We start from the raw sequence: 72,089 nt of genomic DNA on the forward strand, positions 1-72,089 counted from the left end.
ATCGTGTACCGTATGGGTCAATGCGGCCTCACCGGCGGTTCCTTTTTAAAGCCCAAACCTACCCTGGTATCTGTCATCTTGTCTATACTGTATGCTGTCTTTCGTGAACTTAGGGGCTCGAATATCGCTCGATGCTCAACACTTTATGCTCTATTCAACTGCTCAAGCCTCAAGTGAACAAGTGTTGTCTTGTGGCTAGCTCTTGGAGTTTTATAGTGCTTTTTGAATTCAAATTCGAACATTACCCCCAATTCTGGGCCATCAATTCTTTCTTGATGGCAGATTTTCCAAAATCTTGCACATAATTGTTGTCTTAAATGTCCACCGCCCGCTCCATTTGCCTCAAACTGGATATCCCGTCATGAACAGTGACAACAACAGTGACTTCCCAGCCTACCGACTCGGCAGTGCAACCCTCCGTGCACAAGAGTGAACCTTGTGACATGCTGACTCTACGTGCACTTCCCTTATCATGCAACTCCCAAGTAGATTCTTTTATAGTCCCACGCTCCCTTTCAACTACCTGGAATGCTGAGACTATTCTTCCTACAGCTAGTCAGGTGGTCGCACCACCCATGCGGGCCTCCATTTTGCCCCTCAAGGTAGTCCACTGAAAACCCTCCATTGCCCTCGTGACAGTCATCGCCACACGTTATATCATATGTAATGCGCTCCCCTAGTTATTGTGTTTGGTGAGATGTGGTTGTAGCCATGGAAGGAGAGTCATAAATTCTCAGCGATAGTATTCTAATTCATTGTTATGATCATCCGCACCTTGCCTTGCCATCCTTGGTTTATCAACGAGATATGCTTGTTTGATCTTTTTTTCCAGCCTCTTGACCTCTGCGTCCATCAAAATTCTTTTCTTCCTTAGTCGTACCCAGTATTTTTCGAGTTCGCGAAGTCTAAGATTCCCTCGCTGAATGGCTTCCTGAAACCTTACATGTTCAACCTCGTGTAGCTATGTGATTTCTTCATCTTGGGCTTCGCGCACTGTCACACCTGCAAGCGCTGTTACGTGTGGATTCCTCTTTGCATTCTCTTAATAAATTACGGTCCCTACTCTATTCTTCACCCTTGGAATTGTTTCCATGGTCATGGTTTTGCACATGGTCCTATAGGCCGATCGAACCGCTGGTACGTGCAGTTCCTACTCAGTGCGTCTCACCTGGTGAACCCTATTCAACACTTCACACACCCTATTGAATGATTCTCCGGGGATAGTCCTTAGCATGCTTTGCCTTTCCTATTGCTACGTTTTGTTCCAATTCTCTATTCGAGGAGTGGTGTGCGCTTGTGCGGGATGTATGGCATATGTCTGTACCCATCGGAAAATGTGGGCATGCAAGTTGTTCTGCCCCTGGTGACTAGCTCTCATCCTTAGCTGGGGTTTTCCAAATCATAGGCGCATCATCCTCTCGCATCCATGCCAGTTCTAAACAATTCTCTGATGTGTACCCCACCATCTTGCAGGCGTCGCGTACAGTGCCCACTTCAGAGTATCGAACCACAGATTTTCTGATACTGCGCTTTCAAATTTGTTCAGGAATTCATCCACCACTTCAACCCATCATATGTAGGCAGATCCCTTACCTCTGTTGTGATGAAGTGTAGTGATCTAACCATCATGTTGCAATTAAGCGTTGTTACTTCGTGCAACCAATTCTACCATCGCTGTATCTCTTCGTCTGAATCCGAAGTGCAGGAGCTTTCGCACTCCCATGAAATCCTTCCATTTGTAGTCGGATTCACCCAATCCTGTTCTTGCACAGTTATCTTGTAGATGCAATCGAGATCATCATCAGTATGATCGTTGCACACCGGTTTAGTGTATCGTGCTCCCTCGGCTGGATCTAGCGGTACTACTATGCATAGTGACTTTTTCTCAAAGATCACTTTGCACTTCTTCAGATTTATGACTCTGCTCATATCGGTGGCCTAGTCTATTCCTAGTAGCGTAGGATAGGGATTGTTGTCATCGACAATCTCTGTCACTTCAAAATCCACTTGCACGCTCTCACCTTCAATATCTACTGCTACCCCTTGCAATCTTCCCATAGGCAAGATCTTCTATTGGTTCACCATTGGAAACAGAATAGGAGACCATTGTAGCGCGGGTCTGCCCATGCATTCCCATCTTTGTTTCGGCAGTACATTCGCATTAGAGACGAGGTCTAGTATTACCTGATCCATTTCATTCTCGCTGATTTGCGCAGTCAACCTCATTTCCCTTCCTATGTGCAATGCATTCTTCCCAAGTTTCCCAATCACGTGCGGTTCTCTTGACCTCACGCACCTAGTGATAAGTTCCTATAGTCCTTTTACTGCCTTGCTATCGTGTAGTAGTTTCATGCATGTCTGCAGAAAGGTAGTGAGCATTGAAGGATCCATCCCTGTTTCTAGTTGATCCTTACTACTTGAAGTGGAGGACTCTATGAAGCTCTTCCTAGCTTCCATGAATGTCTCCTTCGTGCGTTCTAAATAAAATTCGAGTTCCTTTGTAGGAGCCTTGCAAACCCATGCACTTACTTCTGACTGCTTACCTTTATCATCGCCAGTGGTCATACCGCTCCTGAGCATCATGTTTACATTCGGGTCATCTTCACACAGCTTAGACCTCATCATCTACATATTCTGAGTCGGAGGGGGTTGAAGTACCCCTTTTTCACGCAGTCTTGCTATCAATGTAGGGAAGTCTTCTGCCTCATGATCAAATTGAGTATAGTACAAACATGGTGTCCTTGTCGGGTTCGTACAATCACAGGCATAGTGCCCTGGCCCTTTGCAATTGTAACAAATTAGTTGTACAAGACCCCTTCCTGGTCCCATTCCACCTTGACCTCATCCACGCCCCTGGAATCTAGCGTGCACTTTTGGGTTGAGGGCTCGTGTTTTGGTCTACACCCTGTAGGGAGGAGTCCGATCCATAATTAGTTCATAGCTTCTACAGGTGTGTTCATCATGGCCTACCGACCTGCAGAAATTACAAAAAAATTGTTGGGTTGTTTGCGTATACTTCTGCAATAGATGACAATTATACATAGTGTGTTTTCCTCCTATCTGATAGATCGCGCACCATAGAGCAGGCGTTGTGATTGGTCCTGCTTGTGCCTCAGGTCTTAACGGCATTGACCCTCCTCCCACCAAGTAATTCGCAAACACTGGACAATGGTCCTTGTCATGCCCCTGGCCTTTGCATTTTATGCACCATACCTCCTCACACTCCTCTATCTATGGTGTCCCATCCTATTTCAAACTCTGCATCTCCAGACATATATTTTACAGTTGCACGTGGATTTTTTGGATTCCCAGACCGGGGTCTTGTATAGGGGTCTCATGCAATCTCATTGCCATCAACAAAGCTTCGGCCTGGGTGGAAATTTTTTGTTGTGACAACGTCATCGTTAAGTGTGGTGTTAGTGATGCTACAAACCATGTGTGGTGTTCTCCATCCGTCAAAGTCATGTTGGCTTCATGAATCATACCCTTCAGTATTTGGTCCAGATCCTAGGGGGTCTTACCTGGGAGCATCGCGATCTCCTTAAACCCAATAATTGATTGTGTCTTTGACTTTGGCCTGCTAAATTCCCTGTTCAGCGCGGTCTGGATTTCTATGATTCCTGCATTCGGATGGTCATTAAAATGCTTGATGTATCATGTTAATGCGTGATCCTGCAATGTGCTTACCAGCGTAGCATTTTTGATATTGTTATCCATGACTCCTTGTGCTTCCATACCGCTCTTACCACGAACCAGAATTGGACCGGATCTTCATTCCCTACTCCTCTGAATACCGATAGTTTAATCACACTTGCCATATTGTACTATGGTGGTGGCGGAGGTGGTGTGGGGGGAGATGGCAGTGCAGAGGGTGAGACGAGTGGCAGTGTAGGTGGAGGTGATCAACGCGGAATCCGCTGCCTTATTAGACTGACCGTGCTTCTCGGAGAGATTTTTGCGAGCTCTTCCTTGCTTTCCTGCAAGGGTGAAATTAAGGGACTGGTTTCTAATTCTTCACTACTTCCACTTCTATATATCTTCCCACTTCGCGTAGTCTCAAACATTAATTTATTCACATAAACCGATTTTCACACAATAGCATCTTAATCCAAGTGTTCAGAGATTTAATATACTTACCTCGCAGTCCCTTGAGGAAGCGTCACTCTGCCTCACTGTAGCTGACGGTCGTACCTATCACGAACTCAGTGATAAATCCTCCTATAATTTGTTCAAGACAATGCTCCACATCTCGTGCGATCTTATCTCCTGACGCTTGTAGTTTGCGCACTAATTCTGGAGTCCACACGATTGTTTTGTCAAGCCTACACCTTCCTTGACTGTCTGCTAACTTCGCAATCCACTCAAACAACTCAGAAGGAAAGGATGCAAAGAAAATTTCATGGATTTCTGTATATAAGTAGTGCTCCAATCACTGTTCCTTAGATACTCGCGAATTTTTGTTTTCCTGCACTGCGAACTTGTGAATATTCTTGTCCAACCACCCTTCAATTTCTTTCTTTGTTGGATTCCAGTGGCATGACATCAGACATCCCTTATGCAGATCCCGATCCCGGCAACAGAACCATTTGTTGGCTTATAGGGGCCTGACCCAGGTTCAGAGATGATTTATCCAAACAAATCCTAGTACTACTGGCGCTTTCGGCAACAGTCCGCCGCGGACTAAGGTCTCACCCAAAGTAGTATGGGAGGGTGCTAGAACCAAGTTTCCGCACCCTAGAGATGTTTTATGGTTTTTTTTTGGTCCGTGGTTTGACCTTGCGCGCACGTCGCTACACGCACCTATCAGTAACTTGCAGCTTGCAATGCTGCCTTTGCGTAGCTCTGTTCGAGGCGCGATCTGTGTTATTACCCTAGTTCCTTACTATTAACATGATATTATCCGATTACTTAACTTATTTGTATGAGCCCAATTATCCTTAACAATGTTCTGTATTCATATAAGCGCACGCAATAATCAAAACATTATAAATGCATAGAAAATCCTACAGAAACAGATACTTCGTATTTAGAATCAAACATCTCTTTATTATTCTTCTTCTTGGGTTACAAACTCAACTTCGCCCTGTGCACTCAACTACAGGGGTCTACACACTCAGTTGCGGGCTCTACTAGGCCTCTGAGCACTCAGCTGTAGAGCCTCTTCCTACTACTACGACGCAATACACTTAGACTTCTTCTCTATCCGCTATCTTCTAGACTTCATACATGCTCATCTATCTCCCATCCCCTTTACAACTTAGAGTCTCACTCTATTTATACAATCCCATGGTCCGCAGACCATGAGTAGGCTAACATGACATTACATTACATTAAATTAATTAGGGTGGACAACCCAATGACTCAATGTACATTTCACGCTTTGCGCCCGCAATTCGCAGAGTCTTACCACATATTTGACCAAAACCTTGGCTTTGAGCCCCAAAACATGTTGTGGGGGGATTTCATGCCCAAAACTTATTTCTTTCTGTCTTCAATAAAATATGTATCCAATGCTTCATATTCATGAGAGATATGCTTTGTTATTCATATCTACCCTCCAAAGGGTTGTAAATAAGATGGAATATTCATGCGGTCTTGATCTTTGGTCTTCTATTGTAGCCCAATGTTTCTTCATCATCTTGTCTAATGATATTCTTATCTCTTTAGCTCCATATGTGTCTTCTAGCATGTCCTCTAGGCTATATCTCCTTCTTCATCATATTTCCATAACATGATAGAGTTCCTGCATCTGCAATCCACTCATGATAAGACGACATCAGTCCGATAAATTCCTAGTCTAAGATGTTGCATGATAATCCACTAACTGAGCCAGAACCAGGTGGAAGGCTGAGGGAGAGGCTCAGTGATTGTGCAATTGCATAGCTCAGGCAATCAAGGGTCGGGCTTGAGCCTTGAGACTACACAATGCATAGTTTAGGCTTGGACTGAGTGAAAATATTTCATAGTTAGGGAGCTCAGGGAGCTAGGTTGAGGGCTTGAACATTGATTTTTCCTATTACGCAATTCTGGAAGATAGAGGAGCCTAAGTGATTTCACAATTGAATAGTTCAAGAGCTCAGGGTTGAGGCTTGAGCCTTGATACTGCACAATGTGCAGTTCAGGCTGGGCTGTGCAGGTAGATTTCACAGTTTTGAGACTTAGTGAGTCAGACTACAGGATTTTATGATGTTTCAATCAACTACATAGTTTTGGGAGGAAGATAAGACCTGGTGATTACGTAATTGTGCATTTCAAGAGCTTAGTTGATCTTGGGATCAAAGACTGCACAATGCATAGTTGGGGCTAGGCTGGAGAGTTGGATTGCACAATTCTGGGGGCCAAGGTTCGGGCTTGAGCATTGGAACTACGCAGTGCACAGTCCTAGTAGGTAGGAGCTATGCATTGTATAGTGTGAAGGGATAGGGTTGTAGCTTCAGGGTTGGAATTGCCCAATGTGTAGTTGAGGAAGGCTAGATGAGGCTAGGTTGCAGGGAAGTTTCCGAAAAATGGCTAAGTGTGGGATCAATGAAATTGATGTGAATAGTGATATAACTTGACTTTGATCACATACTTAGAACACTTGATGAAATAACAACATAGATCACCCAAAACACGTTAAAAACATATTTCCTTCAATGTGACAACTTTGTGATGATTTTAGGACAAGTGCGACACTAAAGATACACTTTGTGACGACCGTGATGACACTTGTGCGATAATGCTTAAAAATTTGGAAATAGTGCGACAGGTGTTTACATGGTAAGATCAACTCAGTTTCATGAAGATAAACCCTTGAAGCCACCAAAATGAGCCTATACACATTGTGCGACAACTAACATGTGTAAAGACGACATTTACTATATGAAGAGAAAAGGGAGGCTGACACTTGTGATATGAGAATGATATTGAAAGTGACGCGTGTCATAGTGAAGATAACATGCAAAAAAAACTAATTAAAGTGAAAGTAAGCAAGAGAAACAATTGAAAGCATGAAAATGACACGCATGAAAATGAAAGTGCGCAAAAGAGACAATTTGAAAAACTCACCAAAATAGAAGTACAAATGCATCCAAAAGCGAGGGACTGTCAATGAAAATGCACACTGACTTTCAACGTGGGTTGAAGATTGCACAGACATTGTCTTGATGGACTATGCTTATGCCTATTCAAGCTTGTGTGGAAGAATGTGTTCATGAACGTGTTTCAAACTGAGCATGTGTGAGTAAGTGACTTCAATCGATCAAGAGGTGACCACGGAACGACCAATCACATGATCCACAATAGGCTCCAAAATCCAAGTATAGGCAAAATTTTGGAGGGTGTTTGTCATAGCGAAATCATAATGTCAAAGTTAACTTGTACCTTGAAGGGGTTGGCACCTTCAAGGTGGCTATCAGATGGAGATGCTTCGCTCGCTGATACCCACTGAAGGATTTGAGAAAATTTATCCATCATCTCATTCCTTTGTCGCTCAAGGGATTCTTTGAGAAAAATTTTCAAAGGATATCATGCTCCCTCATATTTCTCTTCTTCCACCATGGGAGGTCATCAGGGTTGTCAAGGCCGGTATTGCAAGGGATCAACCAGTTCAAGTCCTAAATCCTTATACCTTGACCTCATTGGGGACATGGAAAAAACAACAGAAAAAGAGAATAACACTATGATACCACTAATCTATATTTATGAAATAATGAAATTAAATATAGATTAAAAAAAACACATAGCTACAGTGAAGCTGAACTTCAATTCATTAATAATAAATACTGAAAATTGCTTACATGCAGAATGAAAATAAACTATCTCGGGAAATGGTAGCTTATCTATGAGAATAAATGTGATGACTACATGCCTTATGAAATTCGTTACAATGAAGTTAAAAATGTTTTTTTTTATTAAGAAACAATGGAAAACTCTAAACATCCAAAAACCTAACCCTAGGAGATGAAGCACCAAAAGTTTGTGGGCCTCATTGGAGTTAGTTGGTACATCAACTTCCTGGGGTTGTAACTTTGGCACAAGATCTCTATTTTATGTGTATGATACTTCGTTAGAAATATCCATCTAAGGACCATTTTTGTAGGCTATGAGCTTGCAAATTTTCCAAAAGAACGTCGTTTAGGGCCTCAAAATGGCTCCGAAAGTTTAGGACCTGAAAAAATTGCCAAAAGTTGTAAATTGTGCTACAATTAAGAAAATTGAAGAAATAGTGCTAGGGGTCTAAGTGGAATAGGAAGGTGGCCACCAATATCCACCTGGATCAGTCCTCCCCCCTTAAGAAGAAATGGTCCCCATTGCGTTGAGTGCCTCCATGAGATGGGGAAACTTTTGCTGAACTTGGATCTTGGTGAGCCACTTGCCTTAGTGTAGGAGTTTGGATAGATTTGATAACCCAATACACTTGGGTCCTCTGTTGGTGAGTGTTATTGATATGTGTGTCCATGATCTAATCAATTGAGGCATGTCCCATGTAGTCTAGGTTGATATCTATTGGTGCTATGTGTTCGACAATGTCTGATGTGTCCAACAATGGTGGAAAGTATGGATGAGGTGGTCCACATTTAACACTAGATGTAGGCCAAGGAATGGGGGAATACTAAGCTTGAAAGCATTATATCCCACAACCTTGGTGATGGTGTAAGGCTCATATTGGAGTGGTCAGGATTCTAATGGGATTTGACAAGGAATTCATTCTGCAAATGCAACAAAAATTTATTTCCCACTTGAAACTTATGTGGTGCCCAATGTTGTGCTGATTATATCGTTGTTTGTACTTGGAATTCGATTTATCCAAGATGTCATGAACATGTTGGAGGATGTGCTGGATGCATTCTATAAACTTGGTTGCTTTAGCAACCTCAAACTGTACATGTGCTGATTTTTCCTATGTACTCACATGAGGCATGGAAACATCAATTGGACACAATGGTTTAAATATAAGAACCAGTTGAAAAGAAATGTGGCCCATCGAGCTATGGATATATTTGTTATAGCTATGCTACACATAGGGAAGGATCTCATCCCATGTTTTTGGATTCTTGGAGTTGTATGTGTGCAGTATGTGCACAATCATACTGTTGATGACCTTTGTCTGGCCATCATTCTAGGGATGGAGTGTAGTCGACTTGGTGAGCTTGGTGTCAAAAAATGACAAGAGGCTCGACCCGAATGTGCTTATAATCCTACTATCCTGATCAGATATAATGGTCTATGGGATCTAAATATGTACCCGCACTCATTCAAAGAAGATTTTGATAGTGTCCTTTGCTATGAGACTCTTCTTGGAGGTCGCCAATATAGACGTCTTTCAAAATATGTTCAGGCCCACAAATACAGTCGTTACCATGCTTAGTAGAAGGGAGGCTAGATAGATAGTCCATGGAGATGGATTCCCAGGGATAGCTAGGAGTAGGCAGAGGAGTGTACATGACTTTCTTCTTGATGGTTAGCTTGGAGATGGCACAAACAATGCAAGATCTGATATATTTTTCGACATCTTGTTGGAGTTTTGGCCAATAAAAATGCTTCTGTAGTGTTATAGCTCCAAATACCACCTTATGTATTTGTGATTCTTGGTTTATGGCCTAGGGCAACCCCTCCTTCCAGACTTGGTCCAAATATTCAAAAAACAATGTTTTACTCCCTGTACGCGACTTTTCCCTGTATTAAACACGTGTACACACAGGTCAGTCTATACCCAACCCGCGTATATGTCTTAAAACACTTAAAAAAATTAAATTTCCTTAATTATGGGTGGAGATCACGGGTTTTACCTGTTGATTACCTATTAGTGCCCATGGCCCAACTGTTCCCAACTGTTTCCCAACTAAAAAACTACTTTGGGAGAAGTATAAAAAGACTTCAATGGGAAGGCCTTAGGGAGGAGAGAAAATAGAGAATTACTCTGCTGAGTTTATCCCCTAATCAAGTATGGAGATCCCTGTGCTTCAAGCACTTCCCCAAGTTCAGGAAACCCTTGTTTCCTTGAGAGTTTATATCCTTTCACTTGTTGGAGATATCCTTATGTTGGTTATGGAAGGAGCCTTTTGAAGACCGGGACTAGATGGACCTGGAGGACGGTTTCGCTTGGAGCCGGAAGAGGAAGACTCAAGTGAAATCTTTCGATGTTTTGATTATAGTTATCTACAATAAAATAAACATTGTCTTGTTCCTGATATCAATTTTGTTCATGCATCTGATGTTATTGTTATGGTTTATGTATGAATGACTATTTCAATGTATAACTAACCATCTACTTATATGTTATAAATTTGATTTCACTATAATGCTTTATTTATATGCTGCTGTGTGTCTTTGAATTGGTTGTTTTGCAGGTTCAAAGATCGTGAGGAGTTTCAGAGGGTTTGAACTTTGGCTGGAACTACCCGAATGAAGGTCCCCCGGGTATGTACATCCTCACATAGTTTGCTTGTTTAAGCATTTTTCTTGAGTTATTTGCTTGTTTCTTGTTGTAGATTACTCCTGCTCTGATAATTTTCTGACCCAAAGCCCTAGGGGACCTTATCCCTTAATAGAATTGGCGACTCCGCTGGGGACAACAATCTTGTTGTTCCTAGTTTGGGTTATTTAGTGCCAATCAGGGCTCAACTTTCAGTTTGCTTGCTGTGATTGTATTGTCTGCCCCTATAGGAACTCAGACTTCAAGTCTGATCCTTTTCATCAGGCCTCATTTTTTTTTTCTTGTAAACTTTTATATACGCACCTTTGTCAGGTTACAGAAGCGTATACACGCTAGTTTCTCTGAACTGAAGCCGCGTATACGTGGGTTTCTTTTGGCTGAAACGTATGTACACATAGCTGTGTAGAGACACAGTCATGTATACATTTGTTTTGCATGATTTTTTCAAGTCTTTTTATCTGGAAATATTTTTTTCTTGGCCTGTGTGCTTCCTGAGTGGTCAGTTTCTGTTTTCAGATTTTAGTTTTTCAGTGAGCTTACTGTTTCAAGTTCTCTCCTGCTTTGAAGAGTTTTTGGTCTTGGTTTGCTTTACAGTGAGTGTTATCATTTGTGTTTGAACACACAAGGCTTCTTGTAGAGGCTCTTGATTGTTCTGGTTGTCCGGAACAAAATATTGCTTGCGATCTTTGTGTCAAACTTCATTTTTATGGTTTACTTGCTTTGTTTCCTGTTAACTTTGTAGCCATTCACTTCTTCTTGATTTTCGAAAGTTGTTGTTGACAAATTTGAAAATGTGTTTTTCTTGATTTCTTGATCAATGTTTCAAACCTTTTTTTGCTACTTTTGGGTTGTTTAGTGCATCTTGAAATACTTATTTTGTTAAGTTTTTCATTCGTGTCGAATTGACAACTTGCGAAGTTTCCTTGTGATTTGCTTTCAATCTTTGAGTCTTTGGTAGCATTTGGAGTACTTTTCAAAAGTTGATTTTATTGCTTTTTTGAAAAAGAAAGTCCTTCAAAAACATTGTTTTTGCTTTCTTCGCCGAATTTTGTGTTTGGTTTCTTTTGATTTTTTGAGAGTAATTTGGGATTTTGTGTTTAGTCCTTCTTGTTTTGGGAAAGATTTTGTGTTCAAAATTCTTATTCCTTTCAAAACACTTAAGTTGGATTATAAAAAAAATTACTTTTATTTTCTTTTTAGAGTAATCTAGAATTTTTGCATCATCATGTACACTTTGCATTAGGGTAGTTTCGCATCATTAGAGCATCAATAGTTTTTTTTTAGTTTTTGTGAGTGTGAAGTCTTTTGCAAGAAAAGAAAAAAAAAAGTTTATTGCTTTAATAGAAGTTTCTTAGAACCCAAGTAGAAGTTGCTTTTCATCGAAGAACAAACAAGTGCATTGCATATAAGTTAGTTTTTCATTAATTTCTTTTGTGTCAACGAACACCATCAGTTTCACTTTCGTATTGTCCTTTTGACTTAAAAAGAATAGCCATTTAAAATCAAGCGCTAATAAAATAAACTAGAAATTTTTATACTATCAATAAGTACACCAACAAGTTTTAGGCTATTTAGGGCCTTGGATTAGGCGAGAGGAAAGTAAACTCTCCAAGGCCACTCTAAATTGTCAAACGTAGAAGTCTAAGTAAAGAGTGAAAATCCAATAGTGTTAGGGAGACCGGGAAAGCTCCATGACTGGGAGTTAAGCATGAGGGTTTTTGAAGATAAGGACGAGAGATACACCCTCTCTTACTTGTCGGATCTTACCTCATGACTGTTCTGCCTGGCTTTTGATACGAGTTGCTATCTTTAGTTGCCAATCCTATGGATCTACACAGGTGGCTGTGGAGGGGAATCTCATGGCACCTGAGGTCGACGTTGCATCACTTTCAGCGGTACTTCTGGAGGGCACCCTTGTGAAGCTTGGGGGCTTGCACTGGCAAAGGATGTTGTTTCGAGGTCAGCGTAACTTCTTCTGATACATTCGCTAGTAGACCTGGGGCGTAATTACCCCAATCTATTTTTGGAAGGCCCTTATTATTTACTTTCTTGTATTTTGGTGTCCAGTCCTAATCACCCGGAGTGGAAATACTTGGAAGTTGTTTGACTGCTAGATTCTTTAGGGACAATTTTGGTGGGTATTCTGTGCTCCTAGTCGGCCTAGCTTTCAAATTTCTTGAGTCTTTAAGTAGATCTTATTAAATATTTCAAAGTTGCTGACCGATCACTTAGACAGTCCCGTAGACTTCGTGGGCTTTCACCTGCGAGTCCAGAGCCTTATCCTAGAAGGTGTAGGAGCGATTTTTCTAGTGGTTTACAACCTGTGGCAGCTGGCGCATCGGAGATTCATCCTCCGCTTGGGGGCATCAGTGTATAAGGTAGACCTGGTACTACCACAGAGCTAGAGAGGAACATGCCAATTCTTTCTCGGGTACTCTTCCAGTCGAAAGATAATATTGAGGTAGAAGAGCTCTTAGAGTTGGTTGCAACTCCGAATTCTCCTCTCCCTTCTGATCATCCAAACGTATTGTTATACGTCGGAACTCTTACACACAGGCCTTCAAGCCCAGGTCCACACACAAACATCCCTTCGATGACCACTGCTGGAAGCATGGCATCCACCGCGAGTGCTACTAGTATGCAGACTCCTATATCAGTACAAGGGGGAGGAACTACTTCCATCCGTTCTACATATTTATTTGGGTCTACTACTAGCACATCCTTGTTTGGGTCTACTTCCATTCCGTCGACGAGTGGAAGTTCCCAAGCGCATGCATCCAATTTTGGATTCTTCCCTTTTGGAATGCCCTCTCAAGGTATTCCTTCAGTTCCATTAAGTGTACCATTAACTGCCTCCATGCCCATGATGAGTGGATCAACATCTTTTTAGGGTTTTCCTTTTGGAAGTGGTCATATACCACATTCCAATCTAACGATGGGGTCTATGCCTTTTCCTTTCATAGGTCAAGGTACTAATCCTTTTCAGAGTTGGACTAACCCTGCGGTTAGTGGAATCGGAACTGGGAATCCACTTTTCGACCAACAAGGGAATGTCTCGTACTCCACATTCAATTCATTTCAAATTTTTCCACCCTTAGCTAATGCTTGGAACCCTTACCAAGGGTTGTCCACTCCGTATAATAATTCGTTAGGGGGAAACTTTGCCGGTTACAGAGGTTTTTCGGCTGGAGTTGGTCAAACTCCGAGTTTTACTGGACCACAAGGGTCACCTTTTGGTTCAGTAGGTTCTACCAGTTACTTCAGGAAACTTGGTGCCTTTCAAAATCCAGGTCATTCTTTTCAGACTTTCAGGAACCCCGCCCAATCTGGGTGGAATCCCCAAGGTCCTCTGAGACTTCCTTTTCTGGCCACGCTCAATTTGCCAGAATTAACTAAGTTAACGAATGATCCAATTAGATACAATCCGGCTTGGCCTCTGGTCCCAACCAAACTTCCATCGGATATCCCAAAATTTGAAGGGAAGAGTGGGGAAGATCCGGGCGACCATGTAACCACATTCCATTTATGGTGCTCATCGAACTCCCTCATCGATGATTCGATTAGGTTGAGACTATTTCAGCACACCTTAACTGGTAATGCAGCTAAGTGGTATATAGAGTTGCGAGGGGGCACCTTTACATCTTTCACTGATTTGGCTAACATTTTCTTAAACCATTTTCAGTTGCCTGTCCGTTATGAAGCCGGAACTGAACTTTCGGCCAATTTTGTTGGGTCCCTATGATACTAGTGATTACCCCATTAATATTGTAGTTATATCCCTTAATAATATTGTTGTGCCCCTATTGTCCCCATATTGTTATTACTATGCCCCATATAATCCCTCTATTGTTATTTTTGTGGCTTTATATTATTATTGTTAGGTCGGCTGGGTTACATTGTGACTCCTTAGACTCCTATATATAGAAAAGAGGTGTTTTCATTTGAATCATCCAATAATTGCTCAATTATGTAATGTAAAGGAGGTTTACCCCTCGAAGAGGCTGAATTCTAAGGCGTGGATCTCTCTTTTCTATCTTTTTGTGAGCTAGTTTCATAACATTTGGTATCAGAGCTTTGGATTCTAGGGTTTCGCTGCTCCAAATAGGTCATCGTGGAATTTTCGCTATAACTTCTTTTCTGCAATGTTTCAGAAGCTAAAAAAAAACCCGTTTGAGAAGAAATCGCACTGAATCTTGGGTCCAAATTTCAGAGCTTTTCACATTATATTTGCAGAGATATGATCTAAGGAGGTTGGTCTTTTTGCAGACTCCTGAATTACATTCCAAACAAGTGACCTAGGGAAAATAACCATAACTTTCTCTCTGAATATCGGATTGAAATTTTGTAAGAAGGTACAAAAAGAGGACAGACTTTAGTTTCTTTTATATATTTTTCAAATCCAAAGGTAGAAACAGTGACTCGTGGCACGTCGTACAAGTTCGCTCTACTGAACTAGTCTATAATCAGGTCATCTTGGGAGATTTTGCATAACTCTTCCTTGGAGAATCCAACTTGGATCAGACTGGTGGCATTGGAAAGAGGACACAGAGGGATACTACAGATCATAATTTCAGAACTGGATGATCCGAAATTGCAGAGATACATTAGATTCAATATCAAGCTTCTACAAAGTGAAAAAAGGTGTGTAGTTTTTTTAAAATTTTTGCATAAGCTTGGTTTGAAAAATTAGTTTGAATCGGTAATTGATGCCCCGAGGAAAGAAAGTGCAAACACCTAGTAAGCAACCTGAAAGCTCTAGCATGAATTATGAAGAAGAGGAAGAAATGCAACATGATATATCAAAATTACGAGATCAAGTGCAACAAGTGTCACTTGCACAAAAAGCAACAGAATCTAAGATGGATGGTTTAAGGAAAGATGTAGAAGCTAAGATGGATGGTTTAAAGAAAGGTGTAGAAGCTAAGATGGATTGTTTAAAGAAATGTGTAGAAGCTAAGATGGATGGAATGGAAGCTAAGATGAATGGCATGGATGCTAAAATTGATGGCATGGATGATAAGATGGAAGAATTGAAGATAAATATGAATAAGTTGCTACAAGAAATAGTCACTAATGGTGAAAGGGTAGTAAAGGAAACTCATGATGAGAACAAAATAAATGTTAATCATGATTCCATAGACTCTAATGTTGGATTGAAGACCCACCATATTCCAAAAATTGATATGAGGAAGTTTGATGGCAAGGATCCCGCAACATGGATATTACAGATGGACCAATTTTTCGATCTCAATAATTTGCAAAACACAAAAAAGGTACGTATTGCAACTTTATATTTGGAACCAAATCAGTTGTATGGTATCAATGGCTTTTCTCTTGTAAACAAATTATCACTTGGACAATTTTTACGGAAGAATTGACAGCACATTATGAGGATACAAAAAGCAACACCTTTTTTAGCCAATTGATAAGTCTCAAACAAAAGGGTTCAATAATGGAGCACCTTGAGGAGTTCCAAAAATTGAACATAAGGGTAAAAGATATTCTAGAGGAGCATAGCATTGATGTGTTCATAGGTACTTTAAAGGATAATATCCAACATGATGTTCGCCTTTGGGAACCTGATTCATTAGAGAAGGCATTCAGGTTAGCAAGAAAAATGGAAAGCAAAATTATGGCAACCAGGAAGCATACCATTCACAACTATAAAGATGGAAGTGTTGTTGGCCCTACTTTTCCACAACGTATAAGGTTGACACCACAACAATTGGAAGAAAAAAGAGCAAAAGGGCTTTGTTACAGTTGTGATAGAAAATACACTAAAGGTCATAAGTGTGCTGTGAAGAAATTATTCTAAATAATTGTGAAGAGGAAGAAGAAAAGGAGCAAGAAAGGTCAAAAGAAGAGGATATACTCCAAGAACAAAGCCTAGATAAAGAAGAAATGAATTCGACCATATCTTGTAATGCATTGGAAGGAATTACCACTCCTCAAACCATCGAGATAGAAGGACAAATCAAGAAGAAAAAGGTAATAGTGTTGATTGATTCAGGAAGTACCCACAATTTTATTCATTGTAAGGTAGAAAAACAATTGAATTTCTTCTTATATCCAGCACTAGAGTGTCAAGTGATGGTTGCAAATGGAGGAACAATAAATTGCTCTAGAAAGTGCCATAATATCAAGCTATCCATGGGAGAATATGTATTGACTAGCCCAATGCTTTCCATTCCAATGGGAGGTGCTGATGTTGTATTAGGAGTCCAATGGCTACAATCCTTGGGTACAATAGCTTTTAATTTTCAAGAACTTTTCATGAAATTTTCTATGGAAGGAAAGGAAGTTGAATTAAGGGGTATTGCAGGGAAACCGGGAAAGAAAATCAGCTCTAACGATATGACAAAGCTTCTAAAAAAGGATCAAAGAGGTGTAATTGCACAATTATGTTCGCTAGATGTTTCCACATTGGAATCATCTATTTCTTTAGATCTCAAAAAAGTCTTGGACAATCATTCCAAGGTATTTGAGACTCCCAAAGGTCTCCCACCTATTCGTGATCATGATCATGCTATTCAACTGATTCCAGGAAGTGTTCCTCCAAACATCAGGCCGTACAGATATCCCTATGCCCAAAAGAGTGAAATTGAACGTATGGTTGCAGAAATGCTAGAGGCTAGTATAATTCAACCGAGTCAAAGTTCTTTCTCTGCTCCAGTAGTATTGGTGCACAAGAAGGATGGATCATGTCACATGTCTCCAGATTATAGGGATCTCAACAAGCTCACTATTAAAGATAAGTTTCCCATTCCTATCTTTGATGAATTACTAGATGAATTGCATGGATCGATTTACTTCACCAAGTTGGATCTTCGTTCAGGATATCATCAAATCAGAATGAAGACAGAAGACATTCCAAAAACACCATTTAGAACTCATGAGGGTCATTATGAATTTTTGGTAATGCCTTTTGGCCTTACCAATGCACCTTCAACATTTCAAGGTTTGATGAATTCCATTTTCAAACCATTCCTTAGAAAATTTGTGTTAGTATTTTTTGATGATATACTAATCTACAACAAGTATTGGAAGGATCATGTTGAACATGTTGACAGGGTGCTACAACTATTGGAGGAGAAACAATTATATGCAAAAAGATCCAAATGTTTCTTTGGAGTACAAGAGGTGGAATATCTGGGTCATATTGTATCTCATGTAGGAGTTAAGGTAGACCCTAGCAAAATGAAAGCCATTAAGGAATGGAAAATCCCCACATCCATAAAGCATCTGCGAGGATTTCTCAGGTTGACAGTGTATTATCACAAGTTTGTTAAGAATTATGGGAGAATAGCAGCACCTCTAACAACATTATTGAAGAAATATGCATTTTCATGGACTCCAGAAGCAACAAAGGCCTTTGAACATCTTAAAGGGGCAATGTGCCAAGCACCGGTCTTAGCTACACCAGACTTCACAAAAACCTTTATTGTGGAATGTGATTATTCAAGAAATGGAATTGGTGCTGTTTTAATGCAAGATGAAAGATCCATTGCTTTCGAAAGTCGTCCAATCAAGGGAAAGTTTTTACACAAAGCTATTTATGAGAAGGAAATGTTGGTAATACTCCATGCACTTAATAAATGGTGACCCTACCTAATGGGAAGACACTTCAAGGTAAAAACGGATCATGATAGCCTTAAATACTTTTTAGAACAAAGATTATCCTCTGAAGAGCAACAAAAGTGGGTCACAAAGATGTTGGATTATGGCTTTGAAATCATCTACAAAAAAGGGAAGCAAAATGTGGTGGCAGATGCACTCTCAAGAAAGGATGAGGATGTGGAAGCATTGTTGTGTGCCATTTCTATTATCCAACCAGATTGGATAAATGAAGCAAGGGAGGAATGGAAGAATGACGAATAAGTGTGGGAACTTATTTGAAAGTTACAACAAGACTCCAGTACATCTGATACATTTAGCTGGCAAAATGATTCGTTATGGTACAAAGATCGCTTATACCTTTGTAAGAATTCCCAGCTAAAACAAAAGATTCTTATAGAATTGCACACTTCTCCCTTAGGAGGGCACTCAGGATTTTTAAAAACTTACCACAGGGTTAAGAAGGATTTTTTTTGGGAGGGCCTTAAATCAGATATTCAAAAGTTTGTGGTGGAATGTTTGGTTTGCAAACAAAATAAAGTTGAAACAATTAAGACATCGGGTCTATTACAACCTTTATCCATTCCAAGCCAACGTTAGGTGGAGGTTTCAATGGATTTTATCACAGGTTTACCCAAGTCTGAGGGAAAGAGTGTCATCATAGTGGTAGTTGACAGACTTACCAAGTATGCACACTTTTGTGCATTAGCACATCCATTTAAAGCCAATACAGTTTCTACTGCATTTATGGAAACAATTCAAAAGCTACATGGAAACCCAAATATTATTGTAAGTGATAGAGATCCCATTTTCACTGGAAATTTTTGGACAAAATTATTTTCTTGTCTTGGTACTCAGTTAGCTCATAGATCATCTTATCATCCTCAATCTGATGGGAAAACTAAGATAGTAAACAAATGTTTGGAAGGATATCTTCGTCGCTTTGTATCTAATAAACAGACACAATGGGTCAAATGGTTACCTCTGGCTAAATGGTGGTATAACACTTCCTTCCATACAACAACAAAAATGACCCCATTTATGGCACTTTATGGATATCAGCCACCATCCATCACATCATATTTAAGAGAAAATTCTAAGGTTCAAGCAGTGGAACATCACATTGAACATCAACAACATGTCCTCCAACTCTTAAAGGATAACCTTGTGTTGGCACATAATAGAATGAAACAACAGGCAAATCAACATCGCAGTGAAAGAAGTTTTGATGTAGGTGATTGGGTATTCCTACGACTACAACCATATAAGAAAATGTCCCTCAAGAAAGATAAGAAGGATAATAAATTATCACCAAAGTATTATGGTCCGTACAAGGTTTTGCAAAAGATTGGTACTATGGCATACAAATTGGAGCTTCTTGTAGCTTCTTGATTGCACCCAGTTTTCCATGTTTCATGTTTAAAGAAGGTTATAGGTGACAAGCTCCCAGTTCAAACAATATTTCCAAAACTTGACGAGGAAGGAAAAATTATATTGGAACCAGAAGCAATCACAGAAACAAGAACTCGATAGTTACGAAATCGATCAATTTTGGAGTATCTTATCAAGTGGAAGAACTTATCCACTGAAGATTCCACATGGGAGGATGAGAATTTTATACAGAAGCATCCAGAACTACTGAAGCGTTGAGGACAACACTTTTTTGAAGGAGATGGGAATGTTGGGTCCCTATAATACTAGTGATTACCCCATTAATATTGTAGTTGTATCCCTTATTAATATTGTTGTGCCCCTATTATCCCCATATTGTTATTACTATGCCCCATAGAATCCCTCTATTGTTATTTTTGTGGCTTTATATTATTATTGTTAGGTCGGCTGGGTTATATTGTGACTCCTTAGACTCCTATATATAGAAATGAGGTTTTTTCATTTGAATCATCCAAGAATTTCTCATTTATGTAATGTAAAGGAGGTTGCCCCCTCAAAGAGGTTGAATTCTAAGGCGTGGATCTCTCTTTTCTATCTTTTTGTGAGCTGGTTTCATAACAAATTTTCATGAGGACATGGCCACTCACATTTCTGATCATATTCAGGAATGGAGACGGAGAAAAATTCTCATCAAAGCTGAAATTCCACCTAAATTCCGTCTTGAATGGTTTTTGAAATCATTACAACTCGAGATCTCCAAGGATGTTTCTATGTCCGGAGTATATTCCGAAGAGAAGGCTATCTTTCGCGCCCAGTAGTTAGAACTGATATATTCTTAGTCTGGGACCTTTCAGAAGATCTTGCCTGATGCTCCTAGATCCATGGTTGATGTAGCCAAATCGAAGCCAGGCCCGCATGCTGATGGTATTGTTGGATCGATTGATGCAAATGCGGTGAACCTTTTGAGCCAATTGTAGCAATTGTCTATACAAACTGCTTCTTCCAATCAGGTTGCACTATCTAGTACTCCACCTTCTCAACCTTCTTCCATAAATTTTGTTCAGGCTTCTAACCCCAAAGTAAATCAAAATTTCGATGGGAAGAAGAAGGGACGAGGTAAAAAGAAGAATCAATATGGGAAGGGTAATGCGAATGAGCCCAACAATAATGTTGGTGAGGGTGGAAAGGAGTCTAAGAAGAAAGTTAAGCTCCCATGCAAGCTATGCAGTGGGGACCATTTGACTCTTCTCTGCCCAAAAATTCAAGATGCTCAACACTTGTTAGTGCAGCAAGGGTCTTCTAGCTCCCAAGTTGTCTTATCTAACCCTTTCCCGTAAGGGTAGCAGTTGCTTGCTGGCACGCATTCAAACCCTGGTACCTCTACAGGGGGTTAACCAAGAGGGGGACAATTCCTCAAATGTTTTCATGATGGGTTCTCACGTCAATGTGGCCACACAGTGACATGATTATGGTGAAGCTAAGACATCCAAGGATAAATCTGTTCCCGGAACTACGAATCCACTTCATATTGAGCGACCCTCTGTCGAGTCTATACCTCGGATACCGAAAGGTTCCGCCAAACGCGCGACTATCAGCCCTAATTCTAGGGCAACCCAGAATTACTCCATTGTTGAGGATATGGCTCAAATTCCATGCGCTATGTCTGCTTTAGAGGTACTCTAGTCGTGTCTAGCTCAACGAAATGCTTTGCTTTCAGCGAAAGGGGCATTTGATCCAAACAATTCTTTAGTGCTTACTTTTGACATGCTCAATGTCAAAAAGAGACTCTCTCATCATATGGCTTTTCAAATAAAGTCTACTTACCATAAAGCTAACATTTTTCGAACAGTTATAGATGAGGGAGCTTCCACGTGCGTCATGTCGATGTCATGTTGGAAGGCCATTGGATCACCTTTGGTTGTTCCTTCACCCACACTCTTGACAAAATTTGATGGTCATTCTCATAGGCCACACGGGATTATCCTCACCTTTCCTATATGTGTTGGAGGACAGGTCGTTAACATCAAAGTAGAAATCGTTGATGCCAACCTAGATCAAAATCTCCTCTTAGGACGAAATTGGATTTATGAAATGGATGCCATTGTTTCAACTCTATTTCAAGTCCTTTGTTTTCCTCATGAGGAGAAAATTGTTAAGGTTTATCAATTGGATTATTCTCTAGTTAACCCCCATGAAAATTCAGATTCTACTGTTCCGTTGGTGGATAACCCCTGTCAACCTATCGAGAATCTAGGAGTTGGGATGTATTCTTCATTGATGGGAACATTTGATTTCCCCGCTCCTATAGCTAGAATCAATGTCATTTCATCCTCCAAAGAGTCTTCATGGGAAGAGTTCTTGCAGACTCATTATTTTTCAGACCCTTGGACCTTGCCTTTTCCTACTACCACATTAGATGAAGGACAAGTTGGTGGAATGGCATTCCCTATGTCTGCAGCAGAGCTTAGATATCAGTATATCGTTAACTCTGCAGATGACCATCCTACTCTTTTTTCAGCGCAAGAGTTAGATGGTGATGTGGCTCCAGCTTGGACCCTTGACTCCTCTTCTGCTATGGATTGCTTAGATACAGTTTTACCATCTGAGGAAGAAATATTAGAAGCAATGATGGGTGTAGATCGACCTTGGGAAGACTTACGCCATCGTTCATATTTTCTTCCCCCATTGTAAGAAGTCGAGTCCAGGTTCTCCAATCTGCTTACTAGCGATGTTTGTACGGTTTCAAACCCTTTGGCTCCAACAAACATCCGTGCCGAAGGTAACATGCCGGTCATTTCAAAAACTGTACTGATAAACATCTCTAGGAAACCTAATATTATAGAAAATGTGTTCGTCGGAGCCAAGTGTTCCCCTGAAGAGATTCAAATTTACACCGACCTCTTCAAAGAGTTTCGAGATGTATTTGCTTGGTCTTATCAAGAAATGCCTGGCATTGATCCATCCATCATTCAGCATGAGATCAAGACGTATGAAAATGCTAAGCCAATTCGTCAAAAGCTTCGGTCGATCAATCCTAGGAAAGAAATAGCTATTAAAGCTGAAGAAGAAAAGTTGCTCAAGGTGGGTTTTATATACCGTGTTCCTCTAATGGATTGGGTTTCTAATCCAGTCCCGGTTGATAAAAAATAAGGAATGATCCGTGTACGCATTGACTTTAGGGATTTGAACAAGGCTTGTCTGAAAGATAATTACCCCACATCGTTTATTGATCAGATAGTGGATGAATGTGCGGGTAATGAGATTTTTTCCTTCATGGATGGATTCTGGTTATAATCAAATATCTATCAGTCTAGAAGACCAACATAAGACAACTTTCATATGTCCCTAGGGTACCTTTGCATGCAAAAAGATGCCTTTTGGTCTTAAAAATGTTGGAGCAATGTTTCAGCGGGCCATGCCATATGCTTTCCATGACATCAAGCATTTCATTGATGCATACTTAGATGATTTAGCTACTCATTCTTGAAAGAGAATGGATCATCCTAGTCACCTTCAGTTGGTTTTTGAACGATGTAGTTTTTACAAGATACGGTTGAATCCAAATAAATGTGTTTTCGCGGTTACATCTGGTCAGTTGTTAGGGTTCATTGTGTCAACTGAAGGGATTTGAGTTGATCCCTTCAAGGTAGAGGTAATAGTTTAGTTGCCTCCCCTGTCTTCCATCCGACAACTTCAAATTCTTTAGGGGAAGGCAAATTTCTTGAGATAGTTTATAGCGAACTATGCTAAGATAACCAAAGGGTTTATGCGTTTGCTCAGTAAAGGAGTTCCATTTTTATGGGACGACTTTGCACAACGATATTTTTATGCCTTGAAGCAGGCATTGATCTCTGCCCCACTTTTGAGTCCACCAGATTATGGTAGAGATTTCCTTTTATATCTTGCAGCTACGGAATCAACCATAGGTATGGTTCTGGTTCAGGAAGATGATGATCTTACGGAGCATGTGATTTACTACTTGAGTCGAGGCTTGGTAGGCCCTGAACTACGCTATTCTCCGGTTGACAAATTAGCCTTGGTAGCTGTCCATGCTGTCTAGCGGCTTCGCCATTATATTCTGCTACGTAAAACATTTGTCTTAGCGGTGGTCAATCCTTTCCAATTTGTCCTCAGTAGGCGAGTGATTGGGGTCAAATACAATTGATGGATTGTTATTTTACAAGAATCTGATCTCGAGTTCTTGTCGGCCAAGTCTAAGAAATCATTAGTTTTTGCGGAATTAATTTCCGAGCTGCCTTGTGGAGAGGACACTGTTTATGAGGAAAGTTTTCCTGACAAACATCTATTCCTCATCTCTTCACAAGATCCCTGCTATGGAGATATCATAATCTATCTCCAGACTTCGAAGTTCCCTCTTGTTGCCTCCAAGGATGAATGTTGAAAATTACGTCACTTAGCTAAGAACTATGTGATCATTGATGATACATTATATCATCGAGGGGTTGATTCAATCCTTAGACATTGTTTGTTGAAAAGTGTGCAACAAGAAATGCTTGTTGAGAATACAACAAGATGATGGAGCTTAGTGAAAAGAGTCGCCTTCACTAAGTGGGTTCGTAGGCTATTTTTGGCGCAAGTCTATTTTTAGACATATGGATCATGTCTATGTTTATGGATGATTGATCAAGTTGGAAAAATAGATGGACTTCTATTTTTGATGAAAGTGTGAGTGATCAAAGTCTATTTTTAGACTGGCTGTCAAAAATAGAAAAGTCAAATATTATTATCTCACAATAATATTTGGACTATAAACTTGATCTTATTCTCTTGGAGCACTTCAGTTTGAGCTACAGAAGTGGCACATGTAGCTGTCAGAAGGAAATACGCTTTTCTTATGAGTCAGTTGAGTTGTTGCATGCATGACTTCAGTTAGAACTCAAGTGAGTTGAGTTTAGTGGACTGGAGGTACAGTTGATGGAGTTGTGTTCAGTTTGACTTAGTTAAACTTGTTGTAGTTAGTCTAACTGCAGATAGACTAATGATGAGTTGTTAAACTAATTATTAACTCATAATACAACTAAAGAATACATCAGTTAACTCAGTTGCATGTCAGTGCATGTTCAGTTCAACAGGGACAAGTGGTAGAGAATCAGATTGCTATCAGTTGTGACTATAGTTGTGCATCAGATCTTGCACAATCAAAGGATTGAGTATGCCAATGAGTTTGCTCACGTATTTGGCCCACATTTTAGCCTTTTCTCACGTCCAAAAAGAGTGAGTGACTATTTTGCAGGTGAAAAACGAGTTTGGGAAGCCATTCTCATCAGTTCTTGAGCAGGTATTGAGCAGTGGAGGCAGGCAAGCAGCGGGGGAGATTTGGAGATCAAATCTGAGCTGTATTGTGTGTAACAGGTGGAGATACTTGTGAGAAGTATTATGCTTTGTATTGTTACATGATTCAATCAATATAATATACAGATAGTGTGGGGTTTTTAGCGAGATGCTTTCCCCGGGATACATACTGTGTTTATGAGTTTGATTGATGCTTCTATGTGCGCCTGTGAATGTTTCTGCTTCTGTTAATTGATGATCAACGTAGAGGAGATTATGTATTATACATGTTCCGCTTATAATTGTATGATCAGGATAATCTCTGTGAATATGTGTCATATTATTCAAAATTTCTATATGGTATCGGAGTTGCTTGATTTGTAGAAGAGATTTTTACAGGATATCAAGTGAGGATTGATCATCAGATCTACTATTCAGGAAGTGTTTACATTCTATTTCTCTAGGCAAAGCCTGTAATCGGGCCAGGTAGCCTCTGGATTCATCCTTCCTTTGGAAGGTGAAATATCCGGTGAAATCCCATACAGTCAATCTCTGTACGAGAAATATTTTGTTCTCACGAATTCTAGATCGGAAGCAGTTGAGTTTTGTGCTGGTGGAATTCGAATTTAATTCCAAAGCAAGAGATAAAACTCAGAAACATTCAGTTCGAGAATGGAGATAGTATGCCCCAGTATCTCACGAGGTTCACTCAGTGTCGAGATGAGCTGGGAAGTGTGGGGGTTACTGTTGATGATGAGGATGGTGAGTCTAGGACACCTTGACCTTCCTAAGAGTTGGCATAGCTACCAGGACTCGGTGAATGGAAGGGAGAAACTGCCAAATTGGGAACGAACATGGTCGGATTTGATGCAGGAGGAGATTAGACGGAGCACCAGAGACGGTTCTTCATCCATGCAGGATGAGGAGAACTGTGCCTTAGCGAGTAAGGCGAAGAAGGGGAAGGAGAAGGTTTCTCTTTTCGAATCTAGTTCTTCCAATGATGGGAAGAAGGTTGACAAGGCGAAGGTGAGATGCTTTCGTTGTCATGAGTTGGGTCATTATGCTACTAATTGCCCAAAGAAGAAGTCCAAGAAGGGATCCGGGGAAGGATCTGAAGGTGAGGCAGCCTCACTTGCTTCACAGTTTGAGTTGGAATTCACACTCTTCGCATGCATGGTTTCATCCATGATGGGAAGTGGTTGGTTTCTTGACAGTGGCGCTTCTTTCCACATGACCGGTGACAAAATTTTGTTCAGTACTTTGGAGGAGAAAGATCTCCAGATACTCATAGGGATGGGTAATGATGAGAAGTATAGTGTCTCAGGTGTAGGCACGGTTATTTTTCAGAGGGAGCATGGAGCTCGCCTTACCTTGACCGATGTCAAGTATGTACCAGGACTGAAGAGAAACTTGGTGTCGATCGCGATGCTGGAAGACAGAGGCTATGATGTAGTCTTCAGTAAGGGAAAGGTTTTCCTTAGACACATCATCACCAGATAGGTGAAGAAGATTGGTTCACGGGTCAAGAACCTGTATGCTCTTGAGGTTCAAGATGCATGCAAAGCCTTGAGCAGCAAGGCAACTGATGGAGACTTGGTGGTTGAGAGGGAGCGTATATTACCTCTCAACATGCAGAGCCAGAAGAAGTCTTAGACGATTGTGGAGGAGCCACGATTGGTGCAGCAGCTTCAGGAGGTTGTGGAGGAGCCACAACAAGGGAAGCTGAAAGGAGATCGAGTAGAGACATCTACTCATCCAGAGACCTCCAGTAGGGGGAAACTTCAAGCCAGGTGGGCTGAGGGATCGCATGCAGCCATACCTCCAGGTAGGAGGTGGGGTGATGTGGATTGATTGTCCCAAGGAGGAGGGGCAAGATCCTTGAGGTACCCAACCTCTTGGATGAGACCTTGCTACGGGAGCCCCGATGTGTAGTAGCAGGAACTGACTGATTGGGTAGAGACAGATGTGGATGGAGCGGCAGAGAGAGCGACAGTGCAGGGAATCCCAGGACAGCGCATAGCTAGCAGGCTGTAGCAATGCGAGAGGCACAAGTGTTTTGCACAGTGCTAGGTGGCACAGAGAGGTGTGCAATGGTGCGAGATGCATGGAGATGTTGCAGTAGCGTAGATGTCAGAGAGGGAGAACTTATCAGCAGCAGGTAGAGCTTCAGCATCAGAGGGTGTTTCTATCCCAACAGGGAGGTCAGTTGGGAGGTGCAGTGCGGATGCAATGCTGGGAGATAGAACTAGCAGCAGCACGGATGCAGTCAGAGATCAAAGTGACAGAGGCTAGAGTAGTCAGATACTGAAGAGCACAGAGATGCAGAGTTTCAGTCGACAGAGGCAATAGCAGTCAGAGACTTTGATGACAGAGCAAGTGGACTAGCCAGATGTGTTGCATGGAGAACATTCCAGAGTTACAGGATCGAGTTTGAGAGGAAGCCTTTCTTGTTGAGAGGGAGTGTTGAAAAGTGTGCAAAAAGAAATGCTTGTTGAGAATACAACAAGATGATGGAGCTTAGTGAAAGGAGTCGCCTTCACTAAGTGGGCCCGCAGGCTATTTTTGGCGCAAGTCTATTTTTAGACTATGTCTATTTTTAGACATATGGATCATGTCTATGTTTATGGATGATTGATCAAGTTGGAAAAATAGATGGACTTCTATTTTTGATGAAAGTGTGAGTGATCACAGTGTGAGTGATCAAAGTCTATTTTTAGACTGGCTGTCAAAAATAGAAAAGTCAAATATTATTATCTCACAATAATATTTGGACTATAAACTTGATCTTATTCTCTTGGAGCACTTCAGTTTGAGCTACAGAAGTGGCACATGCAGCTGTCAGAAGGAAATACGCTTTTCTTATGAGTCAGTTGAGTTGTTGCATGCATGACTTCAGTTAGAACTCAAGTGAGTTGAGTTTAGTGGACTGGAGGTACAGTTGATGGAGTTGTGTTCAGTTTGACTTAGTTAAACTAGTTGTAGTTAGTCTAACTGCAGATAGACTAATGATGAGTTGTTAAACTAATTATTAACTCATAATACAACTAAAGAATACATCAGTTAACTCAGTTGCATGTCAGTGCATGTTCAGTTCAACAGGGACAAGTGGTAGAGAATCAGATTGCTATCAGTTGTGACTATAGTTGTGCATCAGATCATGCACAATCAAAGGATTGAGTATGCCAATGAGTTTTCTCACGTATTTGGCCCACATTTTAGCCTTTTCTCACGTCCACAAAGAGTGAGTGACTATTTTGCAGGTGAAAAACGAGTTTGGGAAGCCATTCTCATCAGTTCTTGAGCAGGTATTGAGCAGTGGAGGCAGGCAAGCAGCGGGGGAGATTTGGAGATCAAATCTGAGCTGTATTGTGTGTAACAGGTGGAGATACTTGTGAGAAGTATTATGCTTTGTATTGTTACATGATTCAATCAATATAATATACAGATAGTGTGGGGTTTTTAGCGAGATGCTTTCCCCGGGATACATACTGTGTTTATGAGTTTGATTGATGCTTCTATGTGCGCCTGTGAATGTTTCTGCTTCTGTTAATTGATGATCAACGTAGAGGAGATTATGTATTATACATGTTCCACTTATAATTGTATGATCAGGATAATCTCTGTGAATATGTGTCATATTATTCAAAATTTCTACATTGTTTAACCTTAGAGGAAGTAGAGTCTGTGCTTAATCATTGCCACAGTGGAGCTTGTGGTGGTCATCTTTCAGGGCTTGCTACAGCCCAGAAAATCTTGCGTGCTAGCTACTTTTGGCTTTCGCTTTTCAAAGATTGTATTGAAGTGGTCAAATGTTGCCACCATTGTCAAGTCTATACTCGGAAGATACGTGCACATCCAGCTCCTCTTTTCCCTGTTATCACTGTCAGTCCTTTTACAAAGTGGGGGATTGACTTTACTACTTGTAATCCGCCTTCAACAGCGAATCAAAAGTACATTATTTGGTCGTAGACTACTTTACGAAGTGGGCTGAGGCCATGCCCACTTATAAAAACGATAGTGAAACAACGGCATTCTTCCATTTCAATCAGATTATTTCATGGTTCGGTATCTCAAGAGAGATTGTCACTGACCATGGCAGTCATTTCCAGAACCAACTGATGTCTGAATTGGCTCTTAAATTGGGCTTCCAGCAGGAGCATTCATCTTTGTATTATCGTCAAGCCAATGGCCAAGTAGAAGCCATGAATAAGTCCCTCAAGACAATCCTACAAAGGACAATTGACAAAAATCGCTCCAATTGGCATCTCATGTTGTATCCGCCTCTTTGGGCATACTGAACTTCGGTAAATACTTACATTGGTTTTACACCTTTTCAGTTAGTTTATAGGCTGGAATCATCTTTCCTGTTGAATTTGAAATTCTGTCTCTTAAGCTAGCTGTTGAGCTCCTTCTAGAGACCTCTAGTCTCGAAGAGCGCCTCCTTCATTTGGAACATCTCAATGAGCAGCGTCGGGATGCCGCCACAATCAATGAGGCTCATAAGAAAAGGGTTAAAACTTAGTACGATAGAGCTGTCCGTCGTCGAGTCTTTTCTGAAGGCGACCTTGTTTTGGTCTATGACCAAGAAAAAGACGCCTTGGGGGCAGGAAAATTCAATTCTATGTGGTATGGTCCCTTTATAGTGAAATGAGTTTTGGAAAAAGGGGCTTATGAATTAGTCAATTTTGAAGGGAACAAGTTGGCAAAGCCCCGAAATGGGCTCTACCTCAAGAAGTACTTTGCCTAGGTTACGGCCGAGCAATGGCTTATTTGTATATTTTATATTTTTGTACATATATTATTGGGAGTTTTCATGATATCGACACTTTTTGATCTACTTTGGTAGGTGTTGATGGATGACTTGGTCTATTTCAGATTCGCCGATGGTGCTAGTCGGCACACTCGGAACCTCGCTTCCGCAGCTTGGGTGATTTATTATCCAACTGGTCAGTTGATGGTATCAAGGGGAGTATGTATTGGTCCTGCGTCAAATAATATGGCCGAGTATACTGCCGTCATTAATTTACTATTCGAAGCTATTTCTTATGGAATCGATTCGTTGGTAGTCTATCTTGATTCACAACTGGTAGTGTCACAATTGAATAACATTTATCGGGTTCGGGATCCTTGTTTATATCGCCAATATTTGAGAGTGAGGGTGTTGCAAAGATCATTTGTTTATATTACTTATTTTCACATTCCACGATCTGATAATTCATTAGCAGATTCTATCGCTAATCAAGCTTTAGATTGGCATATCATTCATTCATCAAGATAAAATCAAGCATAAAAAAGTCGGAACTGAATATCTATATATATATATATATATATCATAAAATCGCCCGTGTGTACATAAAGTGTGTCAAAAATAATATACAAAATCGAGACTAAAATGCCCATAATCATGTCCAATACATCTAATGATCTGGCTCAGGATGAGCGGATAAGTAAGTGACCACTGCTTTGGCCATGCACCGAAAAAGGCGAACCCAGTTGCATGGCACTCCTACCACGTGGCGCTGCATATCCTCGGTACCCGGTGGTTCAACCTCACCAATTTTCACTGGACCGTGTATAAGACTCTCTCAGTCTCCACAGCCGCCTCTTTGGCACCTCTTTCGCGACGCGTGTGCCGCGGAAATCTGTCTGGTCGTACCAGACCCACATCTGGAACATGATCATTATATCAGTCATTTAATCCCATAAAAAATACCTTTAAGTTCATTTTCATATTTGAAAATCATAAAAATCATAAGAATTGAAAAAACTTTAAAAAATGGTTACCTATCTCTCCCCATGTTGCATCTGGTGGCAGCACCAGATCCAGATCTCCCCTGAAATCCATGCCAACATAGGGATAGTCATCCACAACGATGATTTTCTGCTCCCACTAGGAGAAGAAATCATCGTCAAAAGCAGTCCTCGGTATGTCTCCGCCTCCAAGGTGTTTCATTAGGTCAGCCCACCTACCCATTCGAGGATCTCGGGGGCTACTGATAGGAACTGATACTCTGGGACGTAACCCTGGAACCTTCTCGAAGAAGAAGGAGCACAAAATGGTCCCATATCCGAAGTTCTTGGTTTGTCCTTTCTGAATGGAGGATAGCTAACTCTTCATATTGGTCAGAAGAGGTGTACACCAATCAAACACAATAGTGAGACAATCTACGACCAAGCTCATGGATAGTCGTGATGCTTGGTGCAATGAGGCTGAATTGTTTACCCTGGCTATGGTGAATAGTATGATCCTCAAGGACAAACTCTCTACATGTTTGATTGAAATTTTGCTTCCAATCTTCTCCAGATGCCCCAGACAATATATATGCAAGTAGTCTTCCACTAAAGGACTACCTCATGATCGTCCAACCGAATGCACCACTTCTCCTCTCTGGGAGAGCCCAGTGATAAAGTAAATATCTTCTATCTCTATCCTTAAAGGAATTTAATTAATAATGAACGCATCATCTTCGATACTCCAATAGTGGATTAACATTTCAAGCAAGTAGGAGTTTGCCTTCATATTTGGCATTTTGAAGAATTTTAATAAACCGCATCCTCTCAATGCATCCACAGCCTGTTGATCATTCATAACCTCATCATCAATAGTAGCATGCTCCCTTTCCCTCCAGGTGATTGTCATCATGAAAGAAAATCAAGTTTAATCATTAGATTTTTATGTTTTAATTTCAAACTGCGTATACGCGGGTCCATTTCATACACAATCACATGTAGGGCCTGCATATATGTGGGTTTCTCATAACCAACCCGCGTATATGCCGCGTTGGAATTTTTAACATAATTTCGAATGGTAAAACCTTAATTAAAATTTCTAAAAACAATCACAAATTGATGCAAGCTAGATTTGGGGGTTTCTTGATGATTTTGAGCTGATTTGAACAGTTGAATTCTTCGAGGGGCAAGTTTGCTTCTTTTTCTCCACAGCTTTTTCTCTCAGCACAAATGGTAAACATGGTAAGTCAAAAAACCATTTTATAATCTTTGAAAATGTCAAATTTTTTCAAAACTTGATTTTGTTTCGTCTCGTGTATATTTTAACTTGGGAGCTTGGATTGTCGAGAATGGGTTGTTTTTCAAGATATTTTGGACACTTTTTCAAAAATTTCAAGTCGGTTCCATGACTGCTGACCCGTCATGGCAGGTATCGTTTACTCACTAGAATATAGGTTAGGGAAGCCTTTGTTCCATTGCATTTTTCATACTAGCCTCCATTTTTTGATATGCTTGCCATAGGGTCGATCCCATCGTGTTATGGTTCGTAAACCATCTTCACTCGCCGATTTTTTAAATCATGACACGATGGTAGAGCCATCCTTTTCATGGGCATCGTAGTCAGTACCTCACTAACATTAGTTGCCCATGCTGCTTCATTGAGTAGGCTCGGGAGTCCTCTATAGTCCCGCCATGACTTGTGTGTTGAAGATTCATTCCTCTTTGCTTCTTCGCTTCGTTCTGGCCTTATACCCTAGAGGCTCATTTGTGTTAAGTTGTACTACTACATTGCATTTTGACTATTTGCACCTTTTGGCCTTGAGCCGACTTCACTTGGACTCATGTTTAAGCCAATTTTTTTACCATGATGTCTGCAAAATCAAACTTGCAATCACTTAGCTTCTGCAACCTGACACACTTTCAGACTTGTGGAAGGAACATCCCTTTGAGTGCCCTTGACTAGTTTCACCTCCTTGCATTGAGCATAGGAATGTTCCCATCCTAGGAACTAGATCATTTGTTTCACTGACACTCATTCTTTCCACTATACTATAGCATTCTTTTATTCTTTTTCCAGCTTAAAGAAAAAGACAAAAAAAATTACATATTCCAAAAAAGAGCGGGAATGGGACAACATTTCCTTTTATTGTTGGCAACTAGAATCAGTCGTGTTGGCCTTGAACAAAGCACTTGAACAAATCATCTCCTCCATTTGGGTGGGATTTAGCTTGACTTAGGTATGCCTTAACCTTGTTATAGAGTCAGTTCTCCTATGATTGGTTATCTCTTCCAATCATATGGAGAGTTCGTTCGTGCCTCCTGTATGATGAACTTATACAGAGTCATCATATGCTACCACATGGTCATCATTGAGTCGTGCTTTTGTTCAAGGGAAGTAACCCTGAGTTGGCCTCTATGCGGTGTCTCTTGACCAATTTTTTAGTCGGCCATCCTTGGTTGTCAGTGTCTTGTCTATCATCACATCAGTTATATTGGTCCTTTACTCGTGCTGGTTTGAGAAGGTCTCCATTGACTTCTTTCTGGTGGGTCTTGTCCTTATCGACGACGACATCTTGCTCTAAGGACAGGCCTAGAGCCGCACCCTGGCCCTATTTTCATTATTGATAGGTCACCTTCTGCTCAGTATCGATCAGTATCATGGGTCTTTGACTGAGTGGTTTCCCTTGTGTTCGACATCAGCTTACATTATCACACATTGGGATTCATGCAGTGCCTTGGTTCCCATTTGATCCTATTGGTGGATTCCTCGCCTCTGTGTCAGATTTCATTATTGGTTGGTTCATAGGGTTTCTATCGTGCACTAGCTACATCTTGTGTACGCTGGAAATGTGCTTCGGTCAGGTTACTACATATTTTTTGTCTGATTCCTTCCACATTATTGGCCTATGGGTTACACTCGTGCTTGATTGATGAAGGATGCCTTAATGCCTTCCTTCTATTGGATATTTCCCTATCGACTACTACTCATTACTCTGGGGCAGAGGTCTAGAATCCATTTGGCAGTACCTTGGGGTTTGCAGTCATCAGTGGCAGATTCTTCACTATCAAAAGTGGGAAACCATCATTTTCTCCTGATTGATAGATTCTTACAGGTGTTCGACTTCATCTTATCTATTCACACTTGTTAGATTGTACTAGGTACCTTGACTCTCATTATCATTATCGGTGAGTAGTCTCGCATTTGTTAACGGTATACATCAATGACCGATGATCAAAAAATTTCTCACATGGTCGACTTCAGATCATTTATTTCCATTATGTAGAAATTTACCACAGCAGTCGGTGAAGACCTCGGGTTGCATTAGCATTCTTTGGTTCACTCGTCAGTTGCTCCTATTGCTGCTAGTTGACACCATTCCACAGTATATGTTGCAGTCCTTCACAACGACATCCTATATGCTGGCATCCGAGTTGCGATGTAGTACCATATTATTCCATCATGTTCATTTGGTACTACTGGGATTAGTTTTTGACATCAATGATTAGCTTCATCTTTCAGCTTCATTGATCATCTTCTTATATGTGATATTCAGACATGTACTTGTTCGATCGTGATTAGATGATCCATTATGTAATTTCAGTTCCTTATACTTGTATACACAGTGGACCTGCTTGTACTTGATATGCAGACATGCTTTACTTTCTCCGAGCATGAGTATGCCCACCTCAGACGATTGTTTCTTTCTGATCTTCTTTTGCTGGCTTGGCAGGTTGAAATCTCGTGAAGTCCTTCCTGATTTTCGACAGGTTTCCTTTCCATATACTTAATACATTTTGGCCATCATGTTCCCCTTCTGACCTCATATATTAGGGGGCATCTGTTATAGCTCCAAATACCACCTTATGTATTTGTGATGCTTGGTTTATGGCCTAGGGCAACCCCTCCTTCCAGACTTGGTCCAAATATTCAAAAAATAGTGTTTTACTCCCTATACACGACTTTTCCCTATATTAAATGCGTGTACACGTGGGTTAGTCTATACCCAACCCACGTATATGTCTTAAAACACTTAAAAAAATTAAATTTCCTTAATTATGGGTGGAGATCACAGGTTTTACCTGTTGATTACCTATTAGTGCCTGTGGCCCAACTGTTCCCAACTGTTTCCCAACTAAAAAACTACTTTGGGAGAAGTATAAAAAGACTTCAATGGGAAGGCCTTAGGGAGGAGAGAAAATATAGAAGTACTCTGCTGAGATTATCTCCTGGTCAAGTTTGAAGATCCCCATGCTTCAAGCACTTCCCCAAGTTTAGGAAACCCTTTTTTCCTTGAGAGTTGATATCCTTTCACTTGTTGGAGATATCCTTGTGTTGGTTATGGAAGGAGCCTTTTGAAGACCAGGACTGAACGGACCTGGAGGATGGTTCCGCTTGGAGTCAGAAGAGGAAGACTCAGGTGAACTCTTTCTATGTTTCGATTATAGTTATCTGCAATAAAAGAAACACTATCTTGTTCTTGATATCAAATTTGTTCATGCATCTGATGTTATTGTTATGGCTTATGTATGAATGACTATTTCAATGTATAACTAACCATCTACTTATATGTTATAAAGTTGATTTCACTATAATGCTTTATCTATATGCTACTGTGCATCTTTGAATTGGTTGTTTTGTAGTTCAAAGATTGTGAGGAGTTGTATAGGGTTTGAACCCTGGCTGGAACTACCTGAACGAAGGACCCCCGGGTATGTACATCCTCACATAGTTTGCTCATTTAAGAATTTTTCCTGAGTTATTTGATTGTTTCTTGTTGTAGATTAATCCTGCTTTGCCAGGGTTCTGACCCAAAGCCCTAGGGGACTTTATCCCTTAACATGTAGTACTACCACAATTTTCTCCTCACCAAAGTCTCCTCTAAACTGACTGCAGTGTGCCTCCAAAATAAGCTTGGCATGCTTGCTTGAAGGAACAAAAAGGTGTCCCGGGTAGCATAATACCACACATGGAGGTGGAAGTCTAGAACTTGCTTGCCATCCACTAGTATCTGGTATGTGGTAGAGAATTTTGGATCATTGTTGAATATTTGCAACCATCCAGAGGTTTTGTGTCCATAAGAGTTGAGAAAAGTGGTTAGTTCTACAATTGGGGGCCGACTGAGGCAATCTGCAACATGATTAATGGTGCTTCCCTTACTGTATTTAATGTTCAAATGGAAATGTTGCAGCTATGTGGACCACTTTTGATGGAAATCATTCTGCAACTTCCCTGATGTCCATATAAATTGTAGGGCTCAATGATATGTGTCAATGACTGTCTCCTTCCCCAAAATGTAATGTTTCCATTGTCACCAAGCTTGCATGATGGAATATATATCTTTATCATAGGTTGGGTATTTCTTAATTCTATCAGAAAGTGCTTCACTGTGATAGGCCACCAAATGCCCTTGATGGGTGAGAACTACACTAATAACATAGTCAAAGGCATCTATCTAGATTTCAAATCATTGTTGCAAGTTTGGTAATGTGAGTGCTAGTGCAGAGAAAAGGTTTTACTTCAACTCAATGAACACCTTCTATTGGGAATAAAACCAGAAAAACTTTTCTTTCACTCTATCATTGGAAACTTGACTCAAAGGCCAAATGAAATGAGAGAATCCAAACACAAACCTATGATAAAAATTGACAAGTCCCAAAAAGTTACAAAGTTATTTTAGAGTGGTCAGGACTAACCAATCCCAAATGAATTGGATCTTAGCCAGATTTACATCCCTACCTTTCTCATTAATGATGTAACCCAGATATTGGTCCTGACTCATGCCAAATGTGCGTTTCTCGAAGTTGACACATAGTTAGTGCTGCCATAGTGTTTGAAGTACCTGCTGAATATATTGCAAGTCATCTTTTGAACTCTTGTAGAAGATGAGGATGTCTTCAGATATAAAACCATGAACGATTTGGTGAAGGGCCGCAAGATGTCATCCATCAGTCTGATAAAAGTTGGGGAAGAATTTTCCAACCCAAAAGGCATGATCAACCACTAAAAAAGGAACTCCTTGGATTTGAAGGTAGTATTCCATACATATGTAGGTTCTGTTGGAACCTGGAAATAACCATACTTTAATTTGATCTTGCTAAATTACTTGGCCCCCTTGAGCTAGTCAAGAAGGTCATCAATCCATGGGATTAGATACCTATTCATGACAGTGATTTTATTTAGTTCCCGATAATCAATGTAGAGTCTCCCTGTCCCATCCTTCTTTTGTACAAGTGCAATCAAGATCCAACAAGGTGAGGAACTTGGTCAGATGTGCCCTTTTTGTAGCAACTCCTGGATCTGCCGCTTGATTTCTTCATTTTATAAAATGGAGAGGTGGTATATTGGCCCATTGGGTAGAGGCACTCTGAGATTTAGATCAATCATATGCTTGACATGATAGTGCAAAGGTACCCTTGTGGGTGAGGAGAAGATGTCCTTGTATTCTTCCATGACCTTATCCACATGCTTATGCTACGTAGTGGAACCGTTCTCATGGGCTATGGATGTGGCCTCCATATTCCCCTTACTTTGAAAGCAAATCAAAAAGATTTTTTTTCTTGGTATGGGAGATTATCTTACTGGAATGCTTAGTAGATATGAAAGAGATGGGGGTAGGTGGGGCTACCTCTAGTATCCTCTATAACTTAATTCCCAAAGTAATAATAAAAGTGTGAGGCATGAAATCATACACAACACACCAATTCCATAAATATGGTTGGCCTAATAACAAATCACAGAAATCAAGAGGAGAAACATCACATAATACCTCAGTCGTGAAGGGTTTGATGTTTTAGGGGAGGTGACAATGATAGCTGATGCAGAGATCTCGTCCTTGGTGGAGCCACCCGATGGTGTATGGTTGTGGGTGTGGTGTAATCAATAGGCCCAATTTCTAAATGACATCTGTTGAGATGAAGCTTTTTGTAGGCCATTTTTTCACATCTGGTCAATAGGCATATAAACCAAATCAATCAACATCTGTGAACATGTTGTCATCATCCCTTCACAAAGCCCTAAGCATGACCTTTCAAAAAAATACGAGTTTCTGGGATTAATTCCTCAAAATCAATGTTTTTAGACCCATCACACCCTAACCCTTTAGCCACATGTGTTTAGTGCTAGTTACTCCCTTCTGCACTTGCGATGAACAACACTTGTTGCTCCCTTCTGCAGGTGCGCTAATTGTAGAAATTCAGGAAAATTAAAAAGAATTTTGAAGCTTCCTCTTCTAGAAGCTTCCTTGGGTTATTTTAACTATTTACCACGGATAAGAAGCTTGAATCCTAACTAATCCTATCTTGGAGACTTCACCCCTTATCCCTTGAGCTCATCCTCAAAATAATATGTGGATCTCAAGCTCGTAATGGTAAATCCTAAACTACCACTCTTATCCTATAAATTTATTGCCATCCATAGCATCAAGGTTGGATTTTAGAGATTGATAGTGCCCTTATTTTGCTTCCATAAACCTAAAGGAGTCATCATATTCATGCATTAGGGTTGCCATTGTGGTGTTCTTTGTGACAAGGAATGACAAGTCAACTTGGGGAGGCATCTACAAGATCAACTACTATTTATGGTTGTAAACTCTCTCCTATTTCTATTAATACAAAGAGTATCTCGTTTTCCTATATTTGTTGTGTTTATGTTTGCACTCATGTATTTCAATGCCTTGCTAATTCATTAAACAAAGATGTTAGATTATGCTACTTGGTTGTTATGGATCCTTTTCTTGTTTTAGTAATTTGTGTAGGTTCTACTTATAGAACTTGGAGCTAAAATTGGAGCTTACAAGCGAGGAGGAAAGGAAATATAGTTATAGATTCGAAGTAGGCCTCTTTCCCATTCTCTAACTTCTCTAAGGAAAAATCTATGTTTTGTGTCCTCTGTTGTTCTACACCAACCCACTAGGTATAGGGAATTAACCTTTGTCAGCAATCATAAATTCTGCATAAAAATTTGGCAACCATACTGGGGAATCAATTTCTTCCATTAGTGGTTTCCTTGGCCTTAACACCTTTTTCACCTCTTAAACTGACCTTGGTTGATTCATTCAGAACTTGATTAAGCCTAAGAAATCCCTTCTTTGAGTTTGACTTGATTTCATGTGTCGTATTTTGTGCCAATTGTCCTTAGCGCACCCCCTGATATGGAGAGAGAGAACTTCAATGCACCCTCTCCTTCTCTGCACCTGCGCTGTAGAGCACTGGTGCCTTTTCTGCACATGTGCTAATCCTTGTAAGATGCAAAAAAATTATTTTATTTCCATTCTCTCTGATTTTATTTGATCCAAATTATTTTATGTCTGTCTCCGAGTGTGTCCTTGTTTATGAAAAGCCTTCACTTAGTTTTCTTTAGGTTTTATTAGCCTTTTATAGGAATTTGTTCAGATTTTTCTTTGTTCTTGTCATTTAGGTCAATGGAAAACTTTTTCTTGACCATTAGTTGCTTGAATAAATTGATATTAGAGTCATCATTTTGTGTGGTTTCTCTCATTAGTGATTTAGAAAGCATCTTAGTTTTCATTACATTTGAAGATTAAGAGGATTGAAAAGAAAAATCTCATCATTTTTCATTTTGCGTTGCATTTAGGGTTTTGTGAATGAAATTGGAAATTGGAACAATGGCATTAGGGAAATTTGCTTAAAATTTTTTGTTTTGCTGCATTTTATATGCTGCATTACTCTTTGTTTCTTCGCTCTATTACATATATTTTCATTGAAAAGAAAATATTTAATTTTATGATGCTAGATTGTATATTTAGGATATTCAGTTGAAATTAATGGTGAGCCTTGAAAACTAAAACCTAATTCAGTATAAACTTTAAAATTTATTGTATCAATCTTAAGGAGCATTTAGAACATCAACAAAAACATCTAGAGGTCTAGGCTATATATTAGTTCTGACGTCTATAAACATATGAGATGTCGGTTTTTTCCACTATTACATTCTAGGGGTGATATATCATTCCACATATGTAAGTGTATAGGACTGTTATCCACATAGCTCCAAGTATATTGGATGGCGCTCCACACATGAAAAGTATATGGGGATGCTCTTATCATATGGTTATATGTTAGACAATACTAACACAGACTGAACTTCCACTTTCCTTTAGGTATATTTTGGAAGTCCACAATAGGTTTCTATCCTCACCTTAGGTAACCAAGTCAGACGCCTTGTACACTATGATACACCGAACACAACATTCAGGGAGATTTCCTTCCTGTATGTAAATCCTTGGTTCTCCAAGGTGGTATATTGTAGTTCATAGCTGCTTGGTAAACCATTTTTCCTGATATCCCCTTTTGATTTATTTTTTGTTGTTCATTTTTAAAATTTATTAAAACAACATGGAATAACAACCTCCTCAACCCCGTCATTTGCATAGGATGCAAATATTTCCTCCTCTTACCCCTGAATTAACTCTTGGACGTCATCAGAATAATAAAAGGATGCAAACTACCGAATCTAATACCTCAGAAGCTACTCCTTTTGGACTTACATCCAAAATTGACCAACTAGAATCGTCTCTTCCGGTGAGTGATGAACTAGAGATCACTTCCCACTTAGCCTGTGAGTCCGGCATAGTTAAACATAAGCACATGACATTTTATTAACTAAGGTTATTGAACCTGAGTATCCTAAATCATAAACAATACAACCTAAGGTTATACAACCTTAGGCACCTCAGTTAACTACACCTGTCACTTCAGGACCTTCCTCTTCTCTTCCTCTATCTTTGACTCAACCAAAACCTGTACATCTCAGTCCCAATGGTGAAGAACTTCCACATGTTCTATTGAGTATTGAAGAGATTACTCAAGAAGAGGCTCGACCCTCCTTTCCTATCCATTTGAGAGGGACTCATCTTTATCAGGCCCATCCTTTTCCTCCTCCTCATACTCCATCACAAGCTCCTTTATCTGATTCATCTCTTTTCAACTCACCCTTGAGTTTCCCTCAACAATCCTCTTTGGGAAATTTAACCATAACTAAGTTTTCTATGGTTTCTCAGCCCACATATCGCCCACATATGATATTATTACTGAGACAACCAATGTTTCATCTTCTTCTATGTTTGCAACATCACAAGAGACACATTTATATGGTGGTCCATCTATCTCTCCTAGCTACCAATCGTTATCTGGTACCTTTTTTGGTGCAACATCCAATCCATGGATTTCTCCCATGTCATCCTCTTCTAGAATTCCATATGGAATTTATTTGGTAAACGCTACACAATCTAATCTTCCTCCTCCATCTCAACCTTCACAGAGTAGTAATCTAGTCCTTATGTTAGTGGGTATGGACACCTACAACAACCCAAGCCACCTTATATTGGGTACCCTCCTCTTGGGGGGAGTTTACCTCCATATTCCCATCCTCTTTCAGTAGGGGGGAAACCTGTTGTCAGAATTTTACCATCTCCTAATCAAATACCATGAGCTAGTTCTCAACCTCATTCGAGTCCTCAATATCTAACAATGGATGCTAATCCTTAGCAACCTATATTTCCCATACAATTTGGATTGGTTATGAATCAAGTTAAAACCTCTCAACATCTTCCACATGCATCTCATATTCCTATTTTTCAACCTATGTCTCACCTTGTTCAAGCTCAAATTCATGTAGGTCGGCCTTTGTAGGTTGCACATCAAACTCAACCTCTTCCACCGATATATAGGGCCTCCCAAGTCCCACTTCCCCAACCTCTTCAAGGTGCCTTACAACCTCCTCCACTTGGTCAGGCTAGTCCTCAAATTCAAATGGTTCAACCTGTATATGGCATGGCACATGCACAACCTATCCCACCTTACGTAGGGATGATGCAAAATCCCATAGGGAAACCATGTCAAGGTATTACTTAAATGCCTTACCAAGGTTAACAAATGCAAACCAAAGCATTTCAACCTTTGCAAGGTTATCCTCGAACTGGAAAGAAAGGTTATCTTGAAACTGGGTAGCAAGGTTATGATTCTCCAGGTTACTAGAATCCTCCCTATCCAGGAGCGTAAATACTTGTTGCTTAAGCCATCCGATCTTACCCAGGATACCATCCATCGAACTTTAATCGACAATTTCCAATTGTGGCGACCCTTGAATTTCCAGATCTAACATGACTTACAAATGATCCCATTTGTCACTCTCCCTGGTGGATGATTATTCCTACAAAATTTCCCAGTGATATCCCAAATTTCAATGGAAATCCTTGAGAAGACCCATCTATGCATATCATGACGTATCATTTATGGTGTTTTTCAAATTCTTTAAATGATGATTCTATTCAATTATGTCTTTTCCAGTGGAAACTTACTGGTACGAAAGAAAAGTGTTATATTGAATTTCCACGAGCTTCACTCAACAATTTCAGTGCCTTATAAACCACGTTCTTAACTCATTTTCAGTTGCCCATTCGCTATGAGACCGAAAGCAAAATTTTGACTTCCTTAAAAGAATATTATTCCACTCATGTTTCTGATCATATTCATGAGTGGCAACATCACCATCATTTAGTCAAAACCTTCATTCCTAACCAATTGTGAGTTGACTGGTTCATTAAGTCTTTGTTACCATCCATAACAAAATACATCGCTAAAGATGGAGTTGTGACTGAAGAGCAAGTAATTTCTCATGCCCAATATCTTGATCTTATTTATACCCAATCTAAGACACTCTATGACAAAATACCAAATGCTCCGCGACCTTCAAATACTATTTCACAACCTCTCGGTAAAGAATCACATGTCTTTGATGGCGTGATTGGTTATGATAGTCAACAATCAGTGAGTAAACCATTTGGTTCAACTTTGTTGTGGTTGCCCAAAACCCCTCTTCCACCACTTTTTCGGCTTCTACTTTTTAGATCAATGTCGTCCAATCGACAAAAGGAAAATATCAAAAAATAAGAAGTAATAAGAAAGGAAAATGAAAAATTAAGAAAGATAATCCTCTGCAGGGAAAACAAAATAACAAGTCTTTTAAAGTAAAGTGGAAACCTCGTTATCCTTTCTTAATCTGTAATGAGGAGAATTTCAATTGTGACTATCCACATCAGTTGGAAGTGAATCAATTCCTTAAATCATCCATTGTTCCTATTGTGTTGAAAGATCCCTTTCCTAATCAGGAGACTAAGATGGTTGCTTGAGATCCTACTTCCTCTTCCACGGTTACGATGCTTTCCTCCACCAAGCTGAAAAAGGATGCTATAGTGGCAGTGAGAAATAAGGACTATGGTAATTTAAATCCCTCGACTAGTCAAGCTACTGAACAACCTGCTAGTTCTACCTCATATGATTCAGATCCTACTCCAAATGTGATTCCTACCAAATTAACAATTAAACCTCCCAAGGGCGTTATTCATAAATTCTCGTTAAATCCTCATGCGAGATCTGCACATAATTATAACACAATTGAGGATCTAGCTCAAGCTCCTTCATCTATGTCAACTCTCAAGGTGTTACAAAATTTTCCCACCTAGAAGAAGGATTGACTTGTCACAATTGGAGTCGTTGATCCTTCAAATTATAACCTTGTAGTCTTTAATCATGAGATTCATACGCCCAAAATTCGAGCACAATTATCTTTCATGATTCAGGTTGTTGTTCGAAGTAAAACCATGCATCAGACCATTTTGGAGGAAGGAGCTTCAACGTGTATCATGTCACTCTCTTGCTAGAAGGCCATTGGTTATCCTCAACTAAATCAATCACCGACTACTCTAAAGGCCTTTGATGGAAGAGGCTTCAAGCCTTATGGAATTTTGAGTTCGTTACAAATTGAATTAGGTTTAAGAAGGTGTTCGTAGAAGTTGAAGTTATTGACATAATGCTAGATTATAATCTTTTACTGGGTCATACATGGGTTTACGCTATGGTTGTTGTCGTTTCGAATTATTTCAAAATGATAGATTTCCCTCACCCGGGGGGCATAGTGGCCATTGATTAGCTCGCCTTCTTTGTTAACAATTTCAAGTTACAGGAATAATCCCTCTGGTGCGAGAAACCCCACATCCATATCAACATGTCGGGGTGGGATTTCTTAAGGATTCTTCCTTTATGGGAACCTTTTCCTTTCCTCCTCTTCTTCCTTATCCCCTTCCCAACAACGTGAACTTGGTTGCTTATGTTAACATGATATCTTCTTGTACTACTCCATCTGATCCTTGGATAGTACCCGATGCATATTATATTGATACCTTTTATGACCGCATGCCGCTGAGTCCTGTTGAGCTTGAATATGAAACCATCTATTCGGCCTATTCGACACACTCTGATTTTTTCTCTTCGGTCAATTGGGATGATCATTCCTTATGTTATGGTACGTCTTCTAATCCTTTCTTCAACACATTCTCTACTGATGATATCATCATGGAGGTCATGATGCCAGATGATGCCCTGTGGGATGAGAATCATCATCGTTCCTCACTAGATTCCTCCAAGGATAATCTTAGTGATATCTATTCACCCAATGTTGTTGAGATATATGTGAATTACGTATCTGTCCAAGATGTTGATTCTGAGAAGAAGTTTTTGATTATTGAAGAGAATATCCCTCTTGATATTTTGATCAAGCTCAGAATTGTCGATAATGTACATATTGGTGCATCTTTCTCTGCCGATGAGATCAAGATCTATAAATCCCTTTTCCAGGAAATTTAAGATGTTTTCGCCTAGTCATATGAAGAGATGCTAGGTATATATCCAATTATTGTTGTACATGAAATCAGAACATATCCCAATGCTAATCCAATTCAACAATGCCTATGTCTGATCCATCTAACGAAGGATGGTATTATTAAGGTTGAGGTTGAAAATATTATCCGTGATGGTTTCATCCACCCAATAACTCTAATTGATTGTGTGTCAAACATTGTTCCTGTCACGAAGAAATAAGGAACAATATGTGTGTGTGTGTCGATTATCGAGACATAAATTATGCTTGCACTAAGGAAATTATCCTACCCCATTTATTTACCATATTGTTGATGATTGTGCTGGCCGTGAAGTATTTTTGTTTATGGATGAATTTTTTGGCTACAATCAGATCAACATTCACCCATCGGACCAACATAAAATGACATTTATTTGTCCATGGGGCACATTTGCATATAAAAATCTCCCTTTTAGATTAAAAAATGCTAGGGTGACTTTTCAAAGGGCAATGAATTATGCCTTCATGGAAATTAAACAAATTGTACAACCATATTTGTATGACCTACTTGCCCACTCAAAACATCGTGCAGATCATCCCATGCATTTCAGGGCTATATTTTTACATTGTCAACATTATAACATTAGACTCAATTCGCACAAGTGTGTGTTTTATGTGAAATTTGGTTGACTTCTTGACTTCATTATGTCGAAGAAAAGAATTCCTATAGATCCACTGAAATTCCAAGCAATCCTAGATCTTCCTTCTCCTTCCTCTCTTGTTCAGCTATAATGACTCGAATGGAAGGCTAAATTTCTATGAAGATTTGTACCCAACTATGTTGAACTGACCAAAGGATTTACTCGATTGTTGAATAAAAGGGTTTCCTTTCATTGGGATGACATTGCCCAAAATGTGTTTGATTCTTTCAAATATGTTCTGGTTTAGGCATCATTGTTGTATCCCCTGGATTATTAATGTGATTACTTCTTGTACCTCACCGCTGCATTTACTACCATTGTTATGGTATTGGTCCAAGAGGACGACGTAGGGGACAAACATCCCATTTATTATTTGAGTTGGAACTTGAATGATACTTGTTATCCCCAACAACTCCCCAATGCCAAGAAAGGTGGTTGAATGAGGTTACCTCAAACCTCTTTTTCTTGATAGCTAGCCCTATCAAGATGGAGAGGGCTCTCTCCTTGAAATCTCAGAATCAATTGGGATGATGACGCTGGATCAGTGAAAGTGTTACTGTAGCTAGGTTTTTGAGATGGTAGAAGGATTACAACACAACCAAAAATAGGAGCAAGGTAGCAACAAGTTAGTGACAGTTTAAGATTTTAAGTCAAATTAATGTAGGGTTTGAAAATGTAGAGAGGTCTCAGTGAGCATGAGGGTCATGAATTCACCAATTCTTGAAGAAAAACACACAAAATGATATCTCCAAACAAAACAGAGCTTCAAAAGAAATAATTTTGTTCATTAAACTTATGGAAAATCACTTAAGACATGAAATATAGAAACATGGCATATATATAACAATCATATATAACCATAACATGAGAAAAAAAGTATCAAAAACTTATTGCACAAGAATTCCTATAATATGCCTGCAACTGTTTCCTTTGATTAATCCAAAAGATGAAGTCCAAGCTACAATACTCTAGATCTCTGATGTCCAACCCTTAAAATGAATGAGAAAATTATACATATAGACCAAAAAAACCTTTCCCCTCTCTCATGGGTCAAATCCATGAGATGGGGAGCAGTTCCTAAAGCATCTTTGACTAAAACCTAGTAACTAGGGAGGTTATGAACTGCCTCCTCTTTTAACTAATAACCAAGAGTGAATCTCTCCATACATTAAATAGAGGTAAAGACACCTATTTAACCATATAGTAACCCATTTACATTTACATTTTACTGTTTACATTAATCCACTTTCACCTTTTGAGTTTTACAAAAGTCAAACTAGAAACTTTGGTAAATTACACAGTGAAAATTTTAATTAAAATATTAGAAAATTGCAGAAGTGTAGCGCCAAGTTTGAGGCCATTTTTAGGTGCCTTCTTGAAGTCAAAATTTAAATATGAAAGAATGGTAAACTATAATTGTCTATCTATTTTCCAAAAAATATTTAATTTTTGAAAATGACCCATGGGAAGGCCTCCAAAAACTCATTCTCCCAAGGTGTCTCTAGAAGGGTCGCACCAGCCAACAAAGGGTCGCGTCCGTTGAGAGCTGATTTTGGAAGAATTTTAGGATTCCATTCTGCATTATGAAAGTTGGGTCAAGTGGCCCACGTGTCTAATTTACAATGAGCCATCAATATCCAAAAAATACCCATGGGAAGACCTCTAAAACTTGATTTTTCCAACCTTACTCAAAAGCGTCGCGCCAATCCAGATTTAGTGGTAGAGGCATGAAAAAGGTGAGGTTTTCTGAGTTTCTAATCGAAATAGGAAGATTTGATGCAAAAATAAGCTTATATTTGGAATTTAATCATGATTATGCACTCATCCATGTAAGAAACACTTTATTTGGATGTCCAGGGAAAAAGGGTCGCGCCTCTGCGCAGCGGTTATGTGTGTCATTTCTTGCAAAATTTAAGAAAAATTTCAAATTGCTCCAAAATTTTCAAAGTTTTCTCCTTGGCTACTATGGATGATAGGATAAAAATCCAAGGGTGTTTCAGCCACCAATTTCACTCTTTTACCCCTTTTTCTTCTCCCTTTTCTTGTCTTAGACTTCTTTCAGTATTGTTCTCAATTTTTCAATTTTGATTTGTGCAATCTGATTCCTTGTTTGATAGTGGGAAACCATGAGTTTATGTATATTTTTATCTCTTTTGTCCTTTTCAAGGAGTTTCTCTAGATGATCATTGACCCTGCTTAGCCAATATTCCTTGTCTTCATTGATTTCTTTGTCAATGAGCTTTGATGTAGGGTTGATAGAATTGGGCATCCAACTCTTGAGTTTTGAACCATTTCTCACCAATATTTGGTATCCCTGTGGTTGCTGCTATGATTTCAGTTGATATAGTGAATTTCACCCATATAATTGTGACTTGATCCTTCTTAAGATGTGTGGCAAACAAACTAGTCAACTTAGCATGACATTTGACTTTTTTCAACTTGCTCACAAAACTCAAGACACCCTACATGCTGAAAACATTTCTTGGAGAGTGGTGAGGACATCAAATATTGTGTATTGAGGATTTAATACCTTTCAATTTTCCCACCCTTGTTGTAAGGCCTCCTTTCCTTCTCCATAGTAAACTTGTGAGTGCAAACCCTAGATGGAAAAACAAGGGAAGGGAATAAGGGAATAGGATGAAGGGGTTAGGGAGTAGGAAAAATATATGAGATGGGGAGGGATGTTAGGAAATTATGGAAGTGGAGGGAAGTGAAAAGAGTGAGGTAATAGATCTAGGGAATTTATACACAGTCCTAGCTATGAAGGCTTCCAAAAACGCAGTGTAGGGCTAGGTTTTAGGTATAAAAGGTTTTAGGATTGAGAGTGATGGGCTGTGAGGGTTTTAGGGGTGTGTTTGAATGTGAGGGAGGATAAAATGTATAGGAATAGGTTTTATAGGCTTGCGAACATGAAAATGATGGCTTCCCATAGAAAAGTAGTGAGGTAGCTTGAGACTAATGTTTTGGAATATCTTTGGCCATAAAAATGTTGAGGAAGTGGTTGATGATGAATGAGATCTCTTTAGCAATGAGATGAGTGAGGAAATTAGTTATTATGGATGAGAGGTTCCTTGACAATGTGATGAATGAGAGGAATGAGAGAAAAAATATTATTTATAGGTCATAGAACTCAACTTTGTAATGGTAGGGTGGCCCACCATAATTTTCATTTTGATTTTTGATATAAATTATGTAGATTGGAACTTTTTCATGCAACTTTGAAACATAAATTATTACATCATTCTAAAATGAATTACACTTAGAAACATAAATTTTTTATCAAACCCTACCACTACTCCTTCATTTCCCGGTTTATTGAATGGAATGACAACCTTGATGAGTCTAACCCTAATGACCTAGTGGAGACACATAGCTGAATGAAGACCATGGTGAAATGACTGAAATAATGATGATGTTTTTTTCAATGATGGAACATCCAACTGAGTGATGGCAGTGACCGAACATGGAAATCTTGAAGGAGCAACAGTAGACCTAGACACACTAGCCAATGGCCAAATTTTATTATGAAAACCTAATGACATGATAAAATTTTACTTGAGACTCCTAACAAAACTTGGTAAAATCATATTTGATCACTGGTGACAGGCATAGCAAACTGACACTAAAAATACTGAGATCAAATATACTCATGTTGAAAAGTTAGCTTTGGCGGTTGTCTAAGCTATCCAAAGGTTTCACCACTAATCCTGCTTTGCAAGACTATGGTTGATTTTGATTTCAACCCCATGACGTACATCATGTCATGACAATTGCTAGGGGGAAATTGTTCCAAATAGATTGTCATCATCTAGGAGTTAGATTTCAATTTCAAGGTCATCAAATCCAAATCCAATAAATCTGTAGTCTTTGACGAACTAATCTATGACCTTTCCACTCCTGAAACTGAAATGAAATATGACGATTCTATTCCAGACAAGTCATTGTTCTTGGTAGATTCATATGACCTGTGGTATGGAGACATCATCATATATCTCTAGACCCTAAATTTTCAGCCTAATACCTCTCGCTTTGACTAGCGATGTATCTGATATCAGGTTAAAAACTATATTATAATTGGAGACACACTTTATTCTCGTGGTATCGATACAATTTTTTCACAGTGCTTCACTCATGAATAGGTCAAGAAAGCTCTAAATGGATTACATGATGGGGCATGTGTTGGACACATTCTTGGTTATTATACTGCACAAAATATTTTGTGTGTTGGCTACTTTCGACCTACTATGTTTGGCTATTGTATCCTCATGGTCCAAAAGTGGCATGCCTACCAGATATATGATCATATAACCCATGTTCCACTAGCTCCTTTACACCCTAGTATCGTCATTGGACCTTTCGAAAAAAGGGGCATTGGCTTTATGGCATGTAACCCTCACTCAACAGGAGGGCATGACTACATCAATGTGGTGATAGACTATTTTACCAAGTGGGTCGAGGCGATGCCTACATATAATAACATTGTTGAAACAACTACTCTCTTTCTCTTCAATCACATCATTTCAAGGTTTGGTGTACGATAGGCTATAGTTACGAACCATGGGAAGCATTTTTGTAATCACATGATGTCCGAGCTCACTGCCAGGTTGGGACTTTACCATGAAATCTCAACTCCCTAATATCCACAAATGAATGGGAAAGTCAAAGCAATAAAAAAAGTCTTGAAAATGATGCTCCAACGCATGATAGGGATCCACAAATCAGATTGGCATATTATCCTTTATGCAACACAAAAAACATATTAAGGCACAATATGATAAGAATGTTAAGCCTCGTTCCTTCTTGGAAGGTGACCTTGTCCTATTTTATGATTAAGAGTCTCATAATTTAGGGTTTCGAAAGTTCAAGCCAATGTGGCTAGGCCTGTACATTCTTAAACATGTTCTTGCTAAAGGGGCCTATGAGCTCATTGATTTCGATGGAGTTCCATTGGCAGAACCCATAAATGGGTTGTACCTCAAAAAATACTATGCTTAAGTCATTTTTACATAGTTCACTCAATGCATACTGTCTATAGGTGTGTTGAGTGTGTTTGTAGTGTATTCCCTTCATAGTTTCCTACCATATCTGTTAATTTTTCTTTACATTTGGTTTGTAGATGTCAGTGTCCCTTCAATAATATGTTGGTTATGCTGATGGCACTAGTTGTAGTACTTAAAACATTTCCTGCTCAGTGTGGGATATATATGCTCCAAGTGGAGAGTTTGTGAGTTTACAAGGGATTTGTACTGGTCACTCTACCAATAACATCGTTAAGTATAGCGAAATGGTTGATCTATTTTATGATTCTATTTCTCATGATATCTATCATATCATTGTCAGAATTGATTCACAACTTGTAGTAATACACTTGACTAATGTCTATTTAGTTAGAAGTCCAAATATTATTTGTATGTTTTAAGGGTTCACCTTCTAGAAATAAAGTTTGATTATATCCAATATCAACACATTCCTATAATTCTAAACAAATTGAAAGATGCATTGGCAAATCATGTTTTAAATAGACATTTGTGACATATGTAAATTGAATTAAATTCACATCACATACATTGAACAAGATGATAAAACACATAAGAAACATTGATAGATAGATAGTTGTATATATATGTATATAATTTTTTTTTTTACAAAATATGTGCTCGAGAAACATATGGCCACACGACCTATCATATCAAAAAATACATGTAGTCACAATATGTCTCTATAGCCTCCTAGTAGACTAATCCTAATGGTGATCATGGTAACAAACAACTGCAAGAGCTACTTTTCACAACAACTAGATAATGCAGTTAGGAACTCCAATAGTATGGCGCTGCAGTCTCATAGGGATATGATTGAACCTATTCTATGGTATCCCCTGGGTAAATCCGTCAACATGTCACTCGAACTCTGCAAGAGTCTTAGCCACATTGAGATCCTGCAACACATCTTGTGCCCCTGTAGTAACTTGTACTCCAACTTGTGTCTATTGTGGGTCTCCAACATGCTGAAGATAGGATGAACCCATTGGTTGAACTTGTCCAATGTTTGCATGTAAAAATCAACAGTTAGTCTTGGATACATAAAAAATACCAAAAACATTGTAAAACTAAAAAACAAAAAACAATCAAAATGATTTTATTTTACCTGTGGCACTCCATTTATTCCCTTCAGGTAGCATGAGCTTTGGATATCCATGGTAGTCCATCCAAACATATGGATAGTATTCAACCTATTGAGCTATATACACAACCATCAAAATAAGACATGTGAAAAACTCATGGAAGATGGACCTGCATGTCTAGACATAAGGTCTACCCACCGCCTCATTTGTGGAGATCTGGGATGTGGAAGCTCGAGTGAGATATGTTGTGGACGGAGTAATGGAATCCTCTCCAAAGCGAATGAGATCAAAATAGAACCATACCCAAATTTTTTTAATCGCCCAAATTTTTCCTTAGTGAGTTGTTCCTTCATGTTTGCTAACACACCCTCGCTCTAGTTGAACAATGTCAGCTCTATGCACTCTAATGTGTATTGCATTTGGGAACTGTTAACCAAATGTAAGGTAGTGCTATTGACCAATATAGTAATGATGAAAAAGATTGTCCAGAGAGGAAAACATACCACATCCTTAATTTCTATTTTCCCATCTTTTGTTGGCTAGTATCGAGGTCTAAAGTGTGCAACAATATAGTTCTTGAAAATAGCTCCACCCCTTCTTGAACCATATAGCGAGATAGGAGCACCTCTCCTTGTTAAACCTGCCAAGAAATAAATATATTCCACTTGTATGCTGAGCATATGTGCTCCAAGCCTGAAGGATTGTGCCCGCATATCCACGCTCTAGAAAGATAATCCAATAGTTCCATCTGTGCTCTCATCCCAGGAAGCCAAAAGAACTTGATAATCCCACAGTTTATCAATGTTTGGATGGTTGCTAGATCATTGAAAGAATCCATGTCTTAGTTTTCATGTTCTCTTTCTCGAAAAATTAAATCCATTTCGTTCCAATGGATCCCTGAAACATGACAAGGAAAATCATTACAATGAATCACATACAAACTCTGAGAGGAATTTGAGTGAAAAGAGCAAAACAATTTTTTCAAATGTGCTCAGTGCACCCTACTAAATGGAGGAAGTGCGTTGTAATGCTCTCCACAATTATATTTTTACTAGCCCAACACACTTTTCAATATTGCTAGGGTGCACTTGAGAAAATTTACATAAAATGAAAAACAAGAACCATGAAAAGAAAGAGAAAGGTAAGATCTCCGACCTGGAAATGACGACATCGAAAATGATCTGCCATATTGGCCATAATCAGTTGCTGAAGATCGGGGGAAAAATGCACTCAAAGCTCACTCACCAAAAGGTAAAATGTGAAATGGTAAAATTAAAATTACTTTTCTCCTATTTATGGTCATTTTTTATGATTATTTAATTATATTTTATTATTTTGACCTAATTTTGATGTAATTGTACCATGTATCAAATATTTTAATATTTTGGTAATGTTCTGAGTAGGTTAACAAGTGTTTGAAATAAAAATTGGTGTTTTTAAATTGAAACAGATAATTTTGACTATGGAGCATACTTTTATCACCTTTTTAGGCTCTGTAAACTCATGAAAAGGGAACCCCCTATAGTCCTATTTCAACTCTTTTTAGAATCCTGAAACATGAAAACATTGTCAAGCACTTGTCTTTTCAAACTCGTTAAAGTAAATGAAAAGATGTTGTTACACAATATTTTGTCACACCTTCTGTTCACTTCTTGTTCCATATCCCAAAGTGCCAAAACATTGACAATTGTGTAACATATCCGTCATGATATATAGATCAAAACCTCCTTGAAGAATCAAAGGAAAAATACCCTGAGTCAATTCTGAAGAAGGTTAACTAAAAACCTAACTTTTAGGGCCAGTGTGTTTTGCTACACTGGCTGCCCGTGCTGATGGAAGGTAGCACTATTCTACCCTAGTGATTACAACACAAGTTTTGATATGAAAACCTGCGCTGAACCTCTTCTGGCAGGTTTTCCCAAACTGGAGGAGAAGATTCGTGCACTAGAACCTTCGAGAACAACAGTTGGATATTGGTTGTTTTTGATATGGTCGATCTCTCCTATTTGGACCTCTTGATATTATCATAATGGGATTTTCCCTTGATATGTGGATCTTCCTCCCTCTTTTGTGGATCCCTAATTCCCTCTCCCTTCCTATAAATCAACTATTGAAAATAGCAACAAGAAATGCTAAAAATAACATTTCTATAAATATCATTTCAGGATATACTCCAACTCTGTTGGAAATAACAAAAAATAGAAATGCTAAAAATAACATTGCTATAAATAGAATTTCTATAAATAACATTTCGGGATAGATTCTAATTTTAATTAGTCCCTGAATTAAAATTGAGAATTCAAATTCAAATTTGGTCTCAGCAGCTGTTTGAAAAATAATTAATTAATTCATCTTGAGTTAATTAGTTGGAGAAAATCAAACATGAAGTCTATGTGAAGACATGCAACAATTATCCCTTTGATTGAGGAAGTTATCCCTTAATTAAGGAGATAAGGATGAGTTGTATTTGAATTGTAATTAGTTAGCTCAGTTAACTGAGTTAAGTCCAGTTAAATTAGTTCCAAGCAGTTGGAGGAACTAATTGCGAGTTCAGTCAGTTAATGCATGCATGCATGCAACTAGTGTTCTCCAGATAACTGAATATTCTCCAATAAATAACCAATGCATGTCAGTTCGCTACTGCTGCTTGGAAAGGATTTATTGGCATTCTTGCCAAGTGCACATCCTCTACATATACCACAGAGAAAGACCCAATTGGGATTAAAGGAAGGGACATTGTACTATCAGTTGGAGGAATTTTCCTATAAGGGAAACTCATCCATGCAGAAGGAATTATCTCCTTCAGGATTGTGCAGTTATTTCAGAGGTCAGTGTTGTGTGTGAGGTGAGAATCGCACATTTTACAGCTAGAGGACCCAGGAGAAACTGCACAAGGAAATAGGAGGTTTGGAGGACTGAAGGAAGGCATATGTGTTGTCTATTTTGTCTATGAGCAGCAGTGAGGGATCGTACTGAGAGCTTAGTAGCTTGTGAGCTAAAGCTTTGTGTAATCCTGAGATATTTCCACTTGTATGATAATACAGAGATCAAGATTTTTAGCTGAGGCTTTTCCTAGAGTATTCTTCTGTGTTCATGTGTGATTGATTTCTTATTCTCCATTATATGTGTTATATTTGATCTTGCTCGAAATCGATTAAGCTTCCGAAAGTTTGTTTGTAGAAGTAGATAAAGTATTTTGCTTTAGTATATTGCATTATCTGGTGATCTACAGTGAGAATTTCTACATGGTATCGGAGCAAAGGTGATCAAAGAAGATAACTATATACAAAGAAGGGTGAAGTTCAAAGTTTGAAGTTCTTGATTATAGAAATCGAATTCTTATCACATCTCAAATTTCACCAATGGCGTTCAATGGTTTGAGACTCGAGTATGCCCTGGATGGTAGCTCAAATTATATAGCCTAGAAGGATCACATGGAAGCAGTATTAGAAGACAACGGTTTGAAGGACTTCATTGGTTAATAAGTCCCCAACCCAGTAGCAGCTAATGCCCAAGAATTGGCAGAATGGAAGAAATGTGTGGCAAGAGCGAGGAGGATTCTTCTGGAGGGAGTTCAAGACCATATTGTCTCGAGTATCCATGGGAAGGAGACTCCGTTTTCAATTTTGAAGACATTGAAGGATCTGTATTAGAACAATAGTGACTAGAGGAAGCTGGCGCTGAAAGACAAGCTTTTGAAAATTAAGTGTGAAAAGGGTGACACGAACTCTACATATCTAAACAAGCTCACCACCTGAAGAGATGAGCTTGGAAGTGTAGGAATCACAACAGTTGATGATGACATGGTGAGTCTTTCTCTCCTCGGTCTTCCTAAGGGCTGGCATAGATACCAGGACTCAGTGAATGGAAGAGAGAAACTGCAAGAGTGGGAACAACTGTGGTCGGATCTGATGCAGGGGGAGATCAGGAGAAGCACCAGAGATGGTTCTTCATCCAAGGAGGATAAAGAAAATATAGCCTTAGCCAGTAAGGCAAGGAAAGGGAAGGAGAAGGATTCTCATTCCAAATCGAGTTCTTCTCTTGGAGGGAAGAAGATTGAAAAATCTAAAGTGAGATGCTTTAATTGTCATGAGGTGGACCATTATGCAACTAATTATCCATTGAATAAATCCAAGAACGGATCCTCGGAAGGATCTGAAGGTGAGGCATTGGCCTCTCAGTTCGAATTGGATTTACCCTCATCACATGCATGGTTTCATCGATGATCGGTTGTGGTTGGTTTCTTGATAGTGGAGCCTCATTCCAAATGACCGGAAATAATAGTTTATTCAGTGCATTGGAGGAGAAGGACCTCCAAATGCACATACATATGGGCGATGATGGAAAGTACCATGTTTCAGGTGAAGGTATGGTTGCTTTTTAGAGGGAGCATGGAGCTCGCATCACCTTGATAGATGTGAAGTATGTGCTAGGAGTGAAGAAGAACTTGGTATTGATTGCGATGTTGGAGGACAAAGGTTATGATGTAGTCTTCAATAAGAGAAAAGTTTTCCTTAGACACATCACCACGAGATAGGTGAAGCAGACCGATTCACGAGTCAAGAACCTGTATGGTCTTAAGGTTCAAGATGCATGCAAAGCCTTGAGGAGCAAGGAAACTGTTGGAGACTTGGTGGTTGAGAGGGAGGGTACAGTACCTCTCAACATCCAGCACTAGAAGAAGTCTTAGAAAATTGTGGAGGAGCCACAATTGGTGAAGCAGCTTTAGGAAGTTGTGGATTAGCCACAACTGGGGAAGCCGAGAGGAGACCGAGTGGAGGCATCCACTCATGTAGATACCTCCAATAGGGGGAAATTTCGAGCCAGGTGTGAGGTGGGACAATGTGATGTGATTGTCCCGAGAAGGCTGAAATAGGGGTAGGATCCTTGAGGTACCCAACCTCTTTGATTAGACCTTGCTACGGGAGCCCCGATGAAGAGTAGCAGGACTGGCTGAGTGGGTAGAGACAGATGCAGATGGAGTGGTAGAGAGAGCTACAATGTAGGAGTCCCAAGACAGTGCAAAGCTAGTAGGCTGGAGCAATGCGAGAGGCACAAGAGTGTTGCACCATTGCAGGATGGCACAGAGCGGTGTTCAACGGTGTGAGATGCAGGGAGTTGTTGCAGCAATGCAAAGGTCAAAGAGGGAGCATATATCAGTGGCGTAGGAAGCTTCAGAATTAGAGGGTGTTTCTAGCCCAACAGGGAGGTCAGTTGGGAGATCAGTTACTTACTTCTCAGTAACTGAGTTGCAGTGCAACAGTGGGTAGCACGATGCAACATGATGAGAGGAGGTGTAGTGCAGATGCAATGTTGGGAGATTGGACTAGTAGTGGCACGGATGCAGTAGGAGGAATCAGTGTGATTGATGCAGTTAGAGATCAAAGTGAAATAGGATAGAGAAGTCAGATACTGAAGGGCATATAGGTGCAGAGTTTTCAGTCGATAGAGGCAATAACAGTCAGAGACTTTGATGATAGAGGCATCATTCTGATTCAGGTTGGATATTTTTTGTTTCTGGAGTTGTTGGAGCAACAACACTTGAGAGAAGTGTTGCATGCAGAACATTCCAAAGGTTCAGGACCGGGTTCGAGTTGAATTCCTTTCTTGTTGAGAGGGAGTGTTGAAAATAGCAATAAGAAATGCTAAAAATAACATTTCAGGATATACTCCAACTCTGTTGGAAATAGAAAAAAAGAGAAATGCTAAAAATAGCATTGCTATAAATAGTGTTTCGGGATAGATTCCAATTTTAATTAGTCCCTGAATTAAAATTCGAATTTGGTCTCAACAACTGTTTGAAAAATAATTAATTAATTCATCTTGAGTTAATTAGTTGGATAAAATAAAACATGAAGTCTATGTGAAGACATGCAACAGTTATCCCTTTGATTGAGGAAGTTATCCCTTAATTAAGGAGATAAGGATGAGTCGCATTTGAGTTGTAATTAGTTAGCTCAGTTAACTGAGTTAAGTCCAGTTAAATTAGTTCCAAACAATTGGAGGAACTAATTGTGAATTCAGTCAGTTAATGCATGCATGCATGCAACTAGTGTTCTCCAGATAACTGAATATTCTCTCATAAATAACCAATGCATGTCATTTCAGAGAAAGACCCAGTTGAGATTAAAGGAAGGGACATTTTACTATGAGTTGGAGGAATTTTCCTATAAAGGAAACTCATCCATGCAGAAGGAATTATCTCCTTCACGATTGTGTAGTTATTTCAGAGGTCAGTGTTGTGTGTGAGGTGAGAATCACATAGGTTGCAGCTGGAGGACCCAGGAGAAACTATGCAAGGAGATAGGAGGCTTTGAGAACTGAACGAAGGCATATGTGTTGTCTATTCTATCTATGAGAAGCAATGAGGGATTGTACTGAGAGCTGAATAGCATGTGAGCGAAAACTTTGTGTAATCCTGAGATATTTCCACTTGTATGATAATACAGAGATCGGGGTTTTTAGCTAAGCCTTTCCCTAGAGTATTCTTCTGTGTTCATGTGTGATTGATTTCTTATTCTCTATTATATGTGTTCTATTTGATCTTGCTCAAAATCGATTAAGCTTCCGCAAGTTTGTTTGTAGAAGTAGATCAAGCATTTTTCTTTAGTATATTGCATTATCAGGTGATCTACAGTGAGAATGTCTACATCAGCTCCCTTACATCCCCAAATGGTTGGTCATTTGTTGTTGCATCCCTATCTTGAGATTATGCTTACATGCTACCCATTCTATCTTGGAGAAGGAGTGCTTGAAGAGTCTTTGCTTGGACTTGGACATCCACCAAAAGGAGGTCTCCAACATCAAGGCATAGGTTATATGCTTCCCTTTTTAGCTTATTAATATATACAGCTAATGTTCACTTTCCATAATTGTGTAAATGTTTATGCTTTTAGCTTAATACTCCTTGATCTATTATGTGGTTTATGTTTAATGTCTGCCATATATGCTCTTGTATCTTGAATAGCTCTTTGATCTTCCTTACAGGTACTTGAACGTGAAGAACAAGTAAGGAGTGAGGCTTGGAATGAAAGAAACAAAGTCATCTCCAAAGGATTGATTGATTAGCATCAGAGCGAGGTAGGCCTCTCTCTCTCTCTCTCTGCATTTGTTAAACATAAGCTAGGAAAGTGTATGTTAGTTTGTTTAGTTTTTTGCTAGACCCACTCATTGGGCTAGAGGTATTTCCTCTGTCCGAAGAGGGGATTTACCTTCACAACAAAATGGCTCCGTTGGGGAAGTTATAACCTCTTCATCCTCTTTTCTCATCTGATCTCTTGATCAGTTTGATCGACTATCGAGTTCTCAGTTAGTTTGAGTCTATATAGGTCTGCACAATTACTGATTTCTACCTTAGAGTGCTAAGTCTAGAGTGTTTGTGGACATCTTTTTTATTTTTTTCCTTATTCCTCGCCCAACGCATTTTTTTCTCTGATAGTTGCACTGCCAACACACTTTCCTTTGAAACAGTCGCGTTGATCCCCTGTTCAACACCAGTTTGGTCATAACAACTGCGCCGATCTTAGAGATTAGCAAAATTTTAGGGTTTTCTTTGTCAAACTCCTATGTGTCTTAACCCCTGAGGTCTTTTTTGTCCTGTGTAATTGATGTTTTGTCTTATTACTTGATCGCATTAGCAAGTTTTTGTCTTTTTGAGATTTCAAGTGTTTTAGTGAAATTGGATTGATTTTAGGGTTTATAGGTCATTTATGCCACTTGCCACTTGTAAGTATCACTGAGCTTGTGATTTTTTGATTTGCTAGATCTGGTTGTCCGTTAAAATCATTTAAAACATTGGTTTGCATCAGTTTCGATTTGTCTTTTGCAAAGTTTCTTTTCAAATGTATTAGGTCATCTTGCATTTGAGATTCATCTTTGTTATTCATCAAGGATAGATTACATTTCTTGGTTTAGAAATTGAAAAGAGTGCATTTGAATTTGATTTGGTGTTGCTTTGATTGGTGCATCATTTGCATGAGAAGAATTTGAATAAAAAATTCATTTTTTGCTTTAGTTAAATCTTAATTTCATTAGAGCATATGAAATCAAAGGGAACATCATTTAGATAAAGTGCATTTTAGTGAAGTAAAAATAATTTTTTCTTGCAACAGATGGCATGTTGGATACTGAAAGTGAAGTTTAAGTTTTTCTTTTCAATATTTTATTTGGAAAAGAAAAGTTATTGGAGGCATATTGTTTGATGCATTCTCTTGTTTGTTGAATTGATTGATTGAACTCTCTTCCCTTACTAGTATAACATTCATCGAAGTGAAAAGTTTCCTTTTCTCATATAGTTGCATTTTAAGATTCAGGTGACATCGTCTGAGCCCAAAATTGAAACATAATTTAAGAAAAACATTAAAATTTACTGAATTAACCTAAGGAGCATTTGGAACTTAACATAAACATTTAGAGGTCTACGCTAGAAACGTGTTCCAACCTCTATAAACCTAGCAATTGTCATTAATTGCCTGCATTGTATCCCGGGGGTGAAATCCCATTCTAGTACGAAATTATATCAGAGGTTCTCCAGTACTCTTGGGTATATTGGAGGCACTCTAGTATGGAAAGTATATGGGAACGATCTCACTGAATGATTATGCATTAGATAGCGCTAACACGAACTTGTTCTCTCTGTACCATCGTGCATATATTGGGAGACCCCAATAGGTTGATATCCTTTAGCCACAGATAACTGAGTCAGCCGCCTTATAGACATGATACACTGAACACAAAATTCATGGAGATTGACTGTCGTACGTTAAGTCCTTGGTTTCAGCTAAGGTGTATATAGCGGTTCACGGATACTTGGTAAACCCTCTTGCCTAGTACACCCTTTTTTATTTATTTCTTGTTTTAGGTTCTAAAATTTAACTGCCCACGGTAACATGACTTACTTATGCAATTATCCTTGACCTCACATTGCCTAATTATTAGTAAACTTTAATTATGAGCTCAAATCAACCACACCCTATTGTTTTTGAGAAAAGGTCATTATGGTTGAACCAACGGGTTCACCTTACACATCCCCTTCATCATCTCACACTGAAGCATCATCACAGGGAGTCCATCCTGAGATTTTCGCTTAAAGCCCAAGTTCTTGAACTTGGAATTATCCCAAGTATTCAACCCCTTGCTTCTAGTCCTCCACCTTGAGATTCATCATCTCAGGAATATGATTTAGAAACTACTGAGAGTATGCAAGAGGTTTTTATTATTCCCTCCGAATCCGCTTTTTTATCCGTTGGTCATATATTCTCAACGACCATATATTCCATACGATAATCCTGGTGTGCCTTTGGATCTTTCTCCACCATCATCTTGGATTCCTCCTTGCCAACTGTTTCCACCCATGGAATCAGAAAGTGAGTTTCCAACCTCTCCTTGAGGTCCTCCTCTAGAAGTCTCTGACATTCACACTACTTGTGTTGGCAATGATTCTGAATATAACTTTCCACCTGAAGGCTTTTTGCATGTGGGAAGTGTGCCACCTCCACCTGAAATTAATGAACCTTTGTTTCAACCTAGTTATAATTCTTTGGCTCAATTGGTTTCAGGTACTGCAAGTTCGTCTTCACTTTATCACAATCCTATTTGGTCATCAGGCACCATGCCTACTTCTGGTCTGTTTATTTCAAGTGTGGCCTCTCAAATTCCTGTACCGAATGTAGTTTCTTCAATTCATGTACAATCGATCGTTATGGTTGGGACAATTAATGTCCCAATAGGTTCCTCAAGTCCTTCATTAAGTGGACAATATGTGCCACCACCTATCCCACCTCATGGGGGGGAAAACCACCTCCTCCATATGTACCTCCTATTTCGGGTGGAACTTATGTGAGTGGATCTCAAACTCACACTACCAGGGTTAGTGAAAATGTTGGCAGTATACCTTATCCTAGTGGATCATCTGTTCCATTTAGATGAGGCCAAATCTTGTATCAGTAGACTCTTTCGACCCAAATAATATACCAACAACTGTACCCTCCATATGGATCAGAACAACCTCAAAATCGAGCTTTTACTCAATAGGCAGGACCCCAAATGCAGCCTGGTTCAAATTCCCATTTGGGACATCTGGTCAATTTGAAACTGGAACCTATTAATACCAACCTGGAACTCAACAAATTCCATAAGGGCTTTATAAAAAACCATTACAGTAGCAAGGTAAACCATTGCAGTAGTAAAACCAACCCTTGTACCAACAAGGTCAATCCTTATAGTAGCAAGGTCAACCCCTGCAGCAGTAGGGTCAACAATTTTATCACCAGGGTCAAGAGTTGCAACAAAAACCTTATCCTCCGTACTCTTTGCAAGCTATTTATCCACCATATGGTTCTCAATTGCCTATGATGGGTCAATATCAACCTTACCCTGGGAAAATCCCCCTTTTGTATGGTTAGAATACCTCTTAGTGGGGGAAATATCAAGCTCCTTATGGTCAAAATCCACCACTTTGGGATTAGAACCCGTACCAAAAAGGTTAGAATCCATAAGTTTGGCCTTATCAAAGGCCTACCATGCCTTTCAATCCACAATTTCCATTTCTAGTAACGTTGGAACTACCAGATGTGTCAAGACTCACAAATGACCCGATACTCCATTCGCCGTATTGGCCTCCGGTTCCTACTAAGATTCTTGGCGATTGTCTGAAATTCAAAGGAAAGTTTGGAGAAGACCTCCATTCCCACGTTATGACTTACCATTTATGGTGTTGATCCAATTCTTGGGTTGATGACTCCATTCATCTATGTATTTTCCAGCGAACCCTGAGGGGTGTTGTCGTGTTAGGTCCCTATAATACTAGTGTAACCCCTTATTGTTATTAGTGCAACCCCCTTATTATATTTTTTTCCCATGTAGTCCCCACATTGTTATTATTGTGCCCCATAGAAGCCCACTATTGTTATTGTTGTGCCCTTACATTATTATATTTATGTCGGCTCTAATTATATTATGACCCCTTAGACTCCTATATATAGAAAGGAGGTCTTGTCATTTGCATCATAAAATAATTGTTCATTTGTGTAATGTAAAGGAGGTTCCCCCCTAAAAGAGGCTTATTTTGAAGTTGGTGATCTATCTTTTCTATCTTTTTGTGAGCTGGTTTCATAACATTTGGTATCAGAGCTTTGAATTCTAAGGTTTCGCTGCTCCAAACGGACCATCGTGGAATTTTCGCTATAACGTTTTCTCTATGAAGTTTAAAAAGATAAAAAAAAAAAAAAACGCATTTGATATGAAACCGTTCTCAAGCTCGGCTCCAAATTTCAGATCTTATCTCGCTATATTGTCAGAGATATGATCTGAGGAATTTAGGGTTTTTTCAAGCTCTAGAAGTTAATCTCAAATAGGTCATCGTGGAAGTTTCACCATAATTTTTTTCTAAGAAGGTTCAGACTCTAAAATTAAAACCCATTTGAGACGACATAGTGGTGAAGCTTGGGCCCAAACTTCATATCATGTTTCTCTATATATTCAGAGATACGGTCCAAGACATTTAGGGTTTCTGTAGGCTCCTACATTACATCCCAAACACGCGACCGTGATAAAATCCTCATAACTTTCTCTCTAAGAATCAGATTGAAATTTCATAAGAAGTTACAGAAAGAGGACAAATTGTAATTTTCTATGTATTTCTTTCAGGACTAAAGGTCAAAACAGTGACACGTGGCACTTTGTACAAGTTCACTCTACTGAAAAAAGTATATAATCATCTCATCTTGGGCGATTGGGCATAACTCTTTCTTGGAGAATCCAATTTCAATTAGACTGGTGGCATTGGAAAGAGATTGTAGAGGGCTACTGCAGGTCATAATTTTAGGCCTTGGAGATCTAAAATATTAGAGATACAATAGATTCAATATTGAGATGCTAAAAGAAAGAAAAAGAATGTCTCGAATCAAGAAAATAGAAACACCTAGTAAGCAAAATTGGATGGAGGATTTGAAGAATGCGATCGAAGCTAAGATAAATAGTTTTATATGTGCCATGGAATCTAATATCAATGGTAGGAAATAAAATTTGAAGAAAGACATGGAAGATTTGAAGAAGGACATGGAAGGTGGGATAAATCTGCTACAAGAAAGGTCTCCTAATGACGAAAAGACCCACCATATTCCAAAGGTCGATATGAGGAAGTTTAATGGTAAGGATCCCATAACATGGATACTACAGATGGATAAATATTTTGATCTACATGATGTGAAACTGTTACAAAATGTACATATTACATCTTTATATTTAGAACCGAATCAATTTTTATGGTATAAAGGGCTTTGTTCTCATAAACCACTTGTCACCTAGCCAATTTTCACGGAGGAAATGATAGCACATTATGAGGATACACAAAGAAACACCTTCTTTATCCAATTGATAAATCTCAAACAAAAGGGGTCAATGGCATAGCACATTGAGGACTTCCAAAAATTGAATATAAGGTTAAATGATATTCCAGAGAAGCAGAGGATTGATGTCTTCATAGGGACTTTAAATGATAACATTCAACATGAAGTTCACCTTTGGGAACCTAATTCATTGGAGAAGGCATACAAGTTGGCAAGAAAAATTGAAAGCAAAATTATGGCAACAAGGAAGCCTACCACTCATAACTATAAATATGGAAGTGTTGTTTCTCCTACCCTTTCACCACCTACAAGGTTGAGACCACAACAATTGGAACAAAAAAGAAAAAAAGGGATTTGTTACAATTGTGATAGAAAATACACTAAAGGTCACAAGTGTGCCAAGAAGAAATTAATTTACATAGATGGGGAAGAAGAGCAAAGGAACAAGAAATTTCAAAAGAAGAGGATATACACTAGGAACCAATCCTAGAGAAGGAAGAAATGAATCCGACCATATCTTGTAATGCATTGATAGGAATTACCACTCCTCAAACTCTCAAGATAGAAGGACATATCAAGAAGAAAAAGGTAACAGTGTATTGATTCGGGTAGTACCCATCATTTTATTCATTTTAAGATAGTCAAGGAATTGAATTGCTTCCTATATCTAGCACCAGAGTGTCAAGTAATGGCTGCAAATGGAGGAACCATAAATTACTCTGGAAAGTGCCATGATATCAAGCTATCCATGGGAGAATATAGCTTGAATACTCTAATTATTTCCATTCCAATTGGTGGTGCAAATGTTGTATTAGGAGTTCAATGGCTACAATCTTTGGGTATGGTAGCTTTTAATTTTTAAGAACTTTTCTTAAATTTTTTTTGAGAAGGAAAGGAGGTCGAATTAAGGGGTATCACAGGGAAACCAGGAACGATAATCATCTCTAATAGGATGACAAATATTCTAAATAAAGAACAACAAGGTGAAATTTCACAATTATGTTCACTAGAGGTACCTACATCAAAATCATTTATTTATCCAGATCTCCAAAAAGTTCTGGAAAATCATTCCAGGATATTTGAGAATCCCAAAGGCCTCCCACCTATTCGTGATCATAATCATGCTATTTATTTGATTCCAGGAAGTGTTCCCCAAAACATCATGCCTTATAGATATCCATATGCCCAAAAGAATGAAATTGAATGTATGGTTGCAGAAATGCTAGAGGTCGGTATAATTCAACCTAGACAAAGTTATTTTTCTGCTCCAATGGTATTGGTATACAAGAAGGATGGATCATGGCACATGTGTTCAGATTATAAGGAGCTCAACAAGCTTACTATTAAAGATAAATTTCCAATTCCTATTATTGATGAATTATTGGATGAATTACATGGAGAAATTTACTTCACTAAGTTGGATATTCATTCAGGATATCATCAAATTAGAACAAATATTAAATACATTCCAAAAATAACATTTAGAACTCATGAGGGTCATTACAAATTTTTGGTCATGCATTTTTGCCTTACCAATGCACCTTCTACATATCAAGGTTTGATGAATTCCATTTTCAAACCCTTAGAAAATTTGTGTTAGTATTTTTTGATAATATACTAATATACATCAAGTCTTGGAAGGACCATGTTCAACATGTTGACAAGGTGCTCAAACTATTGGAAGGGAAACAATTATATGCAAAAATCTCCAATTGTTTCTTTGGAGTACAAGAGGTGGAATATTTGGGTACTCAGTTAGCTCATAGCTCATCTTATCATCCTAAATCTAATGGGAAAACTGTGATAGGGAAAAAATGTTTGGAAGGATATCTTTATTGCTTTGTATCCGATAAATAGACACAATGGGTCAAGTGGGTTCCTTTGGCTGAATGGTGGTATAACACTTCCTTGCATACTGCAGCAAAAATGGCCCCATTTATGGCACTTTATGGATATCATCCATCATCCATCACATCATCTTTAAAAGAAAATTCCAAGGTTCAAGCAGTGGAGGATCACATCGAGCATCAACAACAAGTTCTCAAACTCTTAAAGGATAACCTCACTTTGGCGCAGAATAGAATGAAACAACATGTAGATCAACATCGCATCAAAATAAGTTTTGATGTAGGTGGTTGGATATTTCTATGACTGACAACCATACAAACAAATGTCCCTCAAGCAAGCTAAGAAAGACGATAAATTATTGCCAAAGCACTATGGTCCATACAAAGTGTTACAAAAGATTGGTACTATGGCATACAAATTGGAGATGCTTGCATCTTCCCGAGTGCACCCAGTTTTCCATGTTTCATGCTTAAAGAAGGTTATATGTGAGAAGCTCCCAGTTCAAGCAATATTATGAGAACTTGAAAAGGAAGGAAAAATCATATTGGAACCTAAAACAATCACGGAAACAAGAACCTGACACCTATGAAATCGATCAATTTAAGAGTATCTCATCAAGTGGAAGAACTTACCTGCCGAAGATTCCACATGAGAAGACGAGAATTTTATACAGAAGCATCCAAAACTACTCAAGTGTTGAGGAAAACACTTTTTGAAGGAGAGGGGCATGTTAGGTCCCTATACTACTAGTGTAACCCCTTATTGTTATTAGTCCAACCCCCTTACTATGTTATTGTGCCCATGTAGTTCCCACATTGTTATTGATATGCCCCATAGAAGCCCACTATTGTTATTGTTGTGCCCTTACATCATTATTGTTGTGTCAGCTCTGATTATATTATGACCCCTTAGACACATATATATAGAAATGAGGTCTTGTCATTTGTATCATTGAAGAATTGTTCATTTGTGTAATGTAAAGGAGGTTTCCCCCTCGAAGAGGCTGATTTTGAAGTCGTCGATCTATCTTTTCTATCTTTTTGTGAGCTGGTTTCATAACATGTCACAAAATGGTACATTGAGTTACCTCTAGGTGCCTATCAAGACTTCAAATCTCTGGCAATGGCCTTCCTTACTCACTTCCAGTTACCAATTTGATATGAAACTGGTACTCACCTGCTTACGTCTTTGAAACATAATACTGCTACCCACATCTCTGATCATATCCATGAGTGGAGACATCGGTGTCACCATATCAAGTTTGATATACCTAATGAGATATTAACTGAATGGTTTACCAAATCATTTGTTAATAAAGTTTCCAAGGACATAGCTATAGGTGGTTGTGTGCCTGAAGATCAAGCCATTTCTCATGCCCAATATTTAGATTTGGTATATTCCCAATTTGGCATGTTATATGATCTCTTTCCTGATGCTCCGAGACCATCTACAGATCCTTCATATTCCAAACCTCCTAAGGTACCACCTTTCGTTGGTATTATTGGATTAGTGAATCAAACTTCCAGTAAAGCTTCTTCGAAGTAGAAATCCATTTCAACTACTGCATCCAATCCTCCTTCGAATCCCTCTTGAAATCCTGGTAAAACCTCCAAGGTTAATGGCGTTTAGTATACCACGGCAGACAAAACCTCAAAAGGTAAAAAGAAGGGTAAAGGAAAAGCCAAATATGATACCCCAAAATAGGATCCTCTAAAATCATTTGTTGATGATGCGTCTAAATGTAAGCCCAAATAGCCTTGCCTCATTTGTGAGGAAGCTCACTATACCAAGGATTCTCCCCATCATGATGAAGTCATCCATTTTTTAAAAGGTACTCAAGGGACACCAAAAATACTAAAAGAACCTTTTCCATCACAACAAACCCAGTTGGTAGAAAAACCATAATATTCTACGTATTCGGCTTCTCAGGTTTATATGGGTGGAATGACACATATTTCTGTTTCCACTCAGTCAAAAGACTATCTCACTCCTCCCAAACAAGTTGTGGAGAAAGAAGCTACTGATACACCTTCCACTTCTACTCCACCCAGTTTTGGTCCTCTTCATATTGAGAGACCTAGTAATGACTCTATTATCTGACGACCTCCTAAGGGTGTCCTTCGGAAATCATCTTACAATCCGAATGCATGAGCTACCCAACATTACAATATTGTTGAAGATTTAGCTCAAGTTCCTTCAGCGATGTCTACCTTGGAAGTTCTCCAGAGTTGTCCATCGCAGTGGAAATCATTACTACTCGCTATATGAGGAATTGACCCTACTTGTTCAAGTATAATTACCTTTGACCTGGAAAATCATGTTCCATGTCTTCCACATCAGCTTGCCTTTTTAATTCAAGTCATTATTAAAGGGAAGACAATTCATCAGACTGTGGTTGATGAGGGTGATACCATGTTATGAAGGAAAATCCCCTCTATGGATAGAGGTGATCCCTTTAGCCCAATGAGTGGGTCTAGAAACAAACCAAACAATCTAATACCCACTTTCCTAGCTTATGATTGACAAACGCAATAAGAAATAGGAACCACCTAATTCTGGTGCTAATCGCTTGTTCTTCATAGATGGATTTGAATATTTTGCTCCAGGCCTCACTCCTAAGTCATTATTCACATCTAGAAACCTGCAAGGAATATAAAAGTACTATACAAGACACGAGAGAATATATAACATATATCAAACATTAACTACTTAACAGATCAAGGAACATTAAGCTAATCACATAAATATTTATACAATTATGCAAAGTGAACATTAGATGTATATATTAAGAAAATGAAAAGGGAAGCATACAACCTATGCCTTCATGTTGAGGCCTTCCTTTGGGTGGATTTCCAAGTCCATGTAAGTATAATCTCAGCATAGGGATGCAACAATCAATTCCCAACCATTTGGGAATGGAAGGGGGTGAATTTATAGGAAGGGAGAGGGAGTTAGGGATCCTCAAAAGAGGGAGGAAGGTCCACATCTCAAGGGAAAAGCCCATGATGATAAGATCAAGAGGACCAAATGAGAGAGCTTGACCATAACAACAACAAGCAATATCTAGCTTATTGTTCCCAAAGGTTCTAGTGAGCGAAGCTTCTTCTCCAGTTTGGGAAAGCCTGCCAGAAGGCATTTAGTGCGAGTTTTCCTATTAAAACCTGCACTGGCAGCATCAGTGTCTATCTGAGAAACCTGCCATCAACACAGGTAGGAAGTGGAGTAGAATGTTTTGATGCCAAAAATTAGGTTTTAAGGCAACTTTGTCCAGAATGATTTTAGGGCAGCTTTCCTTTGATTCTTCAGGGAGGTTTTGGTCTGTATATCATGATGGATATTCTAATGTTTTGGCACTTCGGGATATGGCACAGAAAGTGAATATGAGACATGAAAAAACACTGTGTAACAGATGCTCCCTAAAGCATGAAGGCATAACATGGAGTGATGGATGAGGTGCTTTACAAGTTAGTGCAAGGATGAGAAAAACACTGCCAGGATACTTGCAAATCAAGTATATACATATACATATCTAAAATATCTTATGATCATGCCTAAAAATACATGAATAGGCATCTAATAATACATGAATCCATGGTATGGATGTAACCATCCGAATAGGAGGGATCATGTGCAAAGATCCTCGGTATGGTCGTAGCCATCCAAATAGAAAGGGCCATGAATACAGACCCATGGTATGGTCACAAGAACTCGTCTAGCAAAGACATGTATACAATCATGAATGACTCATTACTCCACACAAACTGGATTCTATAAGATAAAATCTAGGGTCTTGTGCCCCGTCTCAACCCGATCAATGTACGAATTATAACATGCGAATAGATTTGTTGAAGTCGAACATGATAGAAAACCACCTGATTACCAGTCAATGATGTAAATTGTTAATAGGCATGAGAGAAAGCACCAGTAATGAAAATGGCTCTCAAGGTATAATAAAAAAAATCCACAAATGTGGATAATTGAGCTAAAGTCAAACACTCGTGAAGTCATCTGATCGAAGGTTAATGATGTAAACCTATCATCAAGTGTGAAGAACTTGCCATTGAGGCATGCAAGCTCTAAGGTACTGGAAGGGAGTTTCTAGATCATCTTCTCGGATAATAAGTTGAAGTCGACGGGAAGTGATCTTTCGAAGGAGGGCCATAATGAATCCATTTCATCGACACAAAACAAAGGATATAGTAGAGTAAATAAGTATGATTCAGTACTGTAGCAGAAATTCAAATAATGTACAAGTGGTAAAGAACCGTAGATAGGAATTCTCTTGAACATATCAACGACACGACTCCAAAGTTTGGCAGCATTGGACTCAACATAGGATTAGTAGTCATGATGACAGAATAGTATCATCGGATGAGAGGCAAAATGGATTTCCCAAACCCAGGAAGGAAAGTGACGAAGCGAGTATATCCCAAACCCAACACAAATAAAAAATGAGTGTCATGTTCAAGAGCGATATGCTTCCTTTACAAGATACAAAATATGGACACTTTCACCTTTTTCCCCACCATTTCTGGCAAGTACCCCATATTTTTTTTATCGCAACGTTGAAGGGGATAACACATGCTTTCCATATAAGTTCACCCTTTAGATGAATCCTTCCTAGTAAGTTTTACAAGCCCTAGAAGGAGGAACGTGGTCTCATCATGGTGACAAGTCCTGCATTGTTTAAGTTTTACGAGTCCAACGAAGGTGAAACTCAACATATTTTTTATGTTTAGAGAGTTTGAAAAATAAGTGGAAAAGAAAAATCGAGAGGTTCCCTTTCATACATCATCTCTTGAACCTGAAAATGTAGAAAACAATATTGAAGAGAACCTCCTAGCCATGTTTGACTAAGGTGTTCCTTTTTTGTACAGTATTCTATCTCAGTCCGGTAAAGGGTTAAAGTTATATTGAGTAGACATCATTTCATTTACTTTTATGAGTTTTAAGTGACAAGTACTCGAAAATATTTTCATTTTTCCAGAGTCTTAAAAGAGCTTAAAGATGACTCTAGGGGGTCTCTTTTTCATTTTTTTTTTATGAGTCTGAAAATTTGATAAAATAAAAATCATTGAATCAGTCAAAATAAACCATCGTCATCGAGAAAATATGACCTGTTGCTGCACAAGGAAACACACATTACCGATTTCAAGGAAAAATATAAAAAAATCAATGGGCCTTAGTTTGGTAAAATATTATTTAAAAACTATAAATAAGGAAAAAAGTAAGTCATTTTTACCATTTTACCAATTTTCACTTGTGGGATCATTTTTACCTCATTTTACCTGAATTTTAGGCAAGGAGAACGAGCAATATGGGACACCATTTGTCTAGTTTGTTGTTATAGGTAATAGATTTGTCCTTCCTCTTCATTTTGGCAGTCATTTTAAGCATTTTCATCCATAGGGTAGGTTGTGAGGAATATTTTTAAAAAATGTACATCGTGGGTGACCATCGTGGGTTTCACGCATTGGGGTCATGCTACTCACTGTGAGGCCAGTTAGGCACTTGCATTGGCAGCGTGAATTTTTTTTGAAACAAACGCATTGGTGACGAGGTAAAAAATGAAATGAAATCCTCCATGAAAAATAGTTAATCTTGATTTTTCTCCCCATGGATGCTCATAAAATGTTGGTTTGTTGATGCTTTGTAGAAAAACCAGTCCAAAATGGTGATCGAACGGAAAGAGAGGGGTCATGAAGTTGAAGACCATCAAGAAATGCAGGATGAAGACTGTATTGATGCCCTTCGAGCATGTGGACTACTCAAATTCTTCATGATCCTTAGGATCAGAGCACAACCCAAATTATTGCAACATTTAATTAGTTGGTGGATGTAGATCACCAACTATTTATGTTTGGGGATAAAGAGCTTGAAATAGAGGTCGCCGACATCTACTTCATTACTAGGTTGTCCAGAAAGGGACAACGAGTACAGTTATCTGGGTCATGATCTCAAGGAGAGAGCACGTATGTTCATTGCGAGACATTGTCTGAGAGCCAAAAAGGGTAATAGTGGGAAGATTAACATAACAACCATCACCAATATTCCATTGTGAACCATCATACACACTATGGCCCGAATAGTAGGGGCGCAAGCATTACATGAGGTGTCAAAGTCTCACTTCTAGTACGCGATCAAATGCCTAAATCCCATGGTATTCAACTGGTGTGAAGGTTTATTAACATGCATGAAACGCCAATTAACCAAGTGCAAGAGGGGAAATATGAAATAATTAGGTTTCGTGTGCCATTATTTCGTTACCAGTGGCTGGAGTTGGATCCACCAGAACCTAGATATCCACGTTTTCTCAGATGGGGAGAGTTGGTGCCGTGACATGGGAGTGGTCAACAGATGTCATTCCCTCCAAAATTCTTCATATGGTTGCATCAGTAGCTAATCGTGGTTGATGATTGGGCGTATGTAAGGATGAATTTCCGAGGAGATCCAGATATTCCACTTCCTCTAGGGGAACAATGGACTGATTCAGGTAAATAACTATTTTTGAAGTTTATATCATTCTTTTTTATGTGTACTAAGATTCGACTTATAATGTTGTGAAGATATGGGACCAAAGAGACCTCCAGGGGTTTCTCCAATAGCTAGACGAGTGGCACACCAAATCGAGGATGCTACCCCATATGTAGAAGGAGTGGATCCCATCGTTGAGGTTGAGCGAAACCTGGAAAGCTTAACCAAGGGAATAACAGAGTATGACTCGATCGATGAGTAACCATTACGATATCAGAGGCACACATTAGGAGTATCCGCCAGACTGCATCGACTACTAGGCCGAGTGGTTAGGGTTGTCTCGTGCTATCATGAGCACCGTGTGGGCAAATAACAAACTCCTAGTTTACTTTTTGCAGTATGTAGGCTTCTAAATCCATGTGTCTCGGAACACAAATTTTGTTATTTTGATGTAGCAAACTCTTTTGCTAACACTCGCTATATATATATGCATGTTTTC

This window comes from Pinus tabuliformis, chromosome 4_2 (genome assembly GCF_031772625.1).
Source record: "Pinus tabuliformis cultivar Carrire ecotype Pingquan chromosome 4_2, CPIR1, whole genome shotgun sequence".
NCBI classification, from domain to species: Eukaryota; Viridiplantae; Streptophyta; class Pinopsida; order Pinales; family Pinaceae; genus Pinus; species Pinus tabuliformis.